The sequence below is a fragment of the Furipterus horrens genome, unplaced genomic scaffold, assembly GCF_987537825.1.
Source record: "Furipterus horrens unplaced genomic scaffold, mFurHor1.1.pri manual_scaffold_5, whole genome shotgun sequence".
NCBI lineage: Eukaryota > Metazoa > Chordata > Mammalia > Chiroptera > Furipteridae > Furipterus > Furipterus horrens.
In genome coordinates, this window is record NW_028327175.1 from 77209314 (window position 1) to 77281402 (window position 72089).

General features: G+C 38.6%; 1 protein-coding gene across 3 annotated transcripts; it reads right to left on the reverse strand.

Annotated features, from left to right (window-relative positions):
* Nucleotides 1–3209: 3209 nt before the first annotated feature.
* On the reverse strand, nucleotides 3210–31726 carry NREP (neuronal regeneration related protein). Of its 3 annotated transcripts, none has more exons than XM_090276558.1 (5): nucleotides 31553–31726; nucleotides 31148–31189; nucleotides 29782–29845; nucleotides 9185–9262; nucleotides 3210–4950 (listed from the first exon to the last, which is right to left on the reverse strand). In XM_090276558.1, the coding sequence occupies exons 3-5, from the start codon at nucleotides 29794–29796 to the stop codon at nucleotides 4825–4827; spliced, it is 219 nt and encodes a 72-aa protein (XP_090132684.1). In that variant the 5' UTR covers nucleotides 29797–29845; nucleotides 31148–31189; nucleotides 31553–31726; the 3' UTR covers nucleotides 3210–4824. The 3 variants fall into 3 exon arrangements, with proteins under 3 accessions (XP_090132684.1, XP_090132685.1, XP_090132686.1); XM_090276559.1 differs by lacking the exon at nucleotides 31553–31726 and adding an exon at nucleotides 31365–31430; XM_090276560.1 differs by lacking the exon at nucleotides 31553–31726 and adding an exon at nucleotides 31316–31340.
* Between the last annotated feature and the right edge of the window lie 40363 nt (nucleotides 31727–72089).

A 72089-nucleotide genomic window follows, 5' to 3' on the forward strand; every position in this document is an offset into this window, starting at 1 on the left:
GCTGGTTCGATCTTCCAGTCAGGGCACATAAGAGAAGGAAAACTCTGATTCCAAAAACCCTCCGCTGCCTTGCGGCATACCTCTTCAGGGGAAAGGCTAAGGGAGTAAACCCCGACAGAAAATCCGGAGCCGGAGTCCCTAAGGCGGTTTGACATTGTAGTCAACACCGGCAACTCCTGCGGTGCACCTGAAGCCAAGCTGTATTGACTCCGTCTTTCCCTTGGATCCTTCAGCTGCGAAGAGAGGGGGGTCTGCTGCATGGGCAACAGCAGACCCTCCATATCACCCTGCCCAGGCTCTGTAGCTTCAGCTTCACTGGAGAGGACACTCCAGCGTCATCGCAAGATGTCGATTCAACACGGGAGGAGACAGATACCGTGTCACTCCCGAGTCGGACTGCACAGCCATTCTCGGCGGTGCAGATAGACTCTTAAGAAGCTACACCATCGTCTCTCGAGACGGACGGCTGCCGCAATAGGGATCCTGTTTCTAGTCTTATGTTCATAGGCCTGCCTGTGCTCCATACTATTAAACATAAAGATTTTAGAAGGTCCCCTGGCCCTTTGTTGGTGAATAAGCACATTACCATCTCCTGAAACCAGAGGACTAGTGTTGCAAACTCACATGCCAACAGAAGAAGGCAGGTGATGTAAGTGAATGAAGGTGACAGTTAAAGAGAAAATAAAAGGTGTAAGGATTGGATCCTGGAGTAGGCATGCCTCACCAAAGGTAGAGGCTGCTACTCAGCTACACTCCAGTTATTGCTAGCTCTTTCACTTCTCAGGAGAGCCAAAATCTGCATTTTCATGTAAAATCTTTCAATTTGTAAATGTTGGCAATTAAATCAACATTTTTATAGAACAAAGTGGGCAAAACAAGTCTACAGGTCATATCTGGTCTATGCTTGTCAGTTAGCAATCTCTGCCCAAAAGCAACATGGTGATATCTTTGCCTCTGGAGAGAGAGTAAAGCAGGGTTTAAATTAAGTTTGGGTCTCTCACTCTGACTCAATCTAGAGCTCCAATATTTTAGCTCTGCTTCAGCAGTCATTAACTTTAATATTAACTTTAGCTGACCCTTCACATGTAGGTCCTGCTAGTTTAAAGTGAAGCGTAGTGTCAAATTTCATGGCGGCCAGGGGAGCTCTCATCAGCAAACCCAAGTCCAATGGTTGGCCAGAATTTTAAGCATCATTCATTCTGGCTTTCCTGGTTTTATGGCTTCCAATAACATTCTCTAAATATTCCTTTTGGGGCTAATAGCACTTGTCTTTGGAAATGAAGGTTCTGCAGCCCCAGTATTATGATGTCTGGATACCCTCCCCACACACCTTCAGTCTCTGGAGCTCCAAGGACCACAAAAGCTTCTTCAATGAGAGAAGTTGCTATGACTCTGGTGTCAGCCCTTCTCACATCCAGCCCCTGGGCTACAATTACCCCGAGCACTTGAACTTCAGATGGTGTGCTGGTTTTAAAATGTGTCCAGAAATTCTTTGATACTCCTCCCCTGAGGAGGTAGCTTCATTTCCTCCCTGTGAGTGTGGGCTATACTTAGTGACTTGCTTCTAATGGACAGAATATGATGGATGATGGTGACTTCTGAGAATAGGTCATAGGCAGTGTGGCTTGCTCCCAGCTTTCTCTTGAATTACTCTCTCTGAGGGAAGCCAGAGGTCATGAGGACACTTAAGTAGCCCTATAGAGAGGCCCATAAGTGGAGGAACTGAGTTTTCCTGCCAACAGCCATGTGAGTGAACCATAATGGGAGCAGATTCTCCAGTCCTGGTCAAGCCTGCAGATGACTGCAGCCTGCAGAACTCTTGACTACAAGCTCATGAGAGACCATGAGACAGAACCAGTCGCTAAATTGCTCCTGAATTCCTGCCCAGAATCTGTGAGATAAGTAGTTTGTTGTTTCAGGATGCAGTGTGGTTGTAATGTGTCATGTGCCAATAGATAACAAATAGAGATGGGCATAAATAAAGCAAGCCAGGCCCTACCACCCGCATGGCTTGGCCTTGTCCCCTTTCCCTGTTGTCCCATTTAGCAAGGGGTAGAGGCAAGACATATCCCCTCACAGCTGTGAAAACATATAGGTGATGGGAGCCTGCTGGGTGAAAAAAAGTGATTGTTCACGATATGAAAGGTAATTAAGTTTAAGGAGGACTTCTCTTACATTCGCAAATACTAATCTCTGGATGGAATTACCAAAAGATGTGGCAGTCACTCTGTTTTAAGAATTTTCTTTCAGATTGAACAAATTCTGATTATCTGGTAGGCGGTTGGGATTTAATTCTGCCCTAAAGCTCCTTTCTCTTAATTAGGTTAAAAGTTCAGGGTAAATAGGAAACTTAATCCAAATCTGAGATGTGTGTTAATTTCAAAAGTAACTCCCCAATGTAGATGTCCCTCCTGACACATATAGGGGTCAAGACTGAAGTTTTCTTGGAAAGCATCAGATCCCCACACTCAGAGGCTAAGCTCTGCAGCACAACTTTTGCTCCTCCCCCTCCTCTCACCACCTCTTATCTCAGGGCCTGTTCCTTAGCCTCTGTTCAGGTGAAACTCAAACATCTGAATCCAACCAGCCAACAAAGCAACTTATGTGTAATTCTAGTTGAAGTTACACTCTCTTAATGGATGAGAAGAGAGCAGGCATTTCTCACACACTGGGAGAGCATGAACCCCCCAAATTACAGGGTTTCAGGGTCACATGAGACCTCCAGAAAGTTCGGGGGATGCCATCTTATCATCTGCTGGATTCCAGGTAGCTGGATACATATGAATTAATGATAAAAAATCTTATGTCAAATTTTTATCATCCTAAAAGCATAAGCCTTTTGTCTGATTATAAGTGAGGCCAGATATCTTTTGGCATGGATAAAGACCACCAGCGTAAGTCCTGACGGTAAATAGTAAGGGAGTGTGGAAGTGCCTGGAAAGGGGAAAAAAATAGTGTAGAAATAAAAGGATCTGGATTTAATTCTTTGTATCCAGAGGTTGCTCTGCAAATACCACCGTAATGAGCCAGTGCCTGGCCCCTAATTTCATAAAACCCTCCGAAAGGAAAATGCATGAAAGGCAGAGCTGATTCGATTCTTTTTGATATTTGCCCTTGGGCCCTTCTTTGGGGGCTCTGAGAACACATGAATTAACATGAACCGGTGAAAACATTCCAAAGCAGGCCTTTCCAATGACGAGTCAAGCCAGTTACCTTACAGCTTGTATATTTATTGAACAAATACTACTAAAGTAGCTAAAATACACTGGGTACTTGTCATGAGTGCATCAGTAAAGATCACATTGTTACAAAAGCCTGCATTTTCAGCAGCACACAACCGCAACTCTACATAAATGCCACAGATGCAGAATACTGTTCTTGCTCTATTTACACAGCTGATATACCTACTCTAACAAAGAAGGGAGCGGGGAAATGCACGAGAAACTCAGGCCAATGGGGGAGCAAGAAGAGAATGAAGAAGTGCAGCGCATGCATCATAGATGTTTAACAGTCAGAAGCGGAACAGTTCAGAACAGAGCTGCCCTGTCAAAGGAAGAGCTAAAAGACAGTTATATAAAAATTAAGGTGGGCTTTCAGACTGGCTAACGCAACAACATTCTGTGAGAAGATGGTATTTCTGATTTTTTTGTTTGTTTATCCATTCCATTGGGAGCAAGGACAAAAATGTAAAATCTACACCTTGCTTATCAAAATTGCCGAAAAGTGTTCTGTCTTTCAAAAAAACAATTTTTTTTGTAGACATTTTTCCAACCCAATTTTTGGGAATGGTGTAATTTTCTTATTCTGACTCAGATACCAGTGTTTTGGAGTTTTTTAGAGGGCATTTATTAAAAAAGGAGTTTTCCCTTTCCCCCCAAATATTCTTTCAGACAAAAAGAACCAAGAGACACCTAAAAATGCCTGCCCACTTATTGCTTCTTTCTCTAAGTTAGGCAGGCGAGGCTACCAAAAGGAAGAGATTTGGTAAGTAAATTACAGTTTTGTGATTGCTCCCGCTACGGTGGCTGCGGGTCCATGAGTGTCAGCCCTTGAGACGTGGTCTCTTACACTCTCTCCGGTAGCGTTCACTCAACCTACAACGCTGAAGAAGAAAGCCACACTGAAGACACAAGGAAAACAAGTCAATCCAGTCTAGAGAACAACATCCAGGGAAACAGAGTACCAACACCTTCTTAGAACATGGAAATAAAAAATAACTCCATCAGAGCTACCTCGCCAAGGAGCATGTTGAAAGTCCAAAATAGCACCATTCATCAGTGTCTCAGGTCCTGTGGCAGCATCTCGGTCACTTACCACAAGGAAACAATGAGTTTCAAACTACTTCTATACATCAAAAGAGTACATGGATAAAATATAGAGATATACAGACAATTGATGAACATAAACTACTAGGCTTGTTACATCTAAATGAAAAAAAAAAAAAAAAGGGGGACTCTCAGCCTCTGCATGAAGCAGTCGGGAGCTGTGTGAGTGCCAAGGCAGGAGTGGACCGGTTGTGAGAGAGCTGTAGGAGTTTGAGTTGTGGAAGACGTTGTCGTAGAGAACCAGGCCTGAAGGCCCACCTGTAAGGGTTGTAAACGTGGATTCACAGTGTGAAATTCTGAGTGTTTTCACTTGAGTCAGAATGATTGAAAACTGATATGATGATACCTATCTGCCCACTGTAAATTCTCTAAAGCAAGGCTCAGAGTCCCATAGTTTCTTCTTATACTTGATGATTTACACAGAAAAAAATCCCATATATGATACCATGACCTCATCAATACTCATACACCATACGTAATACAAATGGAGGTGTTATGATTAAAAAGAGTGGAGGTAACTGATTCTTGGGGAGTGGAGCTCATTGCTGCCAAGTGGAGTCAGGGAGGCAGCCTCAGTCTCGTCCTTCTTCTTGCAGTTCACTCCCTTTGGGACAGGAAGTCTTCCCTGAAAGGCAGGTGGCCCAGACACAAACAGAGAACACACACAAAAGAGAGACACACTTAGTCATGCTTCGGAAACCATTTGAATATTTTTTATCCTTGAACTCCCAATGTTTTGCAAACAGAGTTTACATATTAAACACAGTTCACCTGAATGTAAATATTAGGTCTGTGGGGGCATGAAGTATAATAATTAAACACTAGCTGCCTTGGCTTCAGCAGAATCAAGTGCTTCTCTCATGGCTGAGCCCAGCCATGTGGGAGGCAGCATTCCCCCAGTCAGGTTTCTGAGGTCAGTTTCTAGCATCAGATAGGGCCTGACCTGAAGCTGGGTGAGAGGTGCTCCCTGGAGTATTGACACTTTTTAAAAAAAATTTTTTAAAAGAGTTCAACCATTGATGGCTATGATGGAGTAAGGTAATTTATGTATGGCTTATGCCATAAGCACCGGCACAGTCCATGTGGGCCTTATGGTCAGAATCAAAGGGGGGAATGTTTGGGAGGGAAGTAGTGTGAATTTGGGGGAGGGGTTGCAGGAAATAGGAGAACAGTGTGAAACCAAGGCCAGAAGAGAGAGATTCTGCTAGTTTGGACTGATGGGGCTATTCTAAGTCTCTTCTCATAATCCTGATGAGTGAGGTTTTTGTGTTTCTGACTAAAATAATCCAACCACAAGGTGACTGATGATCCATTGAACACCAATGGAAAGAAGCTCTCCATAGTAACCGAACAGTAAGAGGACAGACAGTGAACCCCATCTGGCATTGGATGATATAAAATAGAGGTCTTACTTTACCACAAATAGATTGCCTGCTCTGATTGGATATGAAAATAGTGATTTGACAAGTTTCTCCTTTAGACAAACCATTAGCTACTTAAGTTTCTTTGGGGAAAAAAATTACTTGTTGTGGTTTTAAAAGATCACTTTTTTCCTGTTTTGATCAGGTCACACATTTTAATAGGACATTTATAATAAGATAATTTGATTAGATAGAATGACTTGGATTAAAGTGATACTCTTGCTTTGTGATCTGTAAAAGATCACATTTGAATTTCTTTTTAAGAAAAATTCAGACATCAGGAACTTCCTAACAACTTGAAACTGAATAAATTTTTCAGCAGCCCAGGGTGAACTAAATGTCACAAATAATTCAACTTCAAGAACTCTCATTTACTGTATAGGTTTTTCATATTAAACATCTGGTATACCTAAATTTCATGTTTAAAAACCTCAGACACTAAGTATATACAACATTTTAAAGATGTATATCAAATTCATTCAGTATGTACTTTAATATGCCAGTTTTAGCTTGTGATTTAGAGGTTGTTTTAGTATAATAAATACCAACAGAACCAAACCAGAAAATTAAATTAAAATATAATTCACCACTAACACACACTTTAGGAGCTAGATAAATTTCCAAAAGCATTATAGTGGGCAGTTTCTTTGAATTGTGAAAATAATTTCAATCTTGAAATTTTGGCATGCAATCCCAAGATTAAAAAAAAAAGAAAGAAAGAAATCCACTGTAATAACGGTGCCTTTAAAGTAATATTTGTTCCTCCTCTCCTGTCAAACAGTTAGTATGCATGATTCAAAATATGACAGACTTAGGTTTTAGACAAGTGAAAAATTCAACGTTTTCTAATTGTCTCAGGCCAAGAAGGAAAATCAAAAGTTCATGAATATCGCTTCACTCAACAACTACCCTCTGTTACATGGCTGGGCTCAAACTGCTACCTTAGGTTCAGACTTATTCTGTTCAAAAGTTAATATACAGAGCATTAATCTATCTATATAAATCTCAGTCTTACTAATCTTTTATCTCCATGGAAAATACACAAGAAAACAAAATAAAGAGCTGAGTGGCATCTGGATAATTTGGAGAGAGGTTATATCCAGAAAAAGAAAATGTGAAGGAGATCATTTCAGATGGGAATCTACATTTTTACTATGTTTCTGTCCTATGAGGCTCCCAAACATTTGTGTCTTCATTTATTATTCATGTTCTGAGTGCCTATTATGGCTTGAGTATTCTATTAGATTTTAAGCCTACAGAGATTAAAACAGAGACAAAAAACAGCCCCTGCCCATCCTGCCCTTCATTAACTTGCTGCAGAAAGACGACCAGGTACAGCTGGACAATGGCAGGACAATGGCAAGGCAATGGTGTCACCCCGTGCAGCAGCTGAGGGTCCACAACCCAGCAGTCTGTGGGGAGGGGAGCTCCTGTGCAGATTAAGTTCTGCACAGCCTCCCATTGGAGGCTAGAATTTACTAGATTTCAATTGTTACCTCCTGTCCTTCATTTAAAAAAAAAGAAAAGAATAGTCTTTCTGCTCTAAAGGAATTTTAGGCTTCTGTAGCAAGGGAATGAGGCATTTTTAAGCAGGAACACAGTAATGTCTTATTTCTCCAGGAGTCAGGCCTTATAAAAATTCAGGCAAAAAATAATCCTACCTTCTTCCACCATCCAGCACATGTGGTCCCCAGAGAACTGAGGAACTTGAATAAACTAGAAGGCTGGAGGAGGGGAATGATGTGTCCCCAGACCGGCTCTCCCGGATACCCCTACAGCTGACCTGCCTGAGGCTGGGTGACCCTCTCGGATGATGACTGTTAGTATAGGAATCCCCCAATAACTCAATTGTGTGCCATGAACCAAATACGTCAAGATTATTTTTCTTATGATTACACAAAGATGCGTTTTTCCAGAAGGGAACTGCTGGGAATAGGACAAATACATTATGCTCAAGGTACTAGTCACATATTTTGAGAGGAAAGAACTTAGAATCGCAGAGGGCCGGAATCACAGGACCCACTGTGGCAGCCCCTGCAGCATGCCTCACTTGCAGGCAAGGCCTGGGACCCGCACCAGCCTTCGGAGAGGAAAAGGAGGCACTACTGACTCATTGAGAAACTTGCCTAGTCTTGTCTCTCTGCTTGCTGTCACCAGTATCAAAGAGAGGACATCTGGGTGCCTGTGTGGGGCAGGAACTAATGAAAAGACTATACTCTCTCTTGCTCCTTCCATTATCATGTCCTAGCCTCAGTGGCTCGGGGGAATTTTGCCCTGAGCTGGTCCTGCAAAGAATGTCTACAGTTAGTTACACTGCGATGCTGGTGATGTGGTGGGGGATGGTGGGATGCAGGTGTGTTTTAAGCTCACTTCCACCTCAACTCTATAAGATCAGCACAAGCCTAGCTCAGATAAAGGCGAAATCATTCTGTTCACCTGCTTCCCTGCCAATGATTTCAACCGTGACCTTCAGAAATTCTCTGAAAAATTAAAAGTGATTTAGAATTGCTTGCTTTCAGTGAAAACTGACAGTTGATGCAACCTCTTCAAATTCTGCCTGCCAGAGAAAGATAGAGAATTGCTGGAATCATTTAGTATAAATAAGAGAAATTTTCAAACATTGAAATATCAGTAATAGCTGGGTAGGCCTCATCACTGGTCAGTTACATATATGAAACATTTAAATGTTTATTTTTATTTTCAATGAACTCTTATTTTTCTTTAGTAACTGCAAAATCAAGAGGTCAGTGGTAAAAAGTATAATCCTTCTATTTAAGGTCAAATGATATTTATCCTAACAAGCAAAGTCTAAAGGTAGCTATAGTAAAAACTGGTAAGTGATTTGAAAATATTTTTTGTTGGATTTTTTTTTCCCAGAAATGGTGCTAAAATCTAAAATGTAAATTTTACAAAATTTTTAACATAGAGAATTGTCACATCTAAGATGCCAGCACAATGAAAGCATGTTTACGGAAAATATTTTAGGTCTAAAAATTAAAAGAAAGAAATATAACAGTTCTTTAATGTTCATTCTGTTTTGTATCATGGATAATTTTATCAAACTCTCAGGCATTATTATCAGACAAAACTGTCATCATCTTAGCCTTTTAAGGTACCTTTTGAGTATATTTGACTTTATCTACCCAGGGATGGAACAAATTGAAAACCTGTAAAATGTACATTGGTTCGATGATTATTAAATGAGAATTTGCTTTGGACTTGTCAAGAAAAGAAGATGTGAAATTTTAAGAGTCATAGGACCTTAGGATATAATTTTTTTAGTATATGTTATTTCCAAGGTCATAATAGTATCAGATAAATGAATTATTATATTATCCTAGACTATAATGAATATTAAAAATAAAAATGAATAACTGATTTTTTTTTAATTGCTCCTAAATTTAAAAAAAATAACAAAATAGCAGCTAAGGTTCTTACCTTAGGAAGCCTTCCCTCCATTTCCTTATTTGGAAATGGTTCTTGACTGACCCAGACAGAGAGATCCGGGTAATAAGCCTATAAGAGACAAAAGAGCACACACATTTAGATTAAAAACAAGATCCACTTTGAAACCACCTGTGATCAGCTTAATGCGCTCAATCCTCCTCAAAAATCACTTACTTCCCAATTGCAACTTTAGAATGTGGGGAAGCCCATCTGCTCTTTCAGACTGTTAGTATGCTTCTGAATATTTGCTGCACTTGGAGAGTTTAGCTCTGTCTTCCAAAACCAACTCCAATAAAGCGGAGGTATCAATCAAAGTTATCTTTAGCATGCCAAGTGGCAGCTTCATGGCATGACTGGCTGAGCAAAGAAAGGCACTGGGGAGGCCTAACTTTCAAAGCAGCCTGTGAGAAGATACTTGCAAAATCCCATGTTTATGAGATAAATGTGCCATGCATCCATCAAACACTGTTAGGGATTATCCTTGATCACTTTTTTGAAGGCTCAAGGTTATGTAGAGAGCATAGGAGGAAAGGAAGAAGCAGCCTGCATTCTTCCAGGTCCATGTGGCCCCTGACAACACACTGTCCTGCTGCCTGAAGGTAGCAAAGTGCCTGAGCGAGGGCCAGGGAGGCAGCATCGCCACAGATGATTCAGGGACTACTAGCTGATGGATTTAGGGGTGAGGTGAAGAGAGTCAAACTCAGTAATTCTCTTTTAACTACATATACAAAGGATCATTATCATAAAAAGTTTGCTGACCAGCTGCTCTCCATATCCAGGAAAGACAGGAGTCGGGGATCAGGATTTAAGTTAAAACAGATTTAGGTCAGCTATAGGAAAGAACTTTGCAGAAAAATTATTCAATTACTAGAAGAATTCAGAGAGGAAAAATGTGAAATCTACTTCAAGAAATTAGAAACAGAATTTAACAACCTAATTCAGGGCTAATTCACCTTTGGTACGGGGCCTTCTTAAAGGGAGGGGAGAGACTTATAGATAAGATTTCCTCCAGACCTGGTTCTCTAAATGCTGTAAATAAACCTCACTTTTAATAAATAATATTAAGAATCACACCCCATTAACAGGCTAGCAAACAGACTTACATGTTGTTTTTGATTTGGGAAGCACCAGATGGGGTAACCTAATCCCTGGACTAATGGAGATGTTTGCAACATCCCAATCAACCCATTTGCTCTGGACGTCTGAGGTAGGAAATGAGGATGGTTGTGTTGGTTCCTTGGGATAGTCTAACAGTAAGTAACTTTGCTCTACTCCAGTAACATTTACAGCACATCCCAGTTCACAAAGGAATTTTGCAAACATTAGCTAATTCATCCTGACAATGAGCCTGTGAAAAGGTCTTAAACATTACATAGACGAGGAGAGTGAAACTCAAAGAGGTCACCAGCCTTGCCCAAGGTTACAGTCAGTGTAGGATAGGACTTAAACTCAAACCTGATTTCCAGACTCTAAACTTCAGTTCTTCCCACTATCCTGATGCTCTTGAATTATGCCAGAATACAAATTCCTTACCACCTCTCTTTCAAAAACTACAGTCCACAGCCAACATATACATTTAGGTTTTAAATATTTGAGAGCTCATCCGGGAAGAGCTGGACCTATTTTCTGACTTTGTACTGGGTCCGCTTTCTGGGCCATGTGCACCCCCCCCCCCCCAAACCCAGCCTCCTTCCTCTTGCTCCATTTTCCCCGCCTTTGACCAGTGCCTTCTGGGAGAACTCCATCACCTGCCTTGTTTGAGACAAAGAGCCACCCTGACACACCCTTTAACCAGGAATGGGTGAAGAAAACAAAAAATCCCAGTGTGGGCTGAATTTTAGGAGACCCCACATTGGGATCAAACGTAAGTTCATAAATTGATTTAAAAATAATTATAAATCAATAAAAATGATTACATTTCTACATTACTTTTTTTAATTTAAATATTTTATTGTTTATGCTATTAGTTATCCCAATTTTTCCCCTTTGCCCCGAATCCACCCAGCCCGCCCCCACTTCCATAGTCAATCCCCACACCATTGTCCATGTCCATGGGTCATTTATACAAGTTCTTTACTCCCTTCCCCTTCTTTCAACCAGTCCCCACCTCCCTCCTCCCCTTTTACAGCTGTCTGTTCCATGTGTCTATGCCTCTGATTCTGTTTTGCTCATTAGTTTATTTTGTTCATTAAGTTTCACTTATAAGTGAGATCATATGGTATTTGTCATTTACCAACTGGCTTATTTCACTTAGCATAATTGTCTCGTTATAAAAGTATGCTTTAAGTACCATTAAAATATTACACATATTAATGAGAAATAGTTTCCTTGTAAACCCAAAACACTTGACAAAAATACACATAAAAACTTGTAAGCACATGGATGCAATGAAAAGGAAAATCAAGTGAACACCGTTATGTCTGTGTTCTTCTGACTTTCTGTGATATTCTATTTTAACAAAATCACATTGTTTTAGCATTTAACTTCTAGATTCAAAGCATCAATACTAAAGTCACCCAGGTCTGGTGTGTAGTTAAAAAATAGCTTGCCTCTCAGAAATTACTCTACTTATTCTTACAATGTATTTTCCCAAGAACTTTCTCTCCCATTTTTTTTTTTTTTTAAAGAAAAACAGTCAGTGACTTTTTGCCAAAGAACTCAGGAACATAAGCATCTGATAGCAAAACCCACAAATGAGGAAACTTCTCCACCTTCCTCAAATTCACTCTTTTGAAACATTAATTTAGTCACAGATTTGACAAGGGTATTTCTAATTAGGCATTTTTAAATGTTTGAGTCATGAAGTAATCATTGCATACTTTAGGAAAAGTAAATGACACTTTGGCCTTGTGGTAAATTCTTCGTCTCTCAGAATCAGTACTATAAGCCCCAATGGCAGGGATAAAGGAGTCTTACCTTCAGCAAACCTGTTTGGCTGGTCTCTAAGAACTCGGTACATCCTTGGACATGGTATCTAAAGGAGATACTTACAGTTCCTTTTGTGATTTTGGAAAAAGGTGGTAATTATTAGAAATACATGCTACCTACATTACAGCTTTGTTCTTATACCTGTGGTACTCTGAGACTCTTAAATGAAAGATTTAAGAGGAAGGATCTATGACAATTATTAGCCCAAGCAAACTAATACAGTACTTTTAAGTGCATTTTTTAAAAAAGGTATTGTTCATGTCAAATGTAATAGGTGTTGGAAGTATATCAAAAGACTAAAAACACACAAAACCAATGTTTAGCAAAACATCCAGTAGCACTGTCAACAGGAAATGTGGGTGGCAGTGAGCAGATCTAAAGAAAATCCACAGGTTGCTGTGTCCTGTTTTTTTTTTTTAAACCTAGTTCAGAATATTAGGAGCCAACGATGACCCTGTCACTGAGGCTGCTGAATACTGATAATATGTGGGTCAGAAAACAAGGATTAAGTTCATCTATCTTTTTGGAGTCCAGTTCTTGCTGGACCCTAAAGATGTTTGTTCTTGGCACTGGTCAGTTGAGGCTCTGAAGGCGGACACATGGCTTAACCTGTATTGCAGCCATTCACTTTTCTGGATTCAAGTTTATGTTATTCATGAACATCAACTAAACGATCACTTTCTTTTTCTTTTTTTTTTTTTAACTTCACTGAATCCTCTCTCTTTATGGTGGTGGTGTTCATCTCAGAAATGTAAGTGATCTGGGTAATCCACATGGAAATACCTGAAAACTGTTGTCTTATTAAATAAGTAAGCCAAGGTGTCCTTTGAACTTCACAAGAGAAGTACGTGTCCTTTTAAAAGTGTTTTCCATATATAAAATACACAACTGTTATTGCTCAGGTAAAATACTCAAAACTCTCTAGAACAGTGATTTTCAATTGTGTGCTGCAAGAATTTCTAAAACATACAACATCCAACTATTTAGTCAGGGGCACTGACCTCTTTTCCCTTAGATTGTCAAACAAAAAAATGACAACAGCCATCACAACAATAGCCATCCAGTGTGACCGAATCAAAATTACACCTATTTTCTTGTCAGAGCCACACACACATACAAAAATGTTCTTTAGTGTGCCACAAAATTTTAGTAGTTTATGTATGCCATGAGAGTAAAAGAAGAGGTTGAAAATCGCTGCTCTAGAAGACTGTTCTTCCAGAAGTTAGAAATCGGAAAGGCAAACTATATCCTCAAAAGTTAAGAAAACATTCTGAAAATATTGAGGGAAAGGAAAATTTTGTTGTTTTAAATTGCAGAACATGCAAAGGTTTTGTTTAAATTCCGAGAAAGGTGGAGTGTTTACGCTTGTCACTGAATATGTTAGTTAATGCATCTTTTTCTACAATGCTACATTTACATCACTGATGACTACATTAAACACAGAACTGAAAAACCATGTTCATTTAAATACACTAATCATGATACATATGTATTTAAATATCCACGAGCAACTCTTAGGTTAAGAGCAATTTTTTTGCTTTCAAGTATATTTAACATATTTAAACCCACAAGATATTTAAATAGTTTACTGGTGAAAATGTACTATTTCTTACTGATTCTTTAAATGTATTTGATGGTTGGGTATTTAAGTTTCAATTGTCTATCACAGCATACAAGTTAAGAATATAACGGTCAAGGTTTTTTGCTTTGTAAGTCTTTCAAGGCTTATTTTATTCTGTGGACAATGCAGCATGAAAAATAACTTCATTTTTTTTAAGTCTATAAGGTAATTAGCTTGGCAATGATTATTACTTCATATCCCAACTAGAAAAATAAAATGTGGGGAAAATCAGAGATCACTCCTGCAAGATCCTAAAAATACAAACTAGATCATCCCTTAAATTCTTTTTTTAATCTTTTAAGCTCTTCATTTTAAAATTTGCTCTTTATTTTCTAATAGTATGGTCCACATACAGAAGCAATTTAATTAACATTTCCTATCACTTCTATACTGCATGTAGAATTCGAATTACAGATATTTATTACCTATTTCTAAATTTTTATTTTCCTCATCTACTGTCTCAATCACTATTTCTTTGGGGAGACTGTTCTATGAGATTGATCCTCAAAGGTAGAGTCATGGGTTTATTCAGAGCTTAAATCCACTACATACATATTATATGTTGCTTACTTAATTGGTTAACATACTGTCTCAGAAATCTGCTATGAGGACATTGCATGGCCTGGTTAGCAACCATAATTATATTTCCTATCCTTGATGAAGTTCTATGTGCTTAAGAATGCACACACATGGCCCTTTTATGTCTTAACAAGGATAGAGGTGCCCACCCCGTGTAATTAGGAAAGTGGGCTGGGGCAGCAGGTGTCCAACCTGCATAATTAATTCCTTGAGCAGCGAAGGAGTATATTTCATAATCTCTCTGCCAATTAAACAGTGTGCATGTGTCTACACGTGTATATGTTCCATTCTGCCTAATTGGTTGGGAAGTTGTAGAACCTAGTACTGTATACAAGGGGAAACTACTTGCATATATGCACACTTCGTTTCTGCAAATACCCTTTGAAGTGGTGCTATTAAGAATCTCCCTCAAAAGCCACTTTGCTCCCAGGTGCTACTGGTCATGAGAGAGGGCAGGATGTAAACTGAAACCATAAATGAGTTAAAAGGATCATTTTCTCTGAGCAGCATTACATCAATGATTAGATGGGTGCCAAAAGATGATGCACTGTTTCTCTAGAGACCTGCCCAGCCCTGGGAGGGCAACTTGCAGACAAAGCACCAAGTGGAGGGAATGCATTGCAACTAGAGGACAAAGTATAAGCACGCTGAACGTGGAGCCACTCTGGACATTCTGGAAAGCAGACTAGACTGTTAGCTGGTGCCTAAATTGGCAAACATTCTGGTTTAGGAACTTAGTGCAACATGCGGAGACCTAATTTAAGTACACAAGTGTGCACACATATACACACTAAGCACACACACAGGAGCTGGCTGTGGTAACCAACGGGAATTACAAGACATTCTCTGCCATGAATGTCCTCCTGTCGGAAAGGAAAAGATGGCCTTCTAGGGCAGTGCTGTATCACTACATGTGCTGACATGCTCTGCATTTCCATGGTCCTACAGGATCTTAACCTGTAGAAATGGGGGTAGGGAGACAAGGTTCAATGAGGAAGACAATGATAGCTCACAAATGGGTTAAGCCCGTTGGGTGTATATGCCCACCATGAGCACAGCAAATGTCCATATTTTATAAATGTCACACAGCATATTATGTTATTGCCCAAAATTACATGCCAGCCTCGATGTCTGACACAAGCAGTACAGACTTGAAGAGTGGAATCCTCTAAGTTCACACTGCTCACTGTGAGGCCACGTTGAGAGGCCCCTGATGACAGTGGGAACCGGACAGCTGTGGAATTTTATTTCTAAATTTCAAAAAGGCAGAGAAAGGAAAAGGAAATCTCCCAGCAACAAAATGGAAGTGTTTACATGTGAAATCAACCGTCAGTACAAAGAGCTTTCAGAGTCACTCTGTTAGACAATATAATATTGTGCTTGTTTGGCTACCGAGTCTTTTAAAATTTGATTTCTAAGAATAAGAGCAAAGACTTTCAAGAGGAGCAATGAATCAAGTCAGGAGCAAGCCACAAAAGGTTAACATTATCCAACTTTGCTTTTTCAACACTATTTAAAACAGATCGTTGGGTGACTTTTCAGGGCTTTGATGGTGTGTGGGTCAAGGCAGGGGGCAGCAGCGGCTGGGTAGCTCGACCATGGTGAACACAGAGGCTAGCGGCAAGCACTCGTGTTGAGCAAACTCCTCCTCTCATCCCAGCCTCATTCCTTTCCAAGAGGAACATGCTTAGCACAAAGCAATCCACCTAAAGACTCCATAAATCCAAAAAAGGGAGTTACTGATCGAGGAATTCTCAGATTTCTGCCAAGAAACCCTCCCCTGGGCTAGAGGTCAGCCTGGTACAGTAATCAGAGCCAAACTGTGGACTGGACTCAAGGAATCAAGTTCAACACTTCAAATCTCGACTTTTAATGGGCAACTTTTCTTTTCAGTAATGAAGACAAAACAAAGTACAAAGAGCTGATAACAGCCCAGAGGAACCCGGAAGAAAAGCACAAGAATAAAGCTTGGAAGGAAACCTCATTAGGGATATCTAAGAAGACTTTTTTCAGACGAAAAATAAAGCAGCTTTTTAAAGCTCTGGTTTGAGATTAAGCAGTTTGTGAATGAACAATAAAAAGTAAAAGCCACAAAATAAGATATTTGCTCTTTTCAGCAGGAAAAAAATACTGGCTTTTGTTAACTAGCAGCAAAAGGAAAAGAAAAGAACAAAGCCCCTCAGGCATTTAAGCACAGCATAAGCTTTCCCTTGCCTTCCTGACCTCAACAAATATGTTAATAAAATCTTCAACCTCCTTGGAGTGGAACCAGAGTAAATATTTACTTAACACATCTGAGTTCTAAGTCTGGACCACCTTATTCCTTGATATAAATTGGTTTTAATTGTAATCAAGAAATTAAAAACACTACATTGCGATATTTCTCCTATTTTTAAGATAAAAGAAAGAGGGAAGGAGGAAAGAAAAAAGAACTACTGTACCCTCATATACCAAGCTGCACTTTAAATTTCTGAACCACATTCTTCACCACAAATGAGAGTAATGCTGTTGATATGCTTTCCAATACTAGACATCTGGAGTTAGCAGGACTTTTTCCAAGCACATTCCAAGGTTAATAGGAAACATCTAGACTTGCTTTTATTAGCTGGTTTGAATAATTTTAAGTATCCTTGGTTTCACCTACAAATAACTATAAAAGTCTGATTCCTACTCACCAAGAATACTATTTTTTCTTTCCTCTTGGTCTGAAATGACTGTACTATCTATTAAAATCTTATGAAAAATGTCACCAACAACATGGAAAAATTAGTCTTCAAAAATCAGATTTCGTTTGTTAAAGCCCTCAATCAAAGGTGAGTGAGGTATGTATTTATCTAGACATAAGGATTTAGAAATTTTCTTTGTGTGAATGATCGGACAACCAGTTGTTTTCAAGAAGTTTGAAGACATTTTAGAACATTCCTCTTGCTGACACGGACAGGACTGAGCTTTCCAGAAAGTGTGCCTTTTCTCCCAGGTGCTCATTGCACTGGAAGCTCTACCCGCTTTCCATGGTGCACCTTCTCCTGCAGGCAGCTGCCCGCCCCTCACTCAGCACCTGGCAGGAGCCATCCCGCAGTTCACCGCTTCTCTTACACTGCCTCAGTCATTTACAGTAAAGAGTGCTTGCTCTTCAACAACAGCATCAGAACTGATAACTGAATTTGGAGGGAAAGTGGTTTCTATTGTGGGAGGATGTATTTAAAACGGGTTTAAATCGAGTCTAGTTGGTGATCTCCTAAGTTTGCCTTTAAAAAAAGAAAAACACTACCAGATCTTTGTACAGTAGTCCCTCTCTATATCACGGCCTCACTGTATTGCAGGATTTTAAAAAATATAATAATTATTTATTGGGTTTTTCGCTATATCGTGGGATTTTGTGGTACTGTATATGTATGTTAAAGTTATGTAGGTTTAAGAGTGTAGAATATGTTTAAGAACATAAGTAATGTTTATAAAAGTGTGAAAAAGGTTAATAAGGGACTGGGAACGGTTTATAAGTGTGTGGGAAGGGTTTATAAAGCCTTAAAATATATATAAATACTAAAACAAATGTAAAGTTCCTACTTCGCGGATTTTCACCTATTGCGGGGGGAGAGGGGGTGTCTAGAATGTAATACCCGCGATAAGTGAGGGAATACTGTAGTCCCATGCCCTAAGTACTAGGGTCACAAAGAGGCTACTAGAAGACTTTCAATAATGTGTCCTCTAAGAAAACTGGCAAAAACTGAAAGTACAAGAGGAATAGAAAAAGATTAGGATGGATGTGCCCCTGTGCACCACCTGGATTTTCAACCCCAGTGGGTGGAGCATAGTCCATTTCAGTCGAAGGCTTCTCTCTCTCAGATGAGGGCTCGGCCAGGCAGTAGTCTGGGAAGCAGAGAAGACCTAAGCGGGGGCCACCAGGCCAAATCAGTACGATGTTTCAGGGCTGGGAGTAAGGGAAGAAACAAATACCTCAGGAGTTGTGAAGATAACGGCAAAAGGCATGCCAACCCAGGAGGCTAAGTTCCCTGGAAAGGGGCTCATACACTCAAATCGACATGAAAAAGATGGAAATGGAAACTCGGACCTTCATTCAAAGTCCTGACTGCATTCTCCGACGAGAGTACTTCAAACTCATCTTTCTTCCATCGTAAACCAATCATCAAAACTATGCTTGTCCAAAGGAAGAGAGCTATGAACAGCATGTGGGACTTGTTGGAACCTACATAAGCAGAATATATAAATTTGGGAACCACAGTTTTTGTGGAAATGCATACAGAGTTCATTATAACATTTTCTTTTTTTTTTTTTAATTTTAGGAATGTTTTCCAGGCACACTCATTTAATCCGTATAGTGCTGTTTCAAGGATGAAATGCATCAGTACATGTAAAGTGCTAGCAACAGGGTCAGGTACCTGCATCTGGGTTAACTACCACTATTCTCCTCCTCACCACTCTCTGGATGAGAATGCTGAGAGAGAGAGAGCGTCAGGGAGCCTGTCCAAGGTCACAAAGCCAAGAAACGGGGAAGACAGGATGCAAGCCCAGCCTCTCCTCTCATAGAAGGATGCAAGCCCAGCCTCTCCTCTCATAGAACACATCCCGTCAATATCGTCTTCTCTGCTATTTTCCCAAAGCCACCTGGAGTGATGCCATGAGGCTCCCTGAGTGATGGGGCCTGTTTTCAATCCTGCAAGTAGGTATTGAGCATCTTCGCTTAGTGCCCTTGTGATGAAATTTAGGTGGATTTCTGACACCTACTGTCAAGAGTAATTTTCTCAAGAACATATGTTGCTCTGTGCTGCCTGTGTTTCTGATAAATAGCCGCCCTCCAAAAGTAACTTACCTTAAAAAATAGCACTGTTTGAGGGCACAGAGGGCTTGCTCTGCATTGCCTATGTGTTCTCGTTGTTGAGGAAAGAGCAGCAATTTTGGCTTAGGTACATTAGGACTTCGGATGTAATTAAACTAGTGATCACAGTTTTGTTTTGTTTTTTTTTTCAATTTTCCCTGAAAGGAAATGTTCAGCACAATACATATATCTAGCAATCATTGCATCTAATTACAAAAGGCATGTGCTGAGAAACTAAATTGTTTTAACATATCCCCCAAATGAACACTCAAACAACCTCTCAGATGGCCTAACAATGGACAATCCCGTTCAGAATATCTTTCTTTCATCAGACGCATTTGCAAAAATCTTCACTGTAAGTTTGCTTTTCAACATTTCAGTTAATTTAAAACAAACTGCTTAATTAGAGGAAAATTAAAATCTTATCTTTATCAATGATCTGCACAAATACAAACCATATACTACATACAAATATAAAATGATCCAAGTTGAAGAGGAGGAACATAAAAACTTCTTAGACCAGAGAGGAAGTATGTAAACTAAGAATGGTAATTCAGAATGAAAAACAAATTTAACCTGACTCCATTTGGAAACTTTTAATTAATGTGGTAGAAATGCAGACAGTTCTAAAGACAGAAAAATGGAAAGATGGAGATGGAGTAACAAGCCAATTATTAGTAATTACTATCGCAAAGGTACCAAATAGAAGATAACAAGGTAAATCGTGTTTGATCCTTAGAGTACTGCATTCAGTCACAAAGTTGTGGTGTCCCTATGGCTTTGTCCAAACAACATGAGAACACCTGATCAATTTTGTAAAAATTCACATTAATTATCAGATGAGTTATTTCTATGATGCCAAAGAGCAAATTTAATTGAATTTCTGATTGAATTGATTGTGACATTGTAGACAGTTAAACTTCATATAATAAAATTAAAGTTTAAAAAGCAGTCCTCATTAAAAAAAACAAAAGAAGGGCTTAATGAAGATAAAATGAAAAGATGTGGAGACTTGGCTCCCAGACCTCAGTAACAAGATCAGAACAATTTGAGATTCTATTATCAAGAAGTGAGCAAAATATCCAAGGCCAGGGGCATTTCATGATGTAAAATTAGACCCAAGGCTCCATGAGGCAGCATGAAATGGAGGCTCAGCTATGGTCCAGAGCCTCCAGGCTTCAGAAAGAGTCAAATCCTGGTAAACGAGGACCCAAGTTATAAAGATGAGAAAGGCTCAGTGAAGATGTGGACAGAATTTCTCATGTTTTATTAACTGAACTGGTTGGGTATATAAACTCAATTATCCAATCAGCCAATTAAGAAATATTTACTAAGTACTTACTTTCTATGGCATATTGAGTTTTTGATCAGTTTTCAATCCCATAGCACGAACACCTTCTCAAAGAGTATGTCCCATTTGTTTGGGCTGGAAGTACTAAAGTAGCAAAGAAGACATTTTTTTTTTTCAAAACAGTTTTTTACAAATAAGCCACCAAATCCTGGGACATCTATTATTCAGGAAAGCAGTGGGCTAGTTAATGAACTCATATTTTCAAATTCTAATTCTTACCTATGCAACTAAAGTCCCTGATACTGCCTGTTTCAAATAGTGGGTCCATTTCCTGCCCAGAATTCATTCTTTCAGCCCGTACTGAATCCCTGAAATGCAGCAGGCACTGGGCTAAGTGTTCAGCCTTGTGTTGCCACAGTCATACCCACATGCACACTGACTGCTACTGAGATTCAGCAACTGTCTGGAAAATGTGCAAAGAGCAGACTCTGAGATCATGGTCCCAATAAGTGTTTGAGGTAACTTTCTCTACCATGACATCGTGAAGGGCATAAAACAGGATATCTTGGGAAAGTACTTAGTAACACTCCTTTACTTGGGGTCATGCTTATAAGTATCTTAGTCAATACATTTTATCCATTTAAGTACTGACTCTCGTTTTTCCTTGACAGTTTTGAATGTTGACTGCCAAAGATGCAGTATCTTCTCTTAATTTCTACTCTTTCCTGTCCAAGAACAGCTTCTGTGTCTGACACTGACTTTATCCAACAAAAACGTCCTCAAAATGCCTGGACCCATTTTAAGCACGGCTTGTGTCAATTTCTCCCTGTTCAGCCCCTGGATGCAGTACTTTTCCCTACTGGAATGGAATCAAACACGATTCAGACAGGAAGGCTGTTACCTGCCCCAGTCATCAAAGGACAGTGGTGTGCGATGGTGATCTGAGTAAGGGCTGGAGTGGAGAAGGGAGAAATGCTAGAACCAGCAACCACGCCAAAGCTTCCGTGCACATTATGAATCTCCCTCTTGTTTTAATTACTTATTGGTATGAGTCTTTGGCTCGTCTTTTTACTGGCAACCACTATTCAGCTCTTCTCCCTTTCTTTCCAATCAATGGCTCTGGTTCCCCACTTCAGCTTAAAAGGGGCAAACAGACCTTCCTTTCATTGGCCACATTTTCTTATGTATCTCCTCCTCCTCCTTTCTGAACACGTGTTGTATTTGTATTTTAGTCCATGAAAGTAAGGATGAACGCTGAAAGAGCAGTCTACAACCAAGGGTTTAAAACCACTCCAGCTAGACAATCACAACACTTTTAAGGCAAAAAGCTCAGATTGGAAACAATTCCAAGGTAATAAAAGGCAACAATTTTATTTATGAAGATTTCATTACCTTGTGGAACCAGAGCAAATTACGCTCTCCTGTCATGAACACCTCATTCAGACTGCTGAGAGACAGAGACTACGGAAATGCTGGAAAAACACCATTTAGAACCTCATGAAAAACGGTGCTCCACAACCAATGTTTCGGACGTGCGAATCTACCTCTAAAATGAGATTCCTCTTCCAGCAGACCAGACCAAACTAATTGTGTGGATTCTCTCAGGACCTCTTTGGTCTAAACAAGTATAAAAGAAGGGAGCCCAGAAGTTAGGAGTTGTTTTAGTAGTGCATTTAGATTTCACCCAACTGCCCCCACCACCACTTTTACCTCCCTAACACTGAGCCTTCTGAAAATGTTTGGTGAGAGGGACTTTTCAGTAGCAAATTCATAATCTGTGTTTTAATGTATTTTATGATCTGAATATCACAACTCTGCAAAGTGTGGGGTAGTTACTAGTTATAAATCTCAAGGCAAGCCACCTGCTTCTGCTCAGAAAACACCCAGATCTCCCTGTATCTATGAACATTAACTCATCCATTCATGCCACAGACATTTATTATCACTAAGGATGTGCCAGATCCTGCATAGGCACTGGAGCAGCTATCAGACTGGTTCACGGACATGGGATCTGTCCCAAGGTCCCATCAGAGCATAGCATGTCAATGAAGGCTACAGTTTCCTTCCACTTTGTAGAAAGAAAAGGGCAATCAACTTCACTAGCTGCTCTAGATTTCTTCTCAATGATGAAACTTTTCCACAACTAAAGTCACCATCCTGCTGATAGAGGAAAAGGGAAAAAAAATAAGGCTTCACAACCTCAACTGCTACCAAAGAAAGGGATGATGCTGAGTTACTAAGGGTCAATTTTCTTGTTTCAAGTTTCCAATCTTGGAGGGTAGAAAAATGCTACAGAAAAAAGGCAGCTACAGGTAGAATGTGGTGTGATGAGTGTACACAGGAGCATGAGACTACTGTATTCCTCCTGGATGTACTGGGGTGAGTTTCATAAAAGAGTTATTATTTAAATTCTGTCTGGAAGAACAGCTTTATTTTGTCAAGAGGAGCATTCTTTCTAGGACTGAGTAAGCAGAGGCGCAGAAGGAGGGACTCCTGGGGCACATTAGAATAACAAGTGGCCTTCTTCTTCCAAGAAAATATAGTCTATCCTGGCTAGAAATAAAGTATTAGTTCACATAGTTCCTGGCATGGCTGCCCAGCCACAAAAATTAAATTAATGAAAGCCTAAACACAGCAGTGGGAAAAAAAATATTTGAAAGTATGAAGTGGGAGTAAGTAGAAAGAATTCAGAGAAATGCTTACCTATGTCACTTTTATTGAGAGACTCAGTGATAAGTCAACCTCATCTAAAGGGGCTAAAAGAGCTAACAAAATCATTTTGACAATCCCGCAGCTGATACATTCTAAGGTAGGAGTCTGTGCTATATCCAGGAATTCCAGAAAAATCCTCTTGTTCTTGGCTTTCCCCAACTTTTGCATATCATGTGATGAGAGTCCCTTTAGATGGTCACCCGACTACTGACTAAATTAGTATCAGCCTGTAGGACTCAGATTGTAAACAATTTTATGATGATGATGTAAGTGCTGGCTTGAATTCTGAAGAAGTGTATCTGGCTAACCAGGAAGAAGTGGAGGGAGGACCAGCTGAGTACATGTGGTTACAACTGATTAGCACGTGGCTACACCCAGTGGGCCACACAGAACGAAGGACAGTGCCTCCTTTTGGGCGGCTGGCACAGAGCAACACCGTCCCTGGCCAAGTGGACATCTTTGAACTGCTGGGATTTGCCAATGGAAGTGCTGTCACTTTCTCAAACAAACAGACAGGTTAACTGTGCCCCTTTCTTCTTTCCCAAGTCCTTCTTGCTAGGGACCTTCCTTCTCTTCTCTCCACCACTCCACCCAAGTCCAAGGGGAGCGAGAGGAGCAATAAAACAAACTTACATTTAACCAGAAAATGTGAGTGTGTGTGTTCTTTCCTGTTGGGCACAATCAAAAGGCAAAGGACCTGATCCAGGATGGAACCTGAGGGAAAGCCTCAGGCCATCTCTAAGAGGCCTGATCAGTGGCTGCCTATGGCTTAGCACATCAAGTCCTTGACTTCTAGGTCTAGTTTGTGAGCTCTGTCCTTGATAGCAAAAGGCCCTAAGTGGACAAGGACATTCCCTACTGAAGTGGAAATGAATTATGTTCACTCTCACAAGCATACCTAATGTATTCCCTTTTTCTGGAATGTGCTTCTCTCTTACCTAAATCTACTCAAATAATCTCAATTCTTCATTCACCCAATATTTTTAAGGGCTGGCACTAAGCCCTAAGGACAAAAAGTTTAAGAAGACATAGTACCTGCTCTCAAGGAGCAAATAGCACACTTCTAGGTTTCAAAATTTCTGCCAACTCCAATTGGTTGTTAATGGTACATCATACTGAAGATTTTGCGATCACATTCAGGCTGAATAATAAGAATGACTGTCAAGGTTGATTAGCAGTGTCTGCCACAGCTGTGGCAGGAGTTAGTGGTGACACACAGGCCATATATTTGCCATCTCTAGGTCTAGCTCAGTTTCTACAACCTTAAGAAAAGGTGTTCCCCTAGAAACCCTAGTCCCCAGTCCCCAAGAACTCTTCTAAATTATACTGCATTATGTTGTTAAGTTCGTCATGCAGGTTAGTCTTCCTTCCACAACTAAAATATAAACTCACTGAAGGCATAGGGCAAGTGTGCACTTTCTATAAGGTAAAGAACTAAACACAAATAAAATGCTCAAAAAAATAAATAAGAAACCTCATTCAATCGACATGGGGATACGTAGAGGCACAGATCTACTGCTAACTCTTCTTAGTCTCTTCAATACTTTCAGACACGGCATTTTCATGTTCTTGGGATTACTTTTAAAATATCACAGAATCGGATTATGTTGGAAGTAAGTGAGGGCTTTAAATTTCCAATTCTGGGAGCAAAGCTCCCCCTGGATCCTGGAGGGGCCTTTCATGGTTGCAGGAAAAGCTGCAGTGAGCTCTGAGTCCCACAGCCTGACCAAACCTAGAGAGCTAATCTCACCAGGTTGCTCAGAGTGTGGCATGAAAAACTGGTAAAAGAAAGCAACTGAAAGCCACTCTCTTTTGGCAAGTGGCTTTATGGCTCTTTATGCATTTTTTCCTTCTCTTAATAAATTATGGAAAATGATTTATTGTGAAAACTAAAATATATTCAGGTCAACTTCTTAGATTTTTCAGAAGAAGATAAGGATACACATGACTTCTAGTTCACCCAAACTAAACATGATTAAGCTATTCGCAATAAATAAAAGAAGTCCAATTTAATATACATTAGTTTGCACAGACCAGATAGTTACTGGCCTTCTAACATATATTTAAAGCTTTATTAAGCACTGTATACAAACATTATAAACCCTCTTGGTGCCTATAATTTAGTTGGTCAAGGAAAAAAAATGCATATGATCCAACCAAAAGATAATGCAAAAGGATATAATCTAGTGTTATATCCAGGTTAATACCAAGTCATTGCTACTAATAACTGAATTGATATTTAGAATTTACTTGAGAGCCATGCTAATGCTTAAATCCTAAATCATTAGAGCCAATACTTGTCATGCACTAGTAGATCAATTTCAGAGTCACTGCTACTCTTTGAACCACTGAGATGAGAAATTCTTGAAGCTATTCCTAGGTGTAAAATATGTCTAGAAATACCGATTTCAGGTAAATTTAGACCCAATAAATAATATTTTTAGTGGCCATAATTTCTACAGATATGGGCTGGGATTTATGGTTAACTTGTTTTCCAGTCCAAAGCAAAGGAGAAGTTTAACATTGGAATCTTTAAATATATCTTTATCAACCAAGATAACACAGTCCAAGCACACTGAATACATTTTCCTCTGGTATATTCTAATTGGATTTACTGATAAAATTTCTTTGTCCCTACTCTTTTCCAGTATAACAAAGGAATTATTCAAATAATTCAGGCAAGTCCTTCCCACTCCTATATCACTCCAGCAATATTTTAAATAACCAAAACGAATCAGACGAAATCAAGTTTTTTTTTTAACATAATTATTCAGATAATCATCTCAACCCTCCATTTCACTTTCCCTGTGAGGATAAGACCTTAAAAGACTTTCCAATCAGAAACAGCACTAAGTAAAATATGTGCAAAACCAAAGAAGTCACAGTATTTCACTCCAAGGCTCCTAAGGTAGATGAATATTTAATGTACAAAACTAGAAATCTGGAGGTTCCTCATTTAGTTAGTAAAATATTCATATTTTAGAAGTCTATTTTTCTATTTAAAAGTATTCATCCTAGGATTTAAAATAAAGTGAATGCCTTCAGTGTATTTATGATGATCTGATTTACATACAAGTTAAGGACTGTATCGGTTTAAAATAGAATGATACTTTGAATAGGTATTGACTCCTAGATTTCTGCTAATATACCTTCTGCCTGAATTATCTATGTATCTCAAAAGGAAGCTGGACTGAGGTTAAACCCAGATAGACCATCCCTACTGTCCTAATTCCCCCAAACAATTCCCAATCCTCCCCCTTACAGTGTGCTGAAAGGCCTGGTAAAAGAGAAGATAGTACCATATAAAATTACCCTCTAGGTACTCTTCAGCATCTCCACAATCAAGAATCACTGTGAGCAACTTGCAAATTTACATTCTAAAACACAGCTACCAATAGGACCACATCCCTCCTCAATCTTTGTCTTCTTCTTTAAACAGGAAAACCGTATTTTAAAGGAGAGATTATTCAAAGAGTCTCCTTGTAAAACCATGAATGCCACTTCACAGACTACAGAAAGCAGAGCTCTATGAACCATACAATGGAGTCAACTCATCTTTTTTAAAAGCTCAGCATCACCCTTAAAGAGAACTTACATTGTTCCAATTCCTAGGTCCCTGTTAAAGCATAACAAGCCCATGATTTATGCCACTGTGAGTCCATGGCACACACATACTCAGAGCCAAGTTCACTGGACAGAGGTAGGCATGTTGAAAATCAGAACTTAACATTGACATTGGATTAAATAATTATTTTTTTTTCAAACTATTCAAGAAGACCATCTGTGTATTCTGAAGTATTTTCTTCTCACTGAGTAGCAAAAACAAGTACCTTTAAAATAAAACACCTAAATAAATACCAAGGACCTATACAAAACATAATCTTAGAAATTAAAATTTAGCAAAAAGCCAAATATAAATTAAATAAACACTGAAGATCTCTGTAGACTCCCAATATCCTGTTAATTGCATTTTTTTTTAAAGGGCAAACAGAAAAAGGCATGTTTACTAAAAAACTTAAAAAGCTGGGGAATGAGATATTGAAAAGAACATTCTGTTCAACCAAGACATGGAAAACTATACCCAAAATTAAAACTTTTAAGAGCACTCCTGAGTTGCACAATCCCAAGTGCATTGTAATCTATGTAAATGGTGCTCCCTGGAGCTGTGCTTAAAGGGTCCCATATATAGTATACAATGTGATTAGTGACTTTGAGAGTTAACAAAGTGGTTGTATTTTTTTTTTTTTGATAATACAAAACGCATTCTAGGATTCATGAGTGAATCTTTAAATTACTGTTGTGAAATATTATCATTTTAGGGTATGTAAAATGTCTAGATACTGAATCACTCTGTTTTGAATTCTGGAGACTACCAGTTAATTTCTTTTAGTGGAATGAGCTGGTTATAAATTTGCATTTGGGAGGGGTAAAGGGGGAAAAATTGGGACTGTAATAGCATAATCAATAAAATATAATGAAAAAATAAAAAATATATATTACTGAGCAATAATACATAAATAAATTTGTATTTGGAATAAACACATCACTGAATAGGCTAAGTACACTGACATTAGATCCTCTTTAGTGTTTTAAATTATGTAAATGTGAGAACATGTTTAATGGAAAGGGCGTTTATATATTATCTAGAGGTGGCCTAGCAGTAGTTTCTATTGAATGTGGGATAAATCTTTAAGCCAGTTACAGATCAGCAAAATAATTTCAGTTTTAATTAAGGAAAGAAAATAACTTCATTTTGCCAAAAAGGAAAAAGTGGAGGTACAAAACACCTCTAATATCAGTTTTTAAAGAACACAATTAAAACTTTTTTTTGTTTTGTTTTTTTTTACATTATATGTACAAATATTTTTAAGAGTTCAGACCTCCCGGAGGAAGAGAATTGCTAGAAAGTTCCTTGGAATTACCCACAGACAATAACTGTCGGTGGTTTCATTTCAGGCAGTGGGTTTGTGCCAAAAGGGACTGACATCTTGATGAAAGGATCACCAAAAAGTTGTGAGAATGTCTCCATGAGTAAAAATCCTTCCAAGAGCAACAAATTGCGATTTCTCATTCTGCCATCACACATAAACGACAACTGTAAGAAATTAACAACATGTAATAATAATTCCATTTTGCTCTTCTGCATTCAAATCATTTCCACTTTCATTCTCAGCTTTGGCACACATGCTTGCTTTCCACAAAGCCCATTCCACTCACTACTACAGAAACATGATATTTTTACTCTTTGAATTTGATGTATAGGGCTAGTTTTGGCAGAGTCAGCGGTCATATTTATATTGAACCAAACTGGTCACCTGACATAACTATCTATGATGACAGAGAGAGTAAGGTTATGGGATAAAGAGCTGTAAGGTAAGGTGATGCGGCCAGTAAAGGGTAATTTAAAACAACAAAATACTTTGCATTAGTTCATTATATTACCATCCTGGTACTCTGGGACAATGGCTAATTAGGAATCTAACATGAAGTTAAGAGCCATTTGCACAAAACCCTTGATCAGTTTAATTTTCTGCTCATCCCTTCTGCTCTTCTACCTCAAGTTTCTCAATTTGATCATTATCAAAGTCTGAGCAAGAGCTATTTTATTTACTGCTTCAAAATCCACCTGTTGAAATGACAGGTGAGGCATACACAAAAAATAAAGAGCCTATTTGATAAGAGTATTCAAACTGAACTAATTTAATTGCTTCTGATTCATTTTTCTCCTTGGAAGTTTATACTTTGGGTTGTTCTCAAAGAAAACATCAAGTACATGAGATTCAATTTTGATTCGTTAAAATCCACCCTCGTTTAAAAGGAAAATCTAAAAGTAAATTTGGAAATCACACATTCTAAGTGACAAAGAGGGGTTTTAAAAGAGTATAAACATCTGCAACAGAACATGCTGTACCTCTCTGAAGAGTTTCATAGTATTTTTTTTTTCAGTTCAACTTTTCTCAAAGAGATTTTTCATAGAAGATTGATATACTTATTCAGCTGTACTTAATGTATATTTCATCTAATTATTTATTTAATCAGCCAACAAATACTCAACCGCCAACTCTGTGGATGTATCTCATAAATGAAGATTACACATCAAAAAATAATGCTTATTATATTTTATATACAGCGGACAGTGTAGTAATAGAAAAATTCATGTTCTTCATATATATTGCTCTTAAGGATAGCAGATACTACAGCAATTTGATTAGCTGGACACAAGACTCCTACTTTGTGGGTAAGTTCCGGCTCTCTCTCATATAAGACCCACTGCTTTGTTTGAGCCCTACTGCTGTCACCCTTCCCATGCATGTCACAACACATCACTCTTCTAAGAACAGAATAGTTTCTCTTGTTCAAGTGAAAAAAATCTTCACTTCTGAAAAGGGAATTTCAGTTTTCTACTCAACATGACTGAAAATCAAAAGCTCTAATTCACCACATCCAATTCATATAAATTACTCTACTGCGAAGCTTCCACATGCTGGAGATAGAACCTTTTAAAGGTCAGATGGGGTAGAACAATGAAGGGTTGAGGTGGGATGAAGGTGAGTGGTTGATATCTATATGGAATAAAGGTGGAATAAAACTGAGAATCTCCTCTGATAACTAACTCTTACCATTTTGAGAATCATAACAGTCTTGGTCTTGCACCCTCCCTTTCTTCAGTCCAGGGAGACCAACCTGCAAAATATGTTTAAATACAGTAGACAAATCGCTTCACCACAGGTCAGCAAATGAAAAATGCCTCTTTAGAGGTTACAGACAAATAACTATTTCCTGTGGTTAACATAAGTTACATGCAAATTATTGTTATTACTGGGGCTTCTGAAAGGCTCTCCAAGCGGTTTATAGGCTGAAATAGGGGACAAAGGAATCCTTGGTACCTGGCTTTGCAGAGTCCTGGGCTATTCTTAGTATTTGGTTCATTTTTAAATTGCAGTTCAAAAGGTTTAGCAACTTAAAAGTAGAACCAAGTGATAAAAATAGATTGTTTTCTGGCTGCTCTTTGTTCCCAGACATACTACTGGCAGTATATTTGCAATCAAGACAGCAGAATAGGAATCAGCCTTCCACCGTGTAGTGTAATGCCTCAGAGTGGATATTTTTGGAAATGGCACTGCATTACATAACCTTCCGTGTTTAAAAAAAAAAAAAAAAAGAAACTACACTGGGGGGGAAAAGTCAGGACTATACACCATTATGCCCTTCTCCCTAAACCAAATCAACATTAATGTACACACTGCAGTGATTTTCCTCTCAATCTCTTTGTCATCCGAATACAATTCTTTTGTTCACATAAGTTATAACAAAAATTAAGATGAATGGAGAAACTAAAAGTTCTCCAAAAGGGTATCATAAGCTGGCAGAGTTTTTCTGTTGTTATACATACATATAAATGCAAATCAGATTATCATCATCAAACAAAAAGCAGTCATTTATTTTTAAACCCTCCTTCATTCCCCAAAGTTCAACTGCTTTATAAGAAAATGCAGGGGAAAAAAAAGTGTTGAAATGCCCCAAAAGACCCTTGGCGGCAACAGCAGCGTTGAAAGAGTAATAATGAGTAAGGATGGAGGGACACAAATTCATTTAATAAAAGGGGGAGGGGTGCATGCACTAAAGTTCATTTAATGCAAAGAAACAACACAGTTCCTGACAATGCTTTATCAGCAAGAAGAACAAAAATTAACCACACCAACAAGCAAAAACAAACAAACAAAAAAAACCCAACCCCCTTTCCAAAAGAATTCTCCCTCTTAACTTGTGCATTTTTTTCAAAGCCCAAGTTTAAATTCCAGCCTTAATGCAGCAGGACCAAAATGCCAGAATTTCTTCAAGGTACCCACTTCAGGTCTTTAAAATTTAGAGGAAAGGAGCGTGAACTCTGCAGGGTTGAAGGGTCCAGCTAAGAGCAAAGGCAAGAAATCAACACAAAAGAGAAAGCAGCGCTCCCGGCCGGGGATGGGAATGGCATATACTTACAGACAAAAGCCCCGCTCCCTGTTCACTCTCTCCTCTCTACACCTGAAACACAAATGTGGATGAAAAAGGGCATCATGCTAGAAAGACAGCTGGGGGAGGGGGGAGGGGAAAGGGGTGGAGGAAAAGGAGGGAGGAGGGGGTAGGGGAAACAACCCAAACCGCCTTCACTTCCAAGAAGTGCAGCCTTGGAAAAAGAAGGAGGGGAAGGTCTCCCTGCCTCGTGCTCTCTCTTCAAGAGTGTGTGTGTGTCTCTCTAAGACAGTCTCTCTCACTCTCCCTCCCTCCCGCCCGCTCCCCGCTGCTAGTGTGCTAGTGAACAATGAGCTAATTCTGATGGGGCTGGCGAGGCGCCAGCGCCCCAGCCTCCCTGCCACTGTGCTGCCTCGGCGGAGCCAGACTGCTTACTCGGCAGGAATCGGCGACTCGGGGCCCCGTCGGCGAGCGGCCAGCGTGCGCGCGCCCCGGACCCCCGCACCCGCAGCACCCCGCGCGCCGCGTCACCCCCGCTGCGCCCGCTGAGGGGGAGAGCCCTGGGGGACAAAGGGGCCCCGCAGCTCGGCGGGCTGCCCCGGCTCCGCCCCCGGAGCACAGCGCTCACACACCCGGCCCTGCCTCTCCCGCCCCCGGCGGGCTTCTCCGCCTCGACGTGCGGTTGCTTTTCAGACAAATAAGGAGGTGGAGGAGGCGGTTTGGGGCCACGCCAAGCGTGAAGGCGGCCAGGGCGCTGCACAGCCCGGCGGCCAGCCAGGGCCGCGGTGAGAGGCGGCGCGGCCCGTACTGTAATAATAAACCTGCGGCAGAGGGCATCTGAGGGAAAGAGGACGCGACGGGCGGCAGCCGCCTTCCCTTTTATGTTCCTGTCCCGGGCGAAGCAGAAAATGGTGCCAATGGCGGCAGCGACACACAAACACACAGATCTGGCGCCGCACGCGTTTGCGCACGGCTCCGGGTGGGTCCCACCGGGTACGCGCGCCCCGCTCCCGCCCACGAGGAAGCCGGGGGCGAAGCAGCCCCAAGGCCGGCCCCAGAGGCCCTGTGGCTGCGCGCGCACACTCGGGCACACACTTGGACACACTCGTGCACGGGCTGCAAGAGCTGCCACTGGTGTGATCAGCCCAAGACACACTTCCCTGGTAACCCCTTCTCCTTTCTTTCCTGAAGGATTTTGCATGTTCCCCACTCCCTGCCCCACTGAAATAGTACTTTTTAAAATCGGAGAGTGCTTTTTTAAAAAGTGCTTTGCATTTCTGGTTTTAAAAAAAGTCATCTGTCTTGTTTAAAATATCTTTTCATAGTAATGTAATAGCCCAAAATTTTGCTATGAACTCGAACAAACTGGTTTTGTTGCCAACAGAACAGGATATTTTATAGTATCAGATGTTAAAGATTATTTTCCAATTAAATTGCTTTGCCAAGAAAAAATTTATAAAGGACCATGATGTCTTCAAAATTTGCCACCCACATTTTACTTCTAGTCACTAAAAGCAATGTTTTCTATTATAATGGTTGAGAGAAAAGGGGGGGGTATAAAAACGTGTTTATAGAATATCTTATTTTTTAGATTTTAGTAATTTGGAGATACAAAAATAGCATACCTTAAAAAGCAATGTTTTGCACTCTTAATTCTAAAGAATAAATTCTCTAAAAGCTTGTTGCTAGGACTATGTAGATCTTCTTTCACACTACGAAAGCCACAGCAGCAGCAAATACTTATTAGACTGCCAGTGGGTGTTATGTTTAAGGGGCCCACTAGGAGCGTCCCTGAATTAATCTAAAACATAACAGTTTCCTGCAAAAAAAATAAACCACCTTAACTTGGAGCCTTTGCTAGGAACAAAGGGAAGAAATAAAACTTAAAACTTCCCTAATGCCTTCAGGGCCAGGGAAATGATGCAGGAAGGTCTGGATAGTAAGAAGGGAGGTGGGAGAGGGCAGACACCTGGGGGCTGCCTCTGCAAGCTTTAAGCCCCAGCAAACTGGTCAAGGGCACCTCAACATTGAGATCTTCATCATTCACCTCAGTCAGACTTGAAAAGAAACCCAGGAGAGCACTTTGCCACATCCACCAAAAGTCTACCCCAAGAAGATATGTTCAAAAGTTGCTTCTACAATAAAACATACACAACACACATACATACACACTTACTTCAGTGTTTATGTAGAACTTACCTAACCTAAGATGTCCTTTCAAAATGGAATTTGGGGGTGTATTATATGTTAATATTTCTTCATTGTAACCACAGACATACAAATGGCATAGATTTTGTAAAAAATAAGAATACTGGGTCAGAATCACAGTCTATTTACTACTGTGTCCCTAAAAACAGTTACAATCTGACTATTCACGAAACATTCTTCAGTCTATCTGCTCGTAGAAGACTGAGCTAGCCTCTAGGGACATAAAGGAACTTCACACCATGTCACCTCACTCAGGAACTGTAGCAGTAGCTACTGCATAGTGCTCCTGGCTATCATGCTCTTCCCCCTCCCATCTATCCTGTAGGTTGTCATGGGATACCCATTCCCCTGAAATACCTTTCTAATCATGGTACCTACTGCTCCATTACAGGATAAAGACCATACTTAGCCTTCCACTCAGAAACCACCATAACGTGACCACAATTTAACTTTCTGGCTTTATTGTCCATCTCTTTCCCAATCAGGAAATATCATCCTTAGCTTCCATCTGAATGATAACTTAGGGCATGCATTCATCCCTACACCATTAACAGTCAGGAAGCCCAGTAATGGAAACACTGACTGAAATCAGGGTGTCTCAAACTCATCGCTGTTGATGTTTGGGGCTGGAAAGATAATTCTTGGATGGGGCCAAGGGGTGGGGTGAAAGGAACATGGAGGGGGGAGGGGGCTGTCCTGTTCACTGTAAGATGTTTAGCAGTATCTCCGGCCTCCACCAACTTAATGCCAGTAGGAAACCCAGTTGAGGCAACCAAATATGTGTCCAGACATTGTCAAACGTTCCTTGAAGAGTGAACGCCCCTGGTGGAGAATCACTGGCTTAAACAACCAGATCTATTCCTTGAGACGGGAAAGAGGTGACCTGCCTTGAGCCATGGGGGCTGAATGCAGGAGGGACAGAGACCTGAACAAAAGCAAAGTTTTCTTAGGAAAGAGGAAAAAGAAGTAGGCACCATCCTTATCTTCATGAAATTTATAGTCTGGGATGAGGGGGTGGAGAAACAGTCAAAGCCAGAGTTACAGTGCAGTGATAAGGACATTTGTAGGGCTCTGCACAGGGTACACTGTGAGCTCCACGGCTCCTTTCTAAATCAGACCAGGGGTTCGAAGAAACTTTCCTAAAGGAGGCGATGCTTAAATAAACTTGTGGCAAATGAACAGAAGTCAGAAAATTGAAAAAAAGGGAAGAGACATTCTGGGCAGAGGCAGGGACAGGGACAGATCATGAGTCCTAATATGAGTACCATAGTCCATCAGAGGATTTGGTTGAAAGGAGATGATGTATGCTAGATACAGGCTTTTCCTTCATGCTTCCTAACACATTTCATTCTCAAATGTGTCTTCACATATCCAACTACATTTCAAATACATATTCCTACAATTTTGTTTATTTTCAGTCTATGTCACTGCCTACAGTAACAGGTTCCATGAGAGAGTTCCAGGTAAAAGGCTGTGTATAAAAGCGGTTACAACCGGGTCTGTGTGACCCTGGAGAAGTTAGTTAACCCTTTAGTCTCAGTTTCTTCATTTTTCAAGTGGGTTTTATTCCATGGTACCATAGAGTGCCATATTATGTAAAACTGTGGACAGTGTTGGGCATTTTAGTTAGTGTTACATAAATGGTAGCAATATGTATTATAGGCACTTTATAGCATAAAACATATGACAGATTATGATCTGCCCCACCTCTCATTTTAGCCTCATCTTTAGTCCTCCTTTGGTCAGCCTGATGGATGCGCAGATTTGCACGGAGTCACTCTGTTGTAGGACTCTTGGGCCTTTTCACTCGCTATTCCTGCTGCCGGAATGCTCCTTTGCCCTTCAATGTGTTGTCTCTTGCCCATTCTTCATAAAACTTAGGTTATGTATCACCTCCTATAGGAAACTTTCTTTGAACCCCTGGTCTGATTTTTGGAAGAATCCTTGTGTTCATAGTGTACTCAGTGCAGAACTCTACAATTGTCCTTACCACAGTGCACTGCAACTTTGGCTTTATTTTTCTGTTTTCACCACTAAATTGTAAATTCCACGAAGGAACAGATTGTAGTAGACTTTGTTGGTTACCTGCCAAACACCCATTGCCTCTTTCCTCCTACTCTTTTTTAATTAAACCCTGATTTTGTCCTGGTCTGAACCTTCCCTCATATAATCCACAAGTTCCAGGGAAGGTGACCCTAAGTAGTTGGTCCTGATTATTTTATCCAATGAGTGTATTGCATTGTTTGGATCTGTTAATGGGCCAGAGATGAGCATTTAATCTAAGTTCAACCAATCAGACTGAAGGGAAATAATTTTATTGCATACTCGAGTTAAGAAATTGAATTCTATACTTAAAGTAATACAGAACTGTTGAAGAAATTTAACCTGAAAGTGATTTTTTTTTCCCTAGAATGATTATTCTTAGAGCAATTTGGAGGATGGATTGGGGAGGAGAGAAGGGGCAGAATTGAGGAAGTGATATCATTAAGAAACTTTTACAGTAATCCAGGTGAGTAATTAAAAATGGCCCAAATTAAGGTAGAGACTATTGTACAGGAGAAGAGAGAAGGAGTCAAGTTAAATCATGGAACTAGAATTGCTGGACTCACTAGGGGCTTGATAGAGTACTGGACATTAGTTGGAGAAAAAAGTCTGCTTGAATGATGTTGGTCTTTCCTGAAACAGAAAAACTCAAAGAATAGTGGGTTTGGGAGAAGCAGGTGATAATGAGTTTAGTTTTATGTCTGTTGAGTGTAGAACTCACATACTCAATATTTCAACAGCAAGCCTTGAGTAATTTTCTTATCGCCATTTCCCTTTTCCTCTTGCTTTCTTCCTATGATGGGCTGGATTGTGTCTCCTCCAAAATTCATATGTTGAAGTCCCAATCCCCAGTACCTCAGAATGTGACTGTTTTTGGATAGAGGATTTATAAAGAGGTAATTAAGGTCAAATAAGGTCATAAGGATGGGCCCTAATCTAATATGTCCCAATAAAAAGAGGCAATTGGGACACAGGCATGCACAGAAGGCCAGGGGAAGACACAGGAGAAGATGGCCATCTAAGAGCCAAGAAAGGAGGCCTCAAAAGACACCAGCTCTGATCTCAGAACTGTAAGACAATAAAATACTGTTGTTTAAATCTCCCAGTCTGTGGTAGTTTGTTATGGCAGCCCTAGCAAACTAATACACCTCCCTTATACCAAACATTCAGAAGACTAAAGAATTTGTAGTATTTCTGTTGGCTGTGAGTTCTAGGATCTGATAAAGTGGAAAGTCCAAGAAAGGTCCTGAAGCTAAAGAAGTAATATATCCACCAATGGAAAGGCTTTGTCCAAACCCAGAAAGTCACATTAAATATATGGATGAAAGTTGCAGTCATGGAGGCTCATCTGAAATTCAAGGCTCGTGGTTCTCAGAACAGCATTCCAAAACACATAAGGAAACCTATTTACAATCAGCCCCGTCCACTTACAAGTTTCCAGCTGTATTTACACAGCTGCTGAAGGCAGCACAGATGAGAGGATTCTCCATGTCACCACGGAGAAACCCACACTGAGAACAGGTTCAGGAAAGTGCCTTCATATTTGAGAATTCAGTACATTTCAGGAAGGAACACAAAACACCAAGAACTCAGTCACTGACATTGGGAGCATTGGCAATGCAAGGAAGAAAAATTGCTATAAATTTAGCAAAATGTGAAACCTGAATGTAAAAGTGAATATAAGATTGCTTGTCACTGATATTACTCTATAAAATATAATGATGAACATAGCACTTAAAAGATAATGAAGGACAAATGTAAGAGGTGAAAATCATGGTGCTCTCAGTATTGTGTTTTGTCCAACATCTGGAAATAATTGAAAATCCCTGGAAAAGTCAGGCCAGATCTCCTGGAGGTGGGGAACAAGTTGGCTTTTGCAGGAACAGAGATAAATGGAAGGAATGTCTCAGAGGAAGGTTTATCCAAAATATCCCACCATGCAAAACAGACCATATGAAACACGTTTAAAAATTAGCCGCTGCCTGCCTTAAAATTGATCTGATTGGTGATACAAAACTTGAAAAATAATACTGGTGCTTAATTCTTTCCAAAAAAGTAAAGGGAAACTACTTTAAAATCCCTGTGTGTGTTAGCTAATTAGCCTTAAAAAAGAAGAATGTTTTTTTCTATGGGAAAATCAGAATTTTTAAATTGATTAATCAATGGATAGTCTCCATAACACTGGAGAAAGGCAAAAATGTGTTCTAAGAAGCTGACAAAATATATATCACTCTGCTATATGAAGGTAGTGCTTATCATTCAAGAGGTGGAGTAACAAAAAGGGTCTCTGGATTTAAATATCCCTTGATACTGTCATTAAAACAAAATGCTATACATACTCAATCTTATTTTAAAATTCATTCAAGAACCTTGACTGAGCAAAGTTCTGTCCCATTACAAAGGGATTTGTCATCCTCAGACTTTAGGATTCAATAGGTGCTGAGACATCCAGGGTTATAGTTTGGGGCACCTTCAGTTAGGCACCTTTCTCACCTGACCACCCTTTTCACCTGACCACTCAGTGGACAGTAGAAATGGAAGGAGGCTGACTAGGAGGGAAACAGCTCGGTGGAGGACAGAAGACTCTACACCTTTTGAATGAGGTTCTTCCTTTCAGAAGTTGGGGACAAATTACCTTCTCTCCTTGTGAAGATACTCAAGAAGGTAAACCTTTGCCAGAAACCTGAGACATAAATGTGTGGTCCCCTGGAATTCATGAAAATATACATGAAAGAATAATGAAGGTGTGTGGGTTTAACAATAATAACTTCACACATGTTTGTTGTACTTTATTATACATATATATGTTGTAATATATAATATACATATTATATAATATATATATATATATTATATATGTGTATTAGGCACAAGAACCAGATGAGAAAATGGAGTCAGGATCACACTGATTAGACTATCTAAACCATCACTAGACTGCATTCCTTTCTGCCCAAAGCCCTCAATTTCCTAGGAAATAGCATTTGAAACAAGCATTACCCACATGCAGGTAGTTAGATTATGTAGTTCTCTTATCAATTCTGTGACATCAGTATCTTCACCTCACAGGCGAAAAATTGAGGTGAAATGAGGTTAAGTCACCCAACTGTTTAACACAATGTAAATAGTGGAACTGGGAATCCAGAATCCAGGCTCTTACCCACCATCCTCTTGTAGCTCCCCTGCTGTACCTTGAGGCCTAGAAATATCCAAATGGATCCTGTTTAGTCCTTTACTCCTTGACTTCCTTTAACTTCTTGGCCTTACTCTCTGGCTTCTTCTTTGACTTTTTCACAGACTCATCTTCTGTCTTCTACCCCATAAATTCTGGAAATGTATAGGAATAAGATGATTCTGCATGGAAAACAACTTGTTTTTTGTTTTTAAAAATATTTATTTATTTATTTAGAGAGGGAAAGGGAGGGAGAAACAAAGGGAATATCAATGTGTGGTTGCCTCTCCGGCACCCCCAAATGGGACCCTGCCCACAACCCAGGCATGTGCCCTGACTGGGAATCAAACTGGTAACCCTTTGGTTCACTCAATCCACTGAGCCACACCAGCCAGGGCATGCAAAACAATTTGTAAAAATGGCAATAAAGCTATCTCTAAAACAGCTTGTGATTCTTTGAGATGATTAATTTATGGTTTTGAATGACACCATGTGCCAATTATTTTACTAAATACTGGTAATGACATATTGTCAGAAAACAAAACTGAAAAATCAAGGTCTCTTCCCACTCCACACACACATATTCATTTACATATCTATCATTACAGTTCCTTTTAAAAGTGCACAGATTTCATACCTTCAGGTTTAACTAGGTTTTGGTGTTGTACGTAGCCCTGATATTCTAAATTAAACAGTTTGCTGGAGTTAAAAAGTGTGTCTTAATCATTTTTTTAAAAACACTGTAGTTTTATTTTTGTTGATCTTCAAAGACACCATAAAATAACACTGAGAATTTAACTCTGTGATAAGACTCATGACACTTCCCTGAGGATTCTGAGAATGAGCACTTTAAGAAGCTGAAATCAGGACAGTTCCAAGAAAAGTTGCCAGGTTTTTACTTGCCTCTTTTTGCCTCATTTTGCACCAAAAGGTCAGTGCCTTAAAGCATCCAGCTGTAATCCCTTAACTATGCCTTGAAGAGCTGAAAGTGTGAAATCTTAGGGTTTGAGAATCAAGAACACAAGGGTGGAGGGTGGTGCAAGGTGGTTCTCCATCATCCACCTCAGGTTGCTTCCCACAGACTGAGCCTACCTGGGGTGAGCATCTGAAACCTCTCTTCTTAGGTCTCCCTCCCCCCCAGAGCTTTGCCTCTTCCTCTCTTTCTCCTCTCATCTCCCAGGAGTTCTGTTGCTTTTTTCATAGAAACTCAAGCTCATATTAGCCATCCATTCATTTCTCCTCCATGGAGGTTGGCGCCCTTACAATTCTGGTGGGAGAGAGGGGCCAAAGGCCCAGGAAATGAAGGGGTAAGTGCTTTCACCTTGGAAGAGGTTGACAAGGGAGAACATTTTCTTTGCCATAAATTATATGAGTGCTAATTTTTCATGGGCTGCTAAGTTCAGCGACTTCTTAGTTTCTCTATCAACAAATCTACCTTTTCCAGTTTTGCAGTCTTAAATGTCCTGAATTATTCTGTCCACTTTTTGTAAGTTTTAATTTACTTTAACATCTCCCCCACCTCAGGGATTTAAGGACACACATGAACAAAGCCTCTATTTGTGATACGGAAACACATCCTTATCTTCAGGAAACCAAACAGTAAAGATTTTTGATACTTCAGCTAGAGCTAGGCTACATACACTGAGGTTAGATGGAACTGTATTTTTGGAACATATATGAAGGAAGATTTTATGTGACAAATGAATGAGGCAAACAAGAATTAAGCTTTTTAAAGTCTAGCGTTATGTTTTCAAGTTTAGCTTCAGCACATTTTCAGTAATTTTCACAAAATATGCTGCAAATTAGAAAAAAAGAAACATTTATTAAAGTACGCCCAGAAAAATCTATGTTTAAAAGCAGTTCACTGGCAACTCTCCTGGTGGCTTTACAGGGTGAAAAATGGCAAGAATCTCCAACACGGACCTATTGTCTTTTGTCTAAGTGTTGGTGCACATCCCTACCTGAGTGGCCTGCCTCATAAACTCACCTTATCATAAACTATAGTTAGCACCTCCCTTGAAAGGCTGGGTGGGAATATCTTTTTCTCTGTGTTTATGCAAATAGCCACACTTCCACATGCTCACTCACACAAGGTGGAAACATTTCTTAACTTGGTCTTCCAATTAGTCCCCAATGGGTGTTAATCCTTTACCTTCAACAGGGTCCTTCAAGCCTCTGGTTAAGCATTACCTCCTGTGTGAAGCTTCCCTGATTTACTCCTCCTGACACCATTCATTTGATTAAATAAATATATATTGAGTATCTGCTTACTATGTTCAAGACAACGTGCTGAACACTGGTGATAGAGCAGTAAAGAAGATAGACCTGGGTGCTATCCTAATGGAACTTAATTCTACAATTACAATAACAACTTCGGGATACAAGTAAACACATTAGTAAGCAAGGCATTTTCAGATAAACAAAAGCGTTTTTAAAAAGGAATGTGGCAGAGAATGGCTGGGGACAGGGTGAGGGAAGGAGTATTCAGAGAACATCTCTTTGAGTTGATACTTGAGCTAAGACTTGAATAATGAGATGGAGTCAGCACTTGAAAGATAGGGCATAGGCATTCCTATCAGAAGGTGGAAATCGAGTGCAAAAGTACCGAGACACGAATCAATGGGGGTGTTTAAGGGATAGGAAGAGTGTGATTGAAACAATATGGCTGGAGTATAGTGAGCAAGAGAAAAGAGTAATAAAGATGAGATTAGACTTTGTAAGACTTTCATTGTTTGTTTTACGTATCATTTGGGGATCATTACTTTTGATTCTTAGACCCCTGGTGTCTGACACAGAACCTGGCACTAAGTAGCTAAAGTATCTCTTTAATGTACAGATGTGAAAGAACACATGCTTTTCCTTCAAAAATAAGTTTGGAGTGGCTAAATTGATTCAAGATAATGAAGTTTTACTAAATGTTTAATAAATCACTAATATTCAATTTTAAATATGTACAGAATGTGCGGAGAACTATAAAAGCAAACTGCAGTTTCTCTCCTTGGGCTGTAAAGGCAGCTTCTTGACTTTAGAATGCATTTGAAGTATTAGAATTGTTTTTCTTCATCTTTAACCACAGCAAGCTCAAGTATAATGTAGTGCCAAAGTTGAAATGAAGTTGATGCTAATTTGACTAGACTTCAGGAAGAATAAATAATGAACTATTTCCAATCCCCTCTCCCTGGGCAAGCAAGAGAGAAAAGTACTATAGCTTGATTTGAATGAGCTTTTTTTCTTTTTTTCCAAATTCGAAGGCTCATTGATGGAAACTTTGCTTCTCCCCCAAAAAAGAAACATTCAAAATAGAAAATTTCAATTTCACCTGAAGAACAAAAGTGTTTAAACTGATTTTTTTTCACCCATGTTAATATGCTTAATATTTTACCCTATAGCTCTTAGGAAGATAGCACTAATACATAATTTAGAAATAATGAAATGATGCCAAATACGTTTAAGTAGTATGTAAAGACACATTAATGGTGGAAGGAAGAAATGAAAGGAGCAGGTATTGAGCTGACATGTTTGGAGAGGTACTGTGTTAAGCACATTCACCCATGTGATCTCCCTTAAAATTCATAAAATACTTTGAGTTAGGTGTTCTTTAACACATTTTAACAGATCTGGGATTACTGAGTAAATAATTTGTTTTATATCACACATGGTTCCTAAAGGACAGAGATAGGATTTGAAGGTAGGACTGTCTAACCAGAGGCTTCATACTCTTTTACATATATGTGTTAAAATATATTTATATATAAAAGAGTTGAACATATATATTTTAGCATATCATATATACATATGCTCCAATAGAAAATTTAGAAGCAGGATTTTATTGTGCCATCAAATTTTAGTATTTCCCTATCCTTCTAATATAAACCAGAAATTATACCAAAGTCCCTAAGAATATTCTGCATTACTTCAGTTTCAGCTACAAAAATGGAAGCAAAGGAACTGTGATTACAGAACAAATTTAAAAAATTTATCTGCTCTTAAAATTATTTAGCTGACAGGTTGTTATAAATGTCACTGTAAAATACTGTCATTAGGAAAAGTTTTAGAAGAAATGGAATTATTAGGAATTCCATGATCTATAAGAAGAGGGGCTTGAAGTAGAAGTTTCTTCAAATCCCTTCAAGTGATAACACTCTAAAATCCTAACTTTAAAGCGTGGAATGGAACCATTGTATAAAAATGTATAAGTGACATCTTCTGCTTAAATGCATTTCTTTAGTTGCCGTCAATCACACTCTGTTTGGTCAAGGGTCTCACTTTTGCACACCTAATAAACAATCAGAGGTGACAGAATGGAGGGTTTTAGTTTTATTTTTAGTTCTTTGGTAGTTTTGAAATATTATTCCATTGTCATTTTTCTTAGGGCTTGTTTCACTAAATTTTAGAAAGGACTCTGAGATTTTCATCTTTAATACACAAAGCTTTTTAAAAAGGGCAATTACATTTCTACATAAGAAATATTACAGTTTCTGAATGTCTGGAGGTTCAGCTGCAATAAGCAAATCGTTGTTTAATTTGGGAGAACTTATGTGCTTGGAGAGCATACTTAGTCTGGCCCCCATGGGGGAAAATGTATGGCCTCAGAGCTGTGCAACTGATGTCTCTTCCAGCTCCTCGCCGAACACATTGACATGGATGCCTCTGGTTCTTTATAGGAACTATCATCAGGGCCTTTGGCAGGTAGTGGACTGGGGGATGGGGGTTGTTACAGAAGGTAGGTAGATGTCTTATGAAGATCATAACTAGAACTGCTTTAGAAACAACACCTGGAAAATGTTATTTTCTTGAACTGTTCCTTTTCATGAATCTTCCTATTACAGATTATTAATCATAGAGGTTTAATATAAATGATGAGTTTCATAGCATGATAGTTTTGGATTAAGTAATGTTATCTTGTTACTAATGGTTACTGCTGCTTGGTTTCTCTTAAATAGCAGATGATGATATTCAGATATCTATTTTAGGTTTCATGTTTATCTGTATTCAACTAAAATCAACATAGTATTGATAGCTCCATAAGCTTATTATATGTAAAAACTCTTTCAACTACTAAGTATACTTATATACCATCTATATGACAGTAAAGTATGCAAGTTACAGTACATATACCTCTCATTCAGTTTTCTGAGCTTTTACTTATTTTAAAAAATTTGTTTAAAGAAACTACCATATACCCAGTACAGTGTGTACTATGTTCTTAGATTATAGATAAATCTTTCATTCAAAGAAGTTACAATCTAAGGGAGAGACAGAATTATAAGCATATATAAAAATCCTAGTAAATATCTATTTTTCTAAAGCAAATATAATAAATTGTTTTGTAGGTTATTAATTAGTCCTTGACCATTGGGGAAAAAAAGATATAGTGCTTATATTTCACTCAAACCAAAAAGTGGGAGCAAATTTCTTTGCTCAAGAAATTTGGAGATGATTTTTTATTCCACTGAGACTATTTAACAATGAGGATTTATCTTTAGTGAAACTTGTTGGGGAAGGGTGAGAATCCATCTTTTTCAGTTGTTCAACAAAGAACAGTAAGAATTTTCCTCTGGGTAGATTGTGATTAAAATTCTCTTGCAAGATGTCTCTTTGAGCTCTACTGAGAAGACCCCAGAACCAAAGATAAGATTTCAAATGATCTAAAGTTCTTTTTCTACCACATGGAATATTGCCTTGTTCAAAAATATATGGCCTTCACTACAGTGCCTAATGTTCTTTTCTGTTTTTATAAAACCCTGGTAAGTCCAAATTTGGTATGTGTCATCACAGAGCTCTATCTGTTTTTTCCCAGGAGCCCTGCATGATACAGCAGCCTACAGGGGCTTAAGGCAAATTCAAAGGTGAACTTAGTCCAGAGGCAGGCCCCTTGCCCCTGGCCACAGGGGAAAAAGGATGAGAAGCCCCTTGTGCTTTTTCTACTCTGATTTTCTGGGAGTTTATAAACCACCTAACAAATTCTTGATTCAATATATATTCCTAGAATTTAGACTGAAGCCTCAAGATGAAGAACTCTAAAAATATCATTCAACTAACCAATATTCATTAAGCTCTCCTTACATTACATGTCCAGCATTGCACTAAATAGTGTGGAGAGAAAGGGAATGGGGGGTGGGGTGGGGAGAGGAAGAGAAAGAAAGAAGGAGGAGGCGCAGGAGGAGCAGGGGGAAGAAGAAAAAGAGAAAGAGGAGGAGCAAGGAAGGAAAAAAATAATATATAGGTAGATTAATGGTCCCCTAAGATGCCTGTGTCCTATCCTTACAACTTCAGCATAGGTTACCTTACATGGCAGAAGGAACTTTGCAGATGTCATTAAAGTTAAAGATCTTAAGAGAGTAAGATTATCCCAAATTATTCAGTTGTGCCTATCGAATTCCATGGGCCTCTAAAAGCAGAGAACCTCTTCCAGCTGCAACATGGAGAGGGAGCGATGCCACAGAAGGGGGAATTCAGAATGATTCAAAATGTAAGTATGAATCAATGCTCTGATATGGCCTTGAAAATGGGGGTGCCAATGAGGCAGACATGCAGTTGGCCTTGAGGAGCAAAGAGAAGTTCTTTACTGGCAGCAAGGAAATGGGGACTTCAGCTCTACGATCTCGAGCAACTGAATTCTGCCAACAGCCTGAATGAGCCCAGAGATGGATTCACTCCCCAGAGCCTCCAGAATGCAGCCTGCTGACCCCCTAATTTCTGTCTTAGGAATCTAAGCAGAGGATCCCATTGAGCCATGGTGACCTGGACTTCTAACTTGTAGAACTGTGAGACAAAAATGGATGCTGTTTTCACTGCTAAATGTGTGGTAATCTGTAATGGCAGCAATAGAAAACCAGTACAAAATAATAAATGGTCCCTGGCTGCAAAGAATCTAATGGAGGAGAAAATGAGTGAATGTCAGGTTATAACACTATGATTTGAATGGGAGAGGTCAGTGGGTGAGGAGATATCTTCCAGGAAGACTGACACTGATAGTTTTACATATCTCACAGTAATATCACCACTTAGAATAATGCCTTACTTAGGTCCCTCCCTATACCAATCCTCATTTTGAGAGCTACCTCTAATTTGATAAGACACTCTAAGTTGACCAAGCATTTGGCAGCAGTGTGCAGTGCCTACCAATATGACTTGTGGGCTGTCCTATGGTAGTGTGAGGCATCTGATGACCACATATAAAGAGTTTTCAAAGTTGAACAAATGACCCTAACACAGAATCTTGCTAAGAATGCAACTTGCCTTTTGCATTCTTGAAAAATTGTTAAGATAGCAGCCATACTCATGTTCTCTGTGTCTGGTAATCATTTTTTATATGCAGGCGTCCTTTCATTTCTCTGAATGTGCATTAGGGCAAGATTAATAATCCAGAGATTGCATTTAAAGTATAATTTATTTTTATTCATGAATAATGATCAAGTTGCATCTTGTGGGTGACAGAAGAAAGGGTAGACCAGGGCTTTGGGAAATATGCTTTAGAAATCTGAGGTAAAGGAATTCCAAGTTATTTCTCAGTTATTAACAGATACAGAAAAAACAAGCAACAATCCGGAGAAAATATTTGTAATTCATATCACAGAGAAAGCACTAATTTTTTACTATAAAAGAGCTCCCTTGAGTCAATAAAAGAACAACAACTTAATAGAATGGGTAAAGTATATTAAAGAAAAATCACAGAAAAGGAAATACCAATGCTTCTAAACTTATGAAAAGATATTTAATATTACTTACAATGAGAGACTTTGAATTAAAGCTAAAAAGAAACACTTATACCCATGGAACAGACAAGTTTAAAATATTTGATGACTTACCAAATCCATGAGTATGAAGTGAAACAGTGTCAAATATTGACAGAATCAATGTTGTGTTTGTATGCACTAGTTGAAACACAATAGAGACAACTTTTTCAAATTACTGAAATTAAAAATGCTCATACCCTTGGGTTCAGTAAATTCACTTCTTATACTTTTTCCTATAGCTAAACTTGTATATGTGCAAAAGGATTTATGTAATGGGGTAATATTTGGAACATATTGTATAATAGAAAATGTTTGGAAACAATTTACATTTCTATTAATAGTGGCCTCATTTAAAGAAATCATGGAAAGTCCATATAATACCACATAGCCATTACAAAGAATAAGCAAAATTGGAATAACCATTTGGAAAACTGGTAATGTTTACTAAAGATAAACATATGCCTACTGCATGAATAAGTCTGCTCCTGGGTACATATCAGAGAGAAATGAGAGCCTATCACCACTAAAAGACATTTATAAATCTGGCCATAGTAGCTTTATTCAAAATAGCCTCAAAATGGAAACAATTAAGATATCCATTAACAGAAGAATGAGTAAATAAATAATGATCTATTCATATAATGGAATAATACTCAGCAATAAAAATAAGCTGATACATACAATAACATGGAAAATTTCTCTGACATGGTGAAGGAAAGAAGGAGATACAAATATGGTTTCATTTATATGGAGTTTCAAACCAGGCCAAACTAATTGTAATGACAAGTTAAATTAGATGTTGTCTCTGGTGGGGGAGAGGGGCAGAAGGAAATATTCTGAAGTGATGGAAATGTTCTATATCATAATCTGGTGATCACACAGGTCATAAACACATATAAAATTCTTCATGCTGTATACTTAAGATTAATGCACTTTACACACTTCCTAATTTATGTTATACCTCAATAAGAAGTAAAAGAGAAAGAACAAGAAAAAGAATGAGGATGGCTAGGTGGAGAAGAGCAGATCCTATGTCCCATGAATATAATCTGCATGCTAACTTATATAAAAACATTTCTCAAATACAGTTCCTTATCTGAGCACAGCAACAAAAAACTGTGTGTAACTTTTTCCTCAATTCTCCCAAGGATGGTACATAATACCATTCCTGATGCCCAGGAGAAAGTTAATTTATTACATACCATTGATTCCTTAGCATATGCAAGCTTAATTCTCTCCAGCAATCTAAACTGAGAATATTTATTTGTGTACATTTTGTGTTGTTTTTTAAGCATATAAGTATATATTTAAAGTATATAAATATATAAATATACACTTATCACAAGGAATTAACAGTGATAAACTAACAGGGAACTGAGTGACTCATTTTTAACTCTGACCAGTTGTACCATTTGAATTGTGTACTGAGTGCATGTGGACACACACAGGTTACTAAATGGGGCAGTGGGAGTGGAGGAGAGGTGGGATACTCAGGAGAAAAGACAGTGAAGCTTCAGTATGGTTGCATATTAACCAAGGCATATAGGCTAGTAGTATGTATGTATGTATGTATGTATGTATTTATTTATTTATTTATTTTTTTAATCCTAGCAATGGAATTGCTGGTTCAAAAGGCAGTTCCATTTTTAGTTTTTTGAGGAAATTCCAAACTGTTTTCCATAGTGGCTGCACCAGTCTGCATTCCCACCAGCAATGCACCAGTGTTCCCATTTCTCGGCATCCTCGCCAGCACAAGTTGTTTGTTGATTTGTTGATGATGGCCATTCTGACTGGTGTGAAGTGGTATCTCATTGCGGTTTTTATTTGCATCTCTCTGAAGGCTAGTGATGTTGAGCATTCTTTCATATGTCTATGGACCCTCTGTATGTCCTCTTTGGAGCAGTGTTTGTTCAGGTCCTTTGCCCATTTTTTAATTGGGTTGTCTGTCTTCCTGGTGTTGAGTCGCATGAGTTCTTTATATATTTTGGAGATCAATCCCTTGTCTGAGATATCATTGGCAAATATATTTTCCCATATGGTAAGTTTCCTTTCCTCTTGCTGATGTTTTCTTTAGCTGGGCAGAAACTTTTTAGTTTGATGTAGTCCCATTTGTTTATTCTTTCCTTTATTTCCCTTGCCTTAGGAGAGATATCAGTGAAAATGTTGCTATGTGGGATATCTGAAATTTTCCTGCCTGTTTTTTCCTCTAGGACTTTTATGGTGTCATGGCTTACATTTAAGTCTTTGATCCATTTTGAGTTTATTCTGGTGTATAGTGTAAGTTGGTGGTCTAGTTTCATTTTTTTGCACGTCCCTGTCCAGTTCTCCCAGCACCATTTGTTGAAGAGGCTCTTCTCACTCCATTTGATGTTCCTTCCCCCTTTGTCAAATATTAGTTGACCATATAGACCTGGGTTTATTTCTGGGCTCTCTATTCTGTTACATTGATCTATATGTCTGTTCTTATGCCAGTACCAGACTGTTTTGATTACCATGGCCTTGTAGTATAGTTTGATATCAGGTATTGTGATTCCTCCTACTGTGTTCTTCTTCCTCAAAATTGCTGTGGCTATTCAGACTCTTTTTTGGTTCCATATAAATTTTTGAAGTATTTGTTCTAGGTCTGTGAAAAATATCATTGGTATTTTAATAGGGATTTCATTGAATCTATAAATTGCTTTGGGTAGTATGGACATTTTAGTAATGTTGATTCTTCCCATCCATGAGCACGGTATATGCTTCCATTTAGTTGTATCTTCCTTAATTTCTTTCTTCAGTGTTATGTAGTTTTCTGAGTACAGGTCTTTTACCTCCTTGGATAACTTTATTCCTAAGTACTTATTTTTCTTGTTGCTATAGTAAATGGGATTTTTCTTTTAGTTTCTATCTCTGAGATTTTATTGTTGGTGTACAGAAATGCCTTCGATTTCTGAATATTGACTTTGTACCATGCTATTTTTCCAAATTCACTTATTAGGTCAAGCAGTTTTTTTGTGGAGTCTATAGGGTTTTCTATGTACACTATCATGTCATCTGCAAATAATGACAGTTTTAGCTCCTCTTTTCCAATATGGATGCCTTTTATTTCTCTTTCTTGTCTGACTGCTGTGGCTAGAACTTCCAACACTATGTTGAATAGGAGTGGAGAGTGGACATCCTTGTCTTGTTCCTGACCTCAGGGGGAATGCTTTCAGTTTTTGCCCATTGAGTATGATGTTGGCTTCAGGTTTCTTGTATATGGCCTTTATTATGTTGAGGTATGCTCCCTCTATTCCCATTTTGCTGAGAGTTTTCATCATAAGTGGGTGTTGTAGTTTATCAAATGCTTTTTCTGCATCTGTTGATATGATCATGTGGTTTTTGTCTTTCGTTTTGTTTATGTGGTGTATTACGTTTATTGACTTGAGACTATTAAACCATCCTTGCATCCCTGGGATGAATCCCACTTGATCATGCTGGATCCAGTTTGCCAATATTTTGTTGAGGATTTTAGCATCTATGTTCATCAGCGATATTGGCCTGTAGTTTTCTTTCTTTGTTGTGTCTTGACCTGGTTTTGGAATTAGGGTAGTACTGGCTTCATAGAACGAGTTTGGGAGTCTTCCCTCTTCTTGGATATTTTGGAATAGCCTGAGGAGGATAGGAATTAGTTCTTTCCTAAATGTTTTGTAAAATTCACCTGTGAAGCCATCCAGTCCAGGGCTTTTGTTTTCCGGGAGATTTTTGATTACTGCTTCAATTTCACTAGATGTTATTGGTCTATTCAGGCTTTCTGCTTCTTTTGATTCAGTTCTGGAAGACTATATGTTTCCAGAAATTTGTCCATTTCCTCTAGGTTGTCAAATTTCTTTCCATACAGTTGTTCATAATAATTTCGTACAATCCTTTGTATTTTGGCGGTATCGGTTGTGATTTCTCCTCTTTCATTACACATTAACCAAGGTATATAGGCTAGTGGAATTTAGAATAAAAATGATTTGAACTTAATTTTTAAGTCCAAAATGCTGTTTATAGTGTCTTTGAGTAACCTAAGAAAAAAAAAAGCAAAATTTCTGAGGGCAAGATATAAGATTTAAGTCTGTCAAAGTTCCACAAATTGTAGGTGTGGAAGGGGAAAAAAGGAGCATCAAGTATGGCAAGGTTCCAAGAACACCCTACTGTACCAGCAGGCTGGGTCACTTTTCCCATCTAATCCAGTTGTCGTCCAATTGCCTGTGTGATGGCCCCCATGAAATAGGTTGAAGATGGAGATAAATAGGGTAGAGGAGGTCCAGGAATCTGATTGTTTTGCTGGGTTAGGCAGCAAAATATCAAAATAGCTTCTCTCTTTTGCTGATGAGCAAAGATTTTATTTAAAAAGTGAAAGAAATTGAAGCCTGATGACTGGAACCATAATATTTAGTACAAACTAGTTCAGTGCATGCACACACACTCACACACAGAGAAATGGGAATGGTCTTTGTGAGCAGAGGCAAGTGTGTGCCAGTTTCTAGTCTACACACTAGGCTCTTCCTATACCAGAATTTCCAAATATATTTGTAATAATAAAGACACAACAATGGCTATACAAGAAGCATTATGAGATTTATTGAGGATATCAGCGCATGTGCCAAGTGCTTTACATGAACCATATTGTGAAACCCTAACAACATCCCATTGTAGTAAATAATGCTCTTATCCTCATGTTACAAGTGAGGAAACAGGCTCAATGAGCTTAAGTAGCTTGCTTAATAGGAGTGAGTGTGGAGCCTATTCCCTTCCCTCTGAACCATGTCCTGTTTGTGCATTATGTGCCCATTGTCAGTAAGTGGTATGACTCCCTTACGTAAAGAATTACACATGCAGCTTTATATATTGTGCAACTCCATGTTTATTTAATTGTGATTTAGATATTTCCCATAATCCATTACATTTTTAAATTTGCTAATATATTTTACCCCATTTCTTGAAATGGTCACACACTTCTCAGAAATACTTTATAAGTTTGTTTTTACTTGTTTGCTTACTTCTTTTGCTGTGACACTCACCCTAAGGAGCAGATAGCGATTCCTTGAAAAAAAAATTGACAACTAGAGCTCTACCTAAGGCACAGAGGCAAACAAACACAGGAGCCTGTCATGATGAGGAGACAGAGAAGAATGGCCCAAAAGGGGGATGGATCAAGGTTCCAGTGGGAAGACTAAGCAACAAGGAGATAGCCAACCTAACAGATACAGAGTTCAAAACACCGGTGATAAAGATGATCGCAGGCTTGACAGATATGCTTGAGTATGGCAAACACATAAGGGAAGAAGTGAAGGCTATGCTAAGTGAAATGAGGAAAAAGCCACATAAAACCAATGGTGAAGAGAGGGAAACCGGAGTTCAAATCAATGATTTGGAACATAAGGAATTAAAAAACAGTCAACCAGTACAAAATGAGGAAACAAGAACTGAAAAAAATGAGGAGAGGCTTAGGAACCAAGCCATTGTTATGTGAAATGTTAAAGGGACTTATTTAAGAAAAAGAAGACCAAAACTATGAACACTAAAATGACAACAAACTCACAACTATCAACAATTGAATCTAAAAAATAAAAACAAAACCCAACTAAGCAAACCAGAACAGGAACTGAACCATAGGTGTGCAGATCATTTGGAGGGTTATCAGTTGGGAGGGGGAAGTGGAGAAAATGGGGAAATGGTGCAGGGATTAAGCTTAATTGGTTGGTACAAAATAGAAAGGGGTAAGTTAAGAATAACATAGGAAAGGGTGAAGCCAAAGAACTTATATGGATGACCCATGGACATGAACTAAAGGGAGTGGGATTGCTGGAGGGAAGAGGGGTACTGGGAAGAGGGGAAAAAAGGGAAGAGAAATTGGGACTACTGTAACAACATAATCAATAAAATATACTTAAAAGAAAAAAAGAAGGACAAATAGCATATTCTTTAGCACCTTACAAAGCTCTGCTCTGAAGTTCCCTCAAATTAAGTTCACTAGTCAAGGGTTAATACACAGAAAATACCCTCAGATCCTGGCTGCTGTGGCTCAGTGGATTGAGCGTCAGCCTATGAGCCAAGTGTTGCTGGTTCGATTCGCAGTCAGGGCACATGAGTAGGTTGCACGTCAGGTCCCCAGTTGGGGGCGCGAGTGAGAGGCAACCACACAGTAATGTTTCTCTCCCTCTCTTTCTCCTTTCCCCTCTCTCTACAAATAAATAAATAAACAAATAGATAGATAAGTTTTAAAAAAAGAAAAGAAAAGAACCTCAGAGATACTCTAATAGCATACCATTTCATGAGAAAGTTCTTTAATTACCTAGGATAATTTTACAATGACAACATTTCATTCAGTATTAAAGTATATTTTATCCTTTTAATGGTCCTAGAATATCAGAGAGGAACATCAATTATACTTCATTGAAACTCCTTGATTTATAATGCTTCTCCACTTACAACATATACGAGGTCTGTCCAGAAGAAGTGAAGTCATTGTTAATATAATGAGAACAGTTTGTGCAACACTGATGTAACCTGGCAGCCAAGGAGAGTGGACTGGAATGCGCATGTGTGAACAATGATGACTTCACCATACTAGTCAGTGGTGGCAGTAGATGCTGCTGAGTGAGCATGGGTACTGTGTGGCCATCACCTTTGAAAGGGAAGAGATTTCAGGCCTTTGATGGGATTCAGGAAAATACGATGGGGCAGCTGATGGCAATTGCGAGAACTATGTGAGGTCCCCTGGTACCTACTTAGAAGGGGACTGAGGAATCATTGTTTTTTGTACAATGTTTCTTGTTTCTTGTATCTTCTTCAACAAATGTCTCTATTTTTTGTATTGCATAGCTGGATACCTTCTGGACAGATCTTGAATACTTAGAAAATAGCAGGTAAGTAAATTAATGAAAATAAAAATATCTTTCCATTTTCTTTCTCACATTCACTTAATTGCAAAGTAGCTGAAGCAATAAGGTCAGCATATTGTTTCATTGATGGGATCTCTCAGCTAACGCAGGGACAAGAGGAGTCGTCAGACTTCTCAAGGGCCTGGAAGCAGGAAGTAGATAACACTTGGGAACTAGACTTCTTTCTCCAGTTCTGAAAGCCAAATGGTTGGCAGCCATGTCAAATCTCTTAGTACCTACTTTGTGCTTCAGCCTCTGCTAAGAGGTTTGCTCTGCTTTGCTCAGACTCTTGTAGTACTGTCTTTTAGTCCTATCCCTTTGTCCTAGGAAAACTATTTGACTGGATTAGTTTGAGCCAGCTGTCCCCAACAATCCACTCAGCTGCAGGCAGGTGCTCCCCTCATGGTGCCTCCCTCTCAGCAGGATCTGGGCAGACTTGGTAAGAATGGGGTTAGGGGAGTAGTGAGGACATGGCTGTGGAGAAAATAGTTGGAATTTGTACTATAGCTGCCACGTGGGAAGCAATATTCTTCCAGAACCTGATTATTTAGAGACTATTCAGAGAGCATCTCTATTATATTTAGATGTTTCCATAAAGGGCTCTCCTGAGTCCATTTATTTTGAAAAATTCATGTAATTTAAGAATAGATTTTGGAAAGGGAACCAAACAGACCCAGAATTGTGCTAGAGGAGAGAGGACAAAAGTGGGGGTGACCTATTTGGTTTAGATATGAGTGGGAATTTGGAGGCTCTCTTGATTGAATGGAGATTTCTGCCTCAGAAGCTCTCATCTTAGGCATACACATAATGCCTGAGGCTGAAGCTCTCCCTGAATGTTTTGGAAATCAGAGATGGAAAACTTAAGTGGATAGTGCTGGCTGCAATTCAGTGCAGGCAGGCCAGTGTAGTGCAAAGGGGGAAATGTTATTTCTAACCACAACGGAACATAGCAACTTCTTCCTTTCCCATGGAGAAGACAAGGCTGGGAATAGGGATTAATTTATACAACGGAAGGACTAACTCTTAACTGATCCTTGCCCTTGCAGAAAGAGGTGAAGGAGGGAGAAATAGTGAGGCTAGATTTGGATAATCCATGGTTTAGCAGAATACATTAGTGGGCCTTTGTACATACAAAAGGAATCCTTGTGCCAAGTATGGGTAACTAAAGCAAAATGATTTTTATGAGAAAATGGAAGGTATTTCAAGTTTTTGCTCCTGCTAGAGAAGAGCCAGATAAGAAAAGAGAGGGAAATGGAAAGAAAAAAAAAAAGCCCTGGGAAGTAGGGAAGAGTCCATAGAACTTTTCAAATTAAGGGTTTCCAATATTCTATTTTTAGTGACTTGACTACAATGTAAATCCCATCCATTGCTATGAGCCTCAGTCGAGTCTGCTATAAAGAAAAGACTTTAATGAGTTTTTGTTTGTGAGTGTGTGTTTGGTGGGGGTGTATTTCTTTGTGTGTGTAAACAATAAAAGGAGGCTAGATTCGAGTCTTATTACATGTGGTACAGAATAGGAAGACAGCATATAAAACTGTTGGGGTCCCCCTGCAAAAGTATCAAGACTTGGAGCCCCATGCAGGCCAGGCAAAGGAAACGAAGCCTGTAAGACCTTACTGAAAAACCAGGAAAGCTGGGTGCTTCTGTGCCTTGATGCTATAGATAGTGGGCCCTGGTGGGAATGAGAAAATGCTTTATGTCCTTTGAAGCTTGCCCTGTTCTTTTACTTCGCTTGATCGCTTTATGATACCAGCAGCAGAGGTTTTAACTTCAACTCAAAATGAACTTACCCTCCTTATTTTATGTCCATCTGAAGTCTTTGTGTCCAACACACCCTGACCTGAGGGAGATCTCAACATTCTTTCAATTGTTATCCCTGAACAACATCTGTTTTCTGTAATCAGCACTGGTTAACATTGATTGATGAGCTTTACATGCATGCTATATGCCCTTAAGCTTACTGCACTCAATAAAAGATCTTGGAGGAAGTCAATCAAGGCATTTGCCTCTCAGACATTTGCTGGCCTTCTCTCCCCTAGTGCAAGATACCTGGGAAGTCTTCATTTCATCCACAACACCATGGGATCTCTATGGGTTGGGGGTCCCCAACATAAAACAGCTAGACAATTCATTCATTAAACTAACTCAGCAAAAGAAGAAGCAAAGGGTCATTAGTAGTGAGTTGGAAAAAGTTCAAATTTCTCACCATTGCTTCCTATAGTAACCTTTACCTTGCAAAGAATTCCACACCAATATACCTCATGCTCTTTGTGTAATGTGACATTGACATATCTCCATCAAGAAATGAGTCCTGGTGGATCTTTATAAGTGCCTCAGCCAATAAAATGAAGTAGAAGTGATGATGCATAACTTCTGAGTCTAGGTCAAAGAGGGCAATATGGCTTCCACCTGGCTCCTGCTTTCTCTTGGGATGCATGTTCTTGGAAACCATATCACCATTTTGTGAGGAAGCCTATGTATCATGGAAAGGCCATATGGTATATTCTGATCAGTAGCCCCAGCTAAGCATTCAGCCAGCATCAACTCCTAAAGCTGGGCAAACAAGTCTTCTGAGGATTCCTGGTCTCATTCTTCTAGTTTTCCAGCTGAGAGCCCATACATTGTATAGCATGGGTGGTTCATCCCCACTGCATCCTAACGGACTCAAAGGACAATAGAAAATAATAATTATTATTGTTTTAACCACTAAGTTTTGGAAAGAATTGTTATGCTATAATAGATAAATAAGACATCCTCACTTCCAGTATCTACAGAAATAATAAAGAAGAATATTATAAAATTCAAACTAATTCTATTTGAGGCTTAAAGAACTGGATATCTGTTTTCATGGTACTTGTTAAATCTCAAGTACTATTCTCTGCAATTTAAGAGTTCTGTAGCCTGAAAGGCAAAAGCTATCATGGCAGAGAAGAAGAGGTGCTATAATCTCAATGTTGAGTCTCCACAAAATTCATATGTTGCAGTATAACCTCTAAAGGTGATGGCATTAGTAGGTGGGGACTTTGGGAGGTGCTTGAGTCATGAGAGTGGATCCCTAATGAAGGGGATTAGTGTCCTGACTTATGAAAGAGGCTCCATGGAGATCCCTAGCCCCTACCCCCTGCCCTACCATATGACAATGAGAAGTCTATGATCCAGAAGAGGATCCCTAGTTTTTCTCTCTGATATTCAAAAAAACCTATGCACCCCTATGTTCATAGCACCACTATTTACAATAGCCAAGTGCTGGAAATAGCCTAAGTGCTCATCAGTGGATGAGTGGATCAGAAAACTGTGGTACATTTACACAGTGTAATACTATGCAGCAAAGAGAAAGAAGGAACTTCTACCTTTTGGGACAATATGGATGGAACTGGAGAGTATTGTGCTTAGTGAAATAAGCCAGGCAGCGAAAGACAAATACCATATGACCTCACCTAATACAGGAAACTAATGAACAAAACAAAGAAATGAGCAAAATAGAACCAGAGGCATGGAAGGAAACAAGGAACAAACAGACTGACAGTGACCAGAGGGGAGGAGGGAGGGAGAAAAGGAAGGAAGGAAGGGGAAGGATCTAGTCAAGGAACTAATATGAATGACCCATGGACATGGACAGCAGTATGGGGATTGACTGTGGGAGAGGGGGAAGGTGGGTGGGGCAGGGGAGAGCAATCGGGGAAAAAAAGGTGACAACTCTAATAGTAAAACAATTTTAAAAAAACAGAAGAGGATCCCATATTGGCATCATGATCTCAGACTTCCAGCCTCCAGGACTGCGAGAAATAAATCCCTGTTGTTGATAAGCTACCCAGTCTGTGGTATTTTGTTATGACAGCCCAAACAGACTAAGACAGAAAAGGGTTAGTTCATCTTTCAGGAACAAAAAGGCAGAGGCCAAGGAGGAAACAAGTGGCTTGACACACTAAAGAATTAATTCCTCCAGGTTCAGCTATTTACTAACCATGCGACTGGAAAATTGCTTTTTTTCACCCAGTTTCTTCATCTATAAGTGAGGCTAATCTATGTTTATAATTGTGAGAATTAATAAATAAAATGCACGTGAAGTGTTTAGTGTTTTTTACAGAATAAACACTTTATAAAATGTTAGCTATTGTTATTAATAATATGCTTAGCACAGTGCGTCACACTTAATAAATGATAGCTGCAATTATTATAGTGCTCCAAATATTTCCTCTCACATGCTAATCTATATCCCTGAATTCTGCATTCCTATTTCCATGGCTCTGGTCCCTGGAATTTCCATATGGAAAGGACAGAAAATTCTGTAGTAAATGGAAATGTCAGCTTATCAGTGCTCTCATAAGCTCACCATAAAATCAAACTCACTCAAGATGCCCTAACCTAATGCAATTTGTTAGCTACCAGCCTTAAAAGGCATTGGTTCATCTCTGCATGCATTGGAATATAAATGGCAATCCTTAGATATGCAATCATAAATTCTGCCAGCCTTGGAACATATTTATAACTTGGAGAATCTGTATTTCAAATTAGACTCTTATATTTTGAGTGCTTAGTTTCATTTACACTTGACTATATAAAACTTTTAACTCTTCTGTAAAATAGAGCAGAAAATAGATTCTCTGGACATCTGATAGTTCTAAATAAGTAAAGCAGAGAAAAACCAGAAAGTTCCCATAATATACACAATAAGTGGAACATTCAAGAAAGTGGGTGTGGCAAAAACAAAGAACCACATGGAATTTTTTTTTTTTTTTAATAGAGACTTTCTAAAGATTTTGGGTGAACTCTTGGTAGGAAGTTCTAATTGTACTACAAAATCATCAGGAAACAACCCCCAAACTATAGGTGACGCTTTCTGTAGGTTTACCAGCTGCAAAATCAGTCATAGTATTTCCAGTTAAAGTCTCTGTGCCAATTGCTCCCAGGAGAGATGGAGCATGGAAGACGCACCGTCTCCCTGAGGTAGCTCCCTGGTATGAATTCCTGCTTTACTGTTTTATAATTTGACATTTTAATTTTCTTAAACAGTTAAAAATCTTCCTAAGATTAGCTTTTATATTCTATATGTTGGGGAAGATATGCAGTAGGGGATTGTTTAGCTCCAATGTTCCACTCAGTTTGTTATTGTTTTCTCTTATGTTACCAGCCAGGTGGAGGTAACACAATAAAAGAATTAGTTATCTGTTGGAGTTGCACCCAATTTTGCCCAGCAGATGTCTCAATGTGTTCAAATTCCAGCAGATTTTTCACATACCCTAACAAATTGATTTTGAAATTCATGAGATAAAATAAGGCGGAAAATAGCCAAGCCAAATTTTTTCATATCTAAGTTTTTTCAAATCTAACATGGCATAATTAAAGAAGATTAGCTCTGGCTGGTGTGGCTCAGTGGTTTGAGTGCCAGCCTGCAAACCAAAGGATCACTGGTTCAATTTCCAGTCAGGACACTGGACACATGCCTGGGTTGCAGACCATGTGTCCTTAGCTGGAGACATGTGAAAGGCAACCACACATTGATGTTTTTCTCCCTCTCTTTCTCCCTCTCTTCCCCTCTCTCTAAAAATAAATTCTTTTTTAAAAAGAACATTAAACTGCACATATCTAAAGTGTACAATTGGACCAAATTTGACATATGGATATACCCATGAAATCATCACCAGAATCAGGATAGCAAACTTTTCCATCACCCCTGAGAGTTTACTTGTGACATTTTGTAAGGCTTCCCCCACTGTTCCATCCACGGACAACCACACATCTCCTTTCTGTCACTATGGAAACGTTTACAGTTTTTTAGAATTGTATTTAAATGAAATCCTACAATATGTACTCTTTTCTGCTTGCCTTCTTTAACTCAGTATGATTTTGAAATTCATCCATATTATTAGATATATCAATAGTTTTTTCCTTTTATTATGGAGAAATATTTCATTATGTAGATAAAGCAGAATTAAATTATTCATTTGCCTGTTGGTAGACATTAGAGTTGGTTTCAGTTTAGTGCAAGTGCAAATAGAGCTGCTATGAATATTTGTGTACAAATATTTGTGTGAACATATGCTTTTGTTTCTTTTGGGTAAATATCAAGGATTAGAAATGCTGGGTCATATGGTAGATTTCAGTTTAAATCTTTAAAAACTGCCACCAGCAGTGTTGAAAAGCCCCAGTTGCTCCACATCCTTGTTAACACTTGGTAATATCAGATATTTTAAAAATTTTTTAGTCATTCTAATGGGTATGTAGTGGTATTTCATTGTATTTGCAGTATTTCATTGTATTTGCAGCTCACTGATGGCAAATAATGTTAAGCATCTTTTCATAAGCCTATTAATCATCTATATATGTTCTTTTGTGATGTGTCTACTCAAATTTTTCAACTCATTTTTCTTTCCTTCTTAAAGATTAAAAAACATTTTTCTAAAGGTTTTCAATTACAATTTACATTTAATATTATTTTTTATTAGTTTTGGGTGTACAGCATAGTGGTTGGACAATCATATACTTTACAAAGTGTTCTCTCTGATATTTCCAGACCCACTGGTACCATATATAGTTATTACAATGTTAATACTATGTTTCCTAAGCTATGCTTTACATCCCCATGACTATTTTGTAACTACAAATTTGTACTTCTCAATCCCTTCACCTTTATCACACAGACCCTCAAGCCCCCTCCTCTCTGGGAACCATCAGTCTGTTCTTTGTATCAATGAGTCTGTCTCTGTTTCTGTTTCTATTTTATTTGTTCATTTATATTGTTCTTTAGATTCCACATAGAAGTGAAATTATATAGTAGTTGTCTTTCTCTGACATATTTCACTTAGCATAATACCGTCTAGGCTTATCCATGTTGTTGCAAATGATAAGATTTCATTCTTCCTTAGAGCCAAGAAATATTCCTTTGTATATACGTACCATCACTTTTTTACCCACTGGTCTATTGATGGGCACTTGGACTGCTTCCATAGCTTGGCTATTGTAAATAATGCTTCAATTTACACAGGGTGGATATATTTTTTAAATTAGTGTTTGGGTTTCTTCAGATACATACTCAGAGGTAGAGTCACTAGATCATAAGGCAGTTCCAGTTTTCATTTTTTGAGGAAACTCCAGACTGCTTTCCATAGTGGCTGCAGCAATCTGCATTCCCACCAAGAGCCCGCGAGAATTCCCTTTTCACCACATGCTAATCTATATCCCTGAATTTGCATTTCTCTGATGATTAGTGACATTGAGCATCTTTTCACGTGTCTATCTGTATGTTCCCTTTAGAGTAAGTGTCTATTCATGTCCTTTGCCCATTTTTAATTGGATTGTTTGTGTTTTTTGATGTTGAGTTGTATAAGTTCTCCATAAATTTTGGATATTAACCCCTTATCAGATGTGTCTTTGGCAAATATGCTCTCCCTTACAGTAGGTTGTCTTTTCATTTTGTTGGTGGTTTCCTTTGCTGTACAAATCTTTTTAGTTTAATGTAGTCCCATTTGTTTATTTCTTTATTTTCTTTGTTTCCCTTGCTCACAGAGAAATGACTGACATATTACTGCCTATGTTTTTCTTCTAGGAGTTTTATGCTTTCAAATCTTACATTTAAGTCTTTAATCTATTTTGAACTTATTCTTGTATGTGATGTAAGAAGGTGGTCTAGTTTCATTTTTTTGCATGTATCTCTCTCTTATTTTCCCAACACTACTTATTGAATACTGTCTGTTATTTAGATATATAGAACAACTCTTGTTATCTGACATACATGTTGCAAACATTTTCTTTTGCCTTTTTTCCATTTTATTTTTATTTTATTTATTTATTTTTTGTACCTTTTTTTATGGGTAAAAGACTTATTGTATTTTTTTTTCCATTACCATTTAGTCCTCTTATACTGCCCTCTCCCCAGCAATCCCCACACTGTTGTCCATGTCCACGGGTCCTTTTTCCTTTTCCCTCAATCCTTCCATCCTTCACCTCCCCCTCTACCCACTAGCTGTCATTCTGCTCTCTATCTATACATCTTATAAAAAACAAAAATGTTTTTATTTTGCTGAAGTCCAATTTATTCTTTTTTCAATTATGGTTTATAATTTTTGGATTCAATATAAAGAAACTGTGTTTACTCTAAGGTCACAAAGATTCTTCTCTTATGTTTTCTTCTAGAAGTTTTATAGTGTTAGGTTTTATGTTTAGGTCTATGATATATTTTGATTTTATTTTGGCACATAGAATAAGGTAAAGATCAATGTCCTTTTTTCCCCATAAGGATGACATATATAATTTGTTGAATGGGCATTTGTTTCTCCATCAAATTCCCTTGGTATCTTTGCCAGATTCAGTGACCATATGTATTGGTAGCTCTCTTTCTATACTTATTTTATTGATCTATATATCAATATTTTTACCAATATATCAATGTCTTTATTATTATAGCTTTATAACAGGTCCTTATATCTGGTAAAGCAAGTCTTCCAACTTCGTTCATCTTTTTAAAAAGTGCTTTATTTCAAGAAATAAAAAGATAAATAAAAATAAAAGAAAAATTGCTGTATTTATTCTGATCTTATGTATTTCCATATACATTTTAAATCAGTTTGTCTATTTCCACAAAAATAAGCTTCTGAATTACATTAAATCTATACATCAGTTTGGTCACAATTGCAAATTGAGTCTCCCAGTGCATGAAACATGGTTCCATTTATTGGATATTTTCTAGTTTTCGGTGTTTGGGTACTAGAGTCTTTTGGTAAGTTTATTCCTAGGAATAAATTCTTACGGTAAATAATTTTTTTTTTTAGATTTTGTTTTTTCAATTATTTTCAGATAATGCATAGAACACAACTAATTATTTTGGATATTAACCTTGTATCTTAAGGCCTTAATAAATTCATTTATTAGTTCTAATTATAGCCAGTTTTTAGATTCCCTAGGATTTCTGTAACAATCATATCTGCAGATAGGGATAGTTTTAAGTCTTTCTTTCTGACCTTTACACATTTTATGTCACTTTATGGCCTTACTGCACTGGACAGGGTATCTAAAATTATGTTTTATAGAAAATGAAAGGGGGCACCCTTGCATTGTTTCTGATCTCAAAGGGGATATTTCAACATTTAAGTATGACGTTAACTGTAGTTTGTTTTTACATAGATGCTCTTATCCATTTGAGGAAAGTCCCTACTATTCCAAGTTTGCTGAACATTTTTTTAGTCTTGAATGATGTTGGATTTTGTCAAGTATACAAACATCATTAAAATGATCACATGGTTTTTCTTTCTGCATTCTATTAATATAACCATGTGAGAAATTTCCAAATTTTGTGACTTTATTTGCATAAATATCTGTCTACTTTGAATGGAAACTATCTTATTCATCTTTGTATCTCTAAACCTGGCACTTTGGCACTTTGTGCATGACCAATAAATGTTTGTTGAATGATTGAATAAACAAATTAATGCCTCTAGACATCAAGTATGTGTGGCCTTATATTTCTGTTTGGTAAGGATGAAATCTTTCTTAAGCAGTCATAACTCAGTAACCTGTGTGACAAATGTAAATTTGGGATAAGGCACTATTTTTATTTCTCATATAAAGTCCAATTGATATGTATGTGCCGTGGAGGGTAGATGACAGAGGGGAGGGTTCTGCTCCACAAATAATTCAGGAACTCAAGTTGATACAAGGTTTGCTGACTTTAATATGTGGTTTTTAATACTATCCTATGCAAGGAAACATAGCCAATGAGCTGGGGGAAGGACTAAAGGATGTCATAGACTATCTTTACAGGTTAGGTCTATATGTGCTATAATTAATTTTTGTCCGTATCTCACTGGCCAAAACTCTGTACATACTCCCGCATAGATGCAAGGGAAGCTGGGAATATAGTCTCTATTCCTGTAGCTGTTACCCGGCAAAACTACAACAAAGAAGAGGAACATGAGTTTTTAGTGGCCAGCTAGTTATGTTTGCCTTGAAAAAGAAAAAAAAGTTGTATTTATTAAGCACTCATTTAGGTCAGGTACTGGGCTACATGTATGCTATACTACCTTGGTTTATAATAATGTAGCATTTCTCACGCTATGTCCAGCAGAGCAGTGAAGTCCTGCCCCATAGTTGTTTTTTTGCGGGGGTGTGGGGGGCAGTTTTATGGCCAAAATAAGTTGAGGAAATGTTAGTTTAAATATATTTGAACAAGTTTCTTTTATGCAGGACTTCTCAGAGCCCTTAATATATTAATAAACATTTTGACCCTCCAAGGATGCATAGAATGTAAAGCATTTCCAAACGTTATTTGGTAGCAAATTATGTGTGAAGATTATGGGACTGGGTATGAGAAAGCTTAGTGCAGTGGATATTCAATGACAGCAATTAAATTAAAAAGTTACATTTTTCAAGGTACTTAGTTATCACTTATTCTACTTATATTTGTCAGTAAAATATCATAATACTATCTGTGAGTGAAATTACTTCCTACAAAGTTAGGCCAGGTGTGCCTGGGAAATGAAGAAATAGGTGCAGCCAAGGGGAGGGTTATATTCCCAGTGCTCCTGTGGTGGCATCATCAGGAGTTAAAGAGTCATGAAGATCTAGCCTAGAGGAAGTATCAGATATATGCATGAACTGTAGGCCAGGATCTCTATTCTGTCTTCCTGGATAGAAAAAAGAGCAAGCATTCCCAACAGTAATTCATCACTCAGATCTCTGCTTAATTTCTTCCTCTAATAATCTTTGGATCACAAAATATCCATCATGATTTTCTTCATTAACAAGAAGCATGGCTTTGTTAAACATAGAGATGCTGTACTCAGCCATGATTCATTTCTATCTTAGAGTGACTAATCATTTCTCCAAGTTTTGGAAGCTACTGTTGGTAAAAATATGAGCATGTTGTGATGATTCTAGAATTCACACATAAAACGTGGTTTGGGGTGGTGAGTTGGTGGAAGGGAGAAGAAAGAAGACTTGAAGTTGTGTTTGCCTAGCACATTTTATTAGATGGGAAAAGCATCCATTATTGATAGCAGTAAATGGGGATGGAGAGAGATAAGAGAGGCAATACTGGGGCAGGAACAAGGCCTAAAGTACTCCCAAGTCTTTTCTGAGTCACCATATTTATTATGAAAACTCTATGATGGAGACGGATAGAGAGGGAGAAGGAGATGCAGAGGGAGGATGGGGGCAAGAGCACAAGCTAGAGAGAAAAATAAAAATAAATCACTATTTTTTTATTAAGTTTGCGAGGAGTCAGAAATAGCATTAAAGGTCACCTTGTCCAATTTCTTTTAAAAGAGCCCCTATCTTTCATTAATCTTCATTCAGCTTCTGGTCATTGCTTTCCAATGACAGGGTGCTTATAGAGTTCTCAAAGTAGCGCATCCAATTTTCAGACAACTCTAATTGCTAGAGGAACCTTTCTTATATTTGTTTAAATATCTGTCCTTGGTACTTACTCCCATTTATTGCTTCTCATTCTGTTCCCCTCCTGGCCTAAATGCAATAGAAAAGTCTTCAACATTACTGTCTTAAGTATTTAAAGATAGTATGGACTCACTAAATGTTTTCTTTTTCTTCTCCAAATATAACTAATCCTGTCACATGCTCCACAGATATGAAGATTTGAGAAAGCTCCTGCATTCTCATCAGTCTCCTCTGAATACATGTAAGGTATCCAATGCTCTTCTTGAAAACTCAATATAAAGAAATTATGATATCAGAAATGTAATATACATAACGAATGCTGTTCCATCTAAAGACAGCACTTTCAGGGAACTAGGATGTTAGAGATTTGGTAATGTTACTTCCCCTTAAGGGGGAAAATGATCAGATTTTTGTATACTGGAGTGGATCACATGGAGCCAGCAACACCCTAGACCTGTGGGTTTATGAAATGTTTGTCTTATATTCTCAGCCCTGTGGGATACTCCCTCGCTGTGCTTCCTGTCAAGTCCCTATAGATGGTGTTCTCTGCTTAAGGTCTCACAGCCACTCCTCATGTGACATTGGTGTTCCTCAGTGCTCTTAGCAGAAAGATTCTGAAGACACATACACATCATCAACTCCAAAGCCTTATAGTGTGTGTGGATGGGGTGGGGTGGGGGGAGAAAGACAAAGAGAGACAGACAGAGTGACAGAGAAAGTAAAAGATAGATAGATGAAATTATTATTTTCACACACATAATTTGCTTTGGACCTAGGTATGAAGAAACTACTTGTTTCTCTGAACAAACAAATATATAATTTTAAAATGGATTGACAATAAGGAATTCACATTTAGTTGATAGTTTAGAACCTGTTTCATGGGCCAGGTTTTCAAATTATACAGGCTTTTACAGCCTGCATAATGCACACTTACCTGCCACACTGATGGAGTCATTCTCTTGGCCAAAGTTTTGATTTTTTAATTTTTAAAGTCTTGTTGAGAGTCTGATACTCTGCCCTAGATATCCTGTATAGAATGAGATAGGCCATAATTAAATAACCAACTAACTAAATTTTATGATATTTTTGGGAAAGACAACATATGTGTTCTTACCAACATCTTAAAATTAAAATACTATAGAGATTGTATAGACTAAACCTGGGTATACAATAAAAAATAAATGGCCTGATATCCCAAGAAAAGGATGTGGTCTTACTAAGCCAGATAACAACTGAATTCTACTCCTACTCTTTAAAGCACAGTTTTCTTCTAGATACTTTGCTTATATCAACAATATCTATCATACACTGGAAAGAATGATGAATAGATGTGACAGAACCAGTTGGAAAAAACATCTGACAATACTTCAGCATCTGATAATAAGTGAAACAAGACAGAAAAAAAAAAGACAAAAGAAGGGAGAGAGGAAAATAGAAAAAATAGAAAAACATTATTTCAAATGAACAAACAAAATTTAGTTCTGCTGGTGATTCAACCATAACTATTTTATGTGTGTGTTGTTTGTAATGTGGTTGGCAACTGGCTAAACTGGCACAAATTAAAACCACATCAGGATGTGAAAATTCCTTTATGATGATGTTTCTTATTATTTGGTTCTTTATTATTTCTAGTTTTTCTATGTCTTCAAAGTTGGACATCACAATACAAAAGATACAAATGAGACTTGGAAGGGAAAGGGAATGTGTTGTTCTGATTACAAATTATTACCAGGCATGTCAAATAACAGAGCTCTCCACAAGCCACTCAGTCAAGTGGGTGCTGTGAATTCAAATGAAATATAGACATTTCCCAACCGAATTACCCTTTTTTTTTTTTTTTTTCATTTTGAGAAGTGTTAGGTTTTGGGAACGCTCCTCACTCTCTTGCATAATGTTTTGCACCGAATGAATGATAAGGAAATTTGATAAGTGAATGTCTATTGTAAAAAATTTCTCAAGTCAAAGTGCAATTGACAGCCTCTTTAACAAACAGAAAAAAAATTAATAAGTGTTGTCTATTCATAATTCAATATAAAAATTCAATGTAATGAATTGTTTTGTCTTTTAATAGTTGACTAATTTAAGTTTCTTTGATCCCAGTAGCATTATCATGACTTTTATAAGGAGACATTAACATTCTACCCTACTGTATCTCTATTTTGCTCTCTTTTAATTTTTCTACTTTGTGTAAATAGATGAGGAAGCACAGATGGATAATTACTAAATGAATACATAAGAATAAACAAAATGAAGATGTCAGCAAGCAGGGATTGAACTGGCTCTCTTCTACTCAAGACTGCTGATTCCTGTAGGAAGCTTCAAGGTGATTTTGCTGACACCTTCACACAGCAGCCTTGCACAGTGGCATGGAGTGGAAACTTGGCCTTTGTTAGGCAAATTCAAGCTGTGTAGACTATCAATCTGAATTTTCTGAACCATTTCTCTTGACATCAAAGTTTTTCCACAGTTGCTTGAATCATCCTTTTGATTTGGCTTCAGTTTCCCATTATAGACCCTGATTTTAAAAAATTTTTTAATCTATCTAAACTCTCTGGAGGTAATATTTCTATTACTATTGTGATTAATATTTAAATAAAATAATTTACATCATATAACTCTGAAATCCAGTCATTTATATTTTTGTTTAAGAAACTATATATGCACTGAAATATACTAAGTGTTTTGAGAGTATATTGCTTTGGTAAAATTTGACTAATTTTTCCAGGAAAAGCTAATTAAATGGGTCAAAAAATATAAATGACAGTTTTAATCGATATTTTAAAATCAATTGAAAATGAATAGAATGCATGGTACAGAGAATTATTTATTAAAACTGGAGCATACTTCCGGCCAAGATGGAGGCATAGACAAACATGCTGTATCTCCCTCCACAACTAAGAAGAAACACAACTACCTCAAAACTAGAAACAATCAGAAGTTCCAGAAAATCAAACTGCATGGAAGTCCAACAAACAAAGATATAAAGAAGAAATTCTCATCCAGACAGGTAGGAGGGGCAGAGCCAGAGCAGAGAGGACATGGTGTGGTGATGGCAGCAGCAGTGGCAGCAGCAGCAGGCCAGCAGAAAGTGTAGTCACACATTTTAAAAAGTCAAGAAGGACACCTGGGGAGCATTTCCAGCTCCTCACCAGACTTCAAAACTCACCATCCCAGCACCGGGAAAAATCAAGCCTCATTGATTCTGACTGCAAACTAGTGGGGGTTGGGGCAGAGGCAGAAGCTGCTGGTCTCTCAGCAGAGTCCACTTGTTTAAAGGGCCCCCACAGTCCTAGAACATCTGCAGACCCATCCACTCTGGGAACGACAGCCAGGGTGACAGCTAGAGAGGCACCAGTCCCATACAAAAGTGGGAGAAGTGCCTGGAAAAGGGGTGAGAGCTGGGCAAGTGGCATTGTTCCTTCTCAAACCCCTCCCACACATACAGCACCATAAAGTGGTGAAATGGGTCGCCCTGTACTGAAAAATCCCTAAGGCTCCGGCCCTTACAACATAGCAGGAACAACAGCTCTACCTAAGGCACAGAGGCAAACACACACAGGAGACTTCAGGAAGATGGAGGCCTAGACCAACATGCTCCATCTCCCTCCACAACTAAGAAGGGATACAACTACTGTAAAACCATAAATAACCAGAAGTAATCAGAAGTTCCAGAAAATAAAGCTACATGGAAGTCTAATGTATGAAGTTATAAAGAAGTGGTGCTTGTTTGAATGGGTAGGAGGGAAGAAGCCAGGGCAGAGAGGTCAAGCTGTGCTGGCGGTGGCAGCAGCAGCAATGGCAGTGGGACAGCAGTAAGCACAGACACCCATATTTAAGGTGAGGCGAGAAGCGCCTGGGCAGCACCCCTGGCTGCAGAACAGACCCATCAGCTTGAGATTCCAATGCCAGGGAAGGCAGACCCCAATTTCCTTGGACTGTGAGGCCCAGAAGGGGTAGGGATGGAAGATGAGGCTCCCAGTCTCTCAGCAGAGAGTGAACAACAGGAATCCGTCTTGGACCCTCACCCCCACAGAAAATGCTACAGCATGGTGAGAAGGGTCACCGGGTTGTGACCAGCACACAGGGCTCTGTCCCCTATAGCATAGGAGGTATGACAGCCCTGCCCAGGAAGCAAAGGTAAACACAAAACTGTCAGGATGGCACAGATCATGATAGAGATCCCAGTGATGCAGCTGACCAGACAGCAAATATCTAATCTAATGAAGCAGCAGATAGTAAATCTTTCTGAGGCACAGTTCAGAGTATGGGTTATAAAAATGCTTACAGATCTAACAGAAGATCTTAAACAAGATGGGGAAGGAATGAAGGTTAGTCCTGCTGAAATGAACAAAAACACATACAAAACTAGTGGTGAGGGAAAGAAAACCAGGGATCAAATCAAGAAATCAGAACATAGGGAAGGAACAGTCAACCAGTGCAGAAAGAGAAAACAAAAAGTGAGGAAAATGAGGAGAGGCTCAGAAACCTATGGGACAGCTATAAGCGGGCCAACATTCATATGATAGGGTTGCCAGAAGGTGAAGAAGAAGATCTAGAAATGGAAAAATTATGTGAAAAAATAATGAAGCAGAACTTCCCTAACTTGGGGAAGGAAATAGACTTACAGGTCCAGGAAACACAGCGAGTTCCAAAAAAACTGGACCCAGGGAGAACCACTCCAAGACACATTATAATCAAAATGTCAAAAATTAAGGATAAAGGGAGAATCTTAAAAGCAACAAGAGAGAAGAAGAGAATTACATACAAAGGGGTCCCAATAAGACTATCAGCTGTTTTCTCAAAAGAAACTCTGCAAGCAAGAAGGACTGGCAAGAAATATTTAAAGTAATGAAAAGCAAAAACCTGCAACCATGATTACTCTATCCAGCGAAGCTGTCATTCAGAATAGAAAGGCAGAGAAAGTGCTTCCAGGACAAAGTAAAATTGAAGGAGTTCATCAGATCAAAACCTCTGTTATATGAAATGATAAAGGGCCTTGTTTAGGAGAAAGAAGATTAAAACTATGAACGTTAAAATGAAAACTGTATCACAACAACCAACAACAGAAGCTAGGGAACTGAAACAAAGTCAAACTAAATAGGCAATGAGAGTGGGGAAAGAATTATAGGTATGGGGAACATTATGGGGGGAGGTCAGCAGGGAGGGGGAAGTGGGGAAAGGGAGGGATATGGTACAGGAATTAAGAAGCATAGTAGGAGGGAGTGGAATAGACAGGAAGATGTTGAGGAGAACTATCTGCACAACCAATGGGCATGGACTAAGGGGGGGGACTACTGGAGGCAGGGGGGCCACTGGGTGGAGGGAAACAAAGAGACAAGAAATTGGGACAACTGTAACAGCATAATCAATAAAGCATATTAAAACAAAAACAAAAAACTGGAACATAACTAAGCAATCATTTTAAGAGGAATGTGCTTTCATTTTTCCCATTTGGAGAGAGAAGAACTGATGCAAAGTCAGGTCTTTGAATAATAAAGCATCAATTAACCAACATATTGTTGCTACTATAACAAATTACCACAAACTTAAAACCATACAAATGCATATTATCTTGTAGTTCTAGAGTTCAGAAGTCCAAGGTAGCTTTCACTGGGCTAAAATCAACACACCAGCAGGCCTGTGTTCCATCTGGAGGCTCAAAGGGAGAATGTGTCCTTTCCTTTTCCAGCTTTTAGAAGTCAATTACATCCCCTGGCTCATGGCTTCTTCCTTCATCTTCAAAGCAGCAGCATAATATTTTCAAATCTCCCCCGCACCATCTCTCTCCGCTTTTCTCTTTCTTTCCCCCATCCACGCTCCCTCTTTCTCTTTTTCTCTCATTTCTAGCTTCTGTCTTCACATCTCCTTCTCTGATTGTTCTACCTCCTTCTTCCATCTTATAAGGTCCCTTGTGATTACACTGGGCCCACCTGGATAACCCAGGATAATATCCCTATTTAAGGTGATTGCATGTGCAAAGTCCCTTTGCTATGTAAGGCAACACATTCACAAGTTCTGGGAATTAGATGTGAACATCTTTGAGGGACACCTATTCTGTTCACCACAACCACTGTATTAATTGGAATCCCAAAGTCACTGAGCCAAGAAGGCAGAGCCAAGACAAGACTCAGATCTTCTGTTTGGATGCAAAATTCTTATTTTTCAGCATATTGTGATATGGAGATTAAAAGAGCAGTCATGGCAAAGGGAAATATTTTGAAATAAATGCCTACTTCAAGCCTACACTGGTATCACAGTCTGGCTTGGTAAATATTTGGTGAATGAATAAATAACTGCTCACTGATAACTCACTTAACTTAGTCTATCAAACATTCAGAATATAATAACCACTTATTGATTGACTAACATTTTGATGTGACCTATAGGTACAACAGATAGGTCTGTGGCATTTTTCCCTGCTCTCAAGAAGCTTAACATCACATTGCAGAGACAATTTCACCTTGCGTGAAACCATTAAACAACTAACCAAACTGTACTTAGGAGTTTGCTGTCCCTACTGTAAAAATAGATAATAGAAGGGAAAATTGAAGAATCAGTGGGGTCTATACAGCTAAAATTAATAGTGGAGCTTTAGGAATGACTGTTCACCAAGGAGACAAGAAGACACAAGTGCAGTGCCCACAAAAATTAATTAATTAGTTAAGGTTAAAAAAGCTTGTGGCAAATATACATAGGTTGTGGAGCAGATTAGAGAAGTAAACAGAGTCATTATTTCATTTGTTCAACAAATACCTATTTATTGAGTACATGTTATGTGCTACATGTGTCCATAAAAAATAATACTGAAAAGCTTATAGCCTGTATATGGCTTGTGCTCATACTCTTACATTTGACCTTCTTGCAGTTGCATTTTTTTCTTTTTTCTTTTTTTTGCTTATAACTTAAAATTCGGTGAAGAAAGACTGGTCCAATTGTTATATTGTAAAAAGTGTTACCACTTTTAGGACCAGGCCTATATCCACTAGAATTTAGAGAGGCGGGGGGGGGGGATGATTTGAGTAAGAGCCCAGACCTTAGAGGTATCATGTTCTACATGGGCTGTCTTCCCTTGAATTTAAATATGCACTTTCTGATACTAAATATAAAGTTGGTAATCTTGCTGGAGCTCGTAGAGTCTCAGCAGCTAAACTGGGAAGGCCAGGGGGGCAGGGGGGCAGGGGTCTGGGTTGCAGTGTCTCACATGTCAACTGATTATGAAATTGTGTCCATGTCATCTTCAAATGAAATGAGTCCACCAAATAACATAATTGAAATGAGAGAGCTTGATAGCAGCCTCAACAGTCAAAATTGCCTTCTGACTGCAAAGGCCCTGATGAGGATGAGATTTTATCCCCTTTAGAAAAATTGGGTTTCTTAGGAAGAGGTAGTGTGAGGCATATTTTGGACAATTCAATTGAATACCTTTGTGGAAGAAATAAAGTAGACTTTAGTTAAGAGAAGAACAAAGAGATGTGTAGAAAGTGCAGAAAGTAAAAACTGACAGGAAAAGCCACCAACTTTGCAAAGAACAGAAA

Bases quoted from the DNA above. Each gene is read 5' to 3' on its own strand.
- NREP (XM_090276558.1), bottom strand. The intron at 4,951-9,184 runs GTAAGAACCTTA...CCTGCCTTTCAG, and splicing joins TGGAGGGAAGGCTTCCTAAG to GGAAGACTTCCTGTCCCAAA.